The sequence below is a fragment of the Hibiscus syriacus genome, unplaced genomic scaffold (genome assembly GCF_006381635.1).
Source record: "Hibiscus syriacus cultivar Baekdansim isolate YM2019G1 unplaced genomic scaffold, ASM638163v2 tig00005858_pilon, whole genome shotgun sequence".
NCBI classification, from domain to species: Eukaryota; Viridiplantae; Streptophyta; class Magnoliopsida; order Malvales; family Malvaceae; genus Hibiscus; species Hibiscus syriacus.
This window is the reverse complement of record NW_024062068.1, coordinates 13,542-85,630: the sequence shown is the minus strand read 5'-3', so window position 1 is coordinate 85,630 and position 72,089 is coordinate 13,542. Positions and strand designations below refer to the sequence as shown.

General features: G+C 33.9%; 2 protein-coding genes, 1 non-coding gene and 1 pseudogene across 5 annotated transcripts; all 4 read right to left on the bottom strand.

Moving 5' to 3' along the window:
• Positions 1 to 2,814: 2,814 nt before the first annotated feature.
• Positions 2,815 to 6,155, bottom strand: LOC120199999 (CASP-like protein 5A2). Of its 2 annotated transcripts, none has more exons than XM_039200952.1 (4): positions 5,828 to 6,155; positions 5,258 to 5,696; positions 4,128 to 4,260; positions 2,815 to 3,223 (listed from the first exon to the last, which is right to left on the bottom strand). In XM_039200952.1, the coding sequence occupies exons 2-4, from the start codon at positions 5,488 to 5,490 to the stop codon at positions 3,032 to 3,034; spliced, it is 558 nt and encodes a 185-aa protein (XP_039056883.1). In that variant the 5' UTR covers positions 5,491 to 5,696; positions 5,828 to 6,155; the 3' UTR covers positions 2,815 to 3,031. The 2 variants fall into 2 exon arrangements, with proteins under 2 accessions (XP_039056883.1, XP_039056882.1); XM_039200951.1 differs by having other exon boundaries at positions 5,258 to 5,581.
• Positions 6,156 to 36,898: 30,743 nt separating this feature from the next.
• Positions 36,899 to 40,919, bottom strand: LOC120199998 (protein-tyrosine sulfotransferase-like). Of its 2 annotated transcripts, XM_039200949.1 has the most exons (14): positions 40,810 to 40,913; positions 40,673 to 40,712; positions 40,526 to 40,597; positions 40,249 to 40,414; positions 40,075 to 40,146; positions 39,680 to 39,968; positions 39,033 to 39,179; positions 38,849 to 38,953; positions 38,592 to 38,739; positions 38,364 to 38,401; positions 38,204 to 38,275; positions 37,979 to 38,098; positions 37,371 to 37,505; positions 36,899 to 37,074 (listed from the first exon to the last, which is right to left on the bottom strand). In XM_039200949.1, the coding sequence occupies exons 3-14, from the start codon at positions 40,572 to 40,574 to the stop codon at positions 36,937 to 36,939; spliced, it is 1,479 nt and encodes a 492-aa protein (XP_039056880.1). In that variant the 5' UTR covers positions 40,575 to 40,597; positions 40,673 to 40,712; positions 40,810 to 40,913; the 3' UTR covers positions 36,899 to 36,936. The 2 variants fall into 2 exon arrangements, with proteins under 2 accessions (XP_039056880.1, XP_039056881.1); XM_039200950.1 differs by lacking the exon at positions 40,673 to 40,712 and having other exon boundaries at positions 40,810 to 40,919.
• A 1,901-nt stretch (positions 40,920 to 42,820) lies between these two features.
• On the bottom strand, positions 42,821 to 54,953 carry LOC120199997 (annotated as a pseudogene).
• TRNAK-CUU lies at positions 48,858 to 48,930 on the bottom strand. Its single transcript has one exon. It is a non-coding gene; the product is annotated as a tRNA-Lys (tRNA).
• Positions 54,954 to 72,089: the final 17,136 nt, after the last annotated feature.

Genomic DNA, 72,089 nt, shown 5'->3' with positions numbered 1-72,089 from the left:
AGTTTCTTGTGAGTAGTGAGTGTTTTGTAAACACCTGTAAATTTTCTCTCTTAGTAAAAGGCCTACAGCAGTCCGGAGACGTAAGCACAATTGGTTGAACTCCGTTATCAATTTTCGAGTATTATTTTTCCGCTTTTATTTCACATTCTTACTAATCTGGTTATAAGGAAATTACTTGTTTACTCGTTTATTTTCCAACAACAAGGGGTTTCACTTATTTCCAAGAGTTCATTCAAAAGTCCCGTGAATACGATGGAACCAATTTCAATAAGCTTGAACTTGATAAGTGATAAAGGGATCAAATCCTTGTCGTCTAGTGTTTGTGGTTTTTGTCCGACTGTAGGAAAAGAATGGATCACTCGTCATTTGACTAGAACTGGATCTAACAGCTCGAACTCCAAGGTTGGTTCTTTCAGTGATGAGCTGACAAACTGGAGATCATGAAGTGAAGAACATAATCACTTCACATATTCTAACAGAATGAATAAACTAAGCATGCATGCTTTCAAGTCATACTGAAAACAAAAGTTGAATAAATAAAAGTAGTTAGAGCTGAAATTTTTTTGAAAATACCAGTCGTGATGAAAGGTTAAACGATTTTAGCTTGATGCAAACCGAACATACAAATAAAATACATGACATAAACGAAATCGGTACTGCTATTGCCTAGAAACAACTAACTAGTTTAATGTTTTAAGATGGTCTCAACTTCCATTTTTAGACAACTGAAATGAAGTAATACAAACAATTAGAAAATAAGACATTCTTTCTTTGAGTAGTACTAGCCACATAATAATATAAGAGCATTTTTGCACATATGCCAACAAAGCTGAAGTTTCATGTCCCTAACATATATGAGAAGAGAGGAGTTTAATTCTAATATTTGCAGAGGATCTAGAACTCTTTACTATTGTGGATAAGACGAACAACAACCTCAGATCTTACACATATGTCAAATGGTGCTTTAATTGGCTTTAATGCCATTTTGACGACCCACATTTTTCATTCTCTTTGTGGATATCTCCGGCCATAGAAATGTGATTCGATGGGCCAGTTTTGAGATCAAAAGGGAAGGCATTGGAAGGTCAGCGATTGATATTCCAGCAATGAAGCTTGAGTCTTGTATCGAAGGTGCAATGAAATAGGTTGTTCTTAATTTGTGGCTCTTATATATCGTAAAACTACAAACTGTGCTCTTTCTTCAACAAAGGGGTTTGAGGAATCCTTTTTTTAAGTATTTTTGTCAAAGGGGGTTTTCTCGCTCGAAACTTGAGGGCTTCACAAAAAGAGAAAGAGAGAGGGTTTCATCGGTTCTCCAGCGTGGCGCTCTACTGTCCAGATAAGCTTTTAATAATCCAGTTTAGTTTTCTGTAACAGACATTAACGATTGTAGATGTCAAGTGATCATTTTGTTATAAATTGGTAACATTAATGATCAATTTGTAACTTTTGAAAGTTTAGTAGGTAAAACGAAAAATTACTCAAAGTTTAGTGACCATTGGTGTAGTTTAGCCGATTATATTTTATATAGAGCTATTTTTAATATTTCAGTGTATCTTTAACAAAGCCTTTAATCATGCCATTTTCTTTTCCTTTATTTGATGTCTCTAAAGACCTATTTCTTATATGTTGGAAAACAAATCGAAGCAATGGCTTTGTCTGAATTCGGACAAATTTGGGAAGTTATACCGTGCGACAGTCGTAATATACGGTTAAGAAATGTATTATTGATTTTATTATTTTTTTTAAAAAAATAATAAATTACCTAAAACATTATTATTTTACCTAAAACATTAATGTTTTTAATATTTACGGTAAAGTACCAAATAATAACAAAATCGGTAGAATAAATAACAAAACCAGTAACACTTTACCAGATATGTTAACAAAACCGGTAAAACTCCCAATAATAACAAAACCTGTAGAAATAATAATGTTTTCGGTAATTTTTTACCGGTGTTGTTAAAAAAATAATAACAAAACCGGCAGCGTCTTTCGTTAGCCGTATATTAAGGCTGTCGCACGTGAGACTTTTCCGACAAATTTAGATACTCGATTGTTTCTATTTTTTTGTGCGGTAAAATACATTTCGTGAGTTATTCAAGTTCGATTCGGTCAAAGTTTAATTAATAATAAAATCAAACAGACTCAATTTGAGCTCAAACTTGACTTAAATTCTTAACGAGTTGAAGTAACTACGTAATACTCGACTAGAAAAGCTTACAAATTATTCGAAAAATAATATATTTAAATTTTAGATTTTTTAAATTAAATTATTATTAGTATTAACATTTATATGTTATTTTTAACAAATATAATAGAAGACTTTTATATAGTTACGGTTCAGGTTCAAATCGACCTTTAAGTTTTTGATTTCATGTTTAGCTTAAAAGTTTTAAGCTTGTGAGCTTTCGAGTTGAGCTTTAACTTTTATTTCATATTCAAGTCGAGTTTAAAAATATTAAAATCATAAATTTTTGAGTTAAGTCGAACTCAACAATACTCAAACGTGACTCGTTTACCATCCTAATTCTGTTAAACTCTTAGCAAAATTTTATTGGAATTTTACAGTTTTGGAGATCAAAAAAGATAACCGCATCTGGCTCTATGGGTCAAATTTTATACCTTTTTTAACGTAATTTATTTAAAAACAGCTGGACTAAAATTTTCAATTTAAAACATCATTTAACCTCTTTTTTTTCTTCTCATTTTGTTAGTCATTAGTCTATAGCTTGAAATTTAGAATCAAATAAAATTTAGCCGACAATTTAGAATGTATAGTGCAAGTGAAAAAATACACACAACAACGAGAAGTTCAATTGTACACTGCCCACAAACACAGTACTTAAAAAGATACACATGTTTACATAAAAGCTTAAATTGATGCAACTGGTATTCATAACGCCTATACAAACTTTTGAAAAAATAACACATCGATAGGTTCCACGATGCCACAAGCTTGACACAACAAAATGCTTTCTACAGCAGCCATGGTTACTCCTTTCAACTTCGGTTTTTTCGCATTCCCTTTTTACCGGGATGCAAGTGACCAAAAGTTCAACAGAAATGAAGGTACTGCAGCAAACCAGCAAATGAAGGCCATTGCAGTCGAAGTTTCAAACTCTGCACAATGGTTCTGTGCACAGCTATCAAGATCGTTGTCGATAAGAACGGTGATCCCGGCAGAAGCACAAGCTGCAGCAAATGTGAGAGTGGATGTGATCTGCAAGGTAAAAAGTACATACGATCAATACACTAAAAATTTCCAAAAACCGAGGAGCTATGTAGTGAACACATAATACGTGCAAAGACAATGGAGAGGTAAAACAAGGCAGTGGAAAAAAAAACTAAAACTGTTTGAGCTCTTAACTAATGCAAGTCTGGAAACCATGGTGAATGGTAACACTGATTGTCTTTCCAATCAAATGCAGTCCACAGAATTAGCTTGCACTGCGTATGCAGAAGCTTTGCAAAGTTTAGTCTTCCAACGCAATTAGTTCTACGTGTTTCCTTGGAATTGCTATACAAGTAGTTCAAGAAATCATGGAAAACCAGAGGTATCTTCAAACAAAGACTGGTAAAAGATAAGAACATTATTTCTGGTTCGAATAAAATCATATAGCAAAGTGCTATCAGAAGCTCAAATCCATTATCCTCTTAACTCCGAGTTATTTGTGACTACTCATTGTAGGCCAATACAAACACCAATGTCGATGGTACTCTACAACAAAACCAATGGCAAGCCAATGATTTTGATTGGAAAATCATATTGAAGACTATTCATGCAATTCCAGCTCTTTAAATACCAAATTTGTCAACGAAAAAAGAAAATTGAATAATATTCGAATGAGTCATTATTAACTGCAATTTTCAAACAGGAGAACGAAGCTTTTGTGCAAAAAGTGTCACAAGGTAGACTGAGCAGTTCTGAATGTGTCAAAGCCAATGGTTGAAGGCTTGAAGCCATAGCAGACGTCACAAAGTTAACAGTAATACATGTTAGGATAAGTTTCTGAGAAATTCAGACATAAACTTAACGATTTTCATGATGTTCAACAGAAACAAATAGCATATCACGTGTTCCAATCATTTAGCTTCATTTGTAGCAGTGAAAGTAAACATCTTACCGCATCACCAATAGTAAACAAAGTAACAACACGGGAATTCTGCAAGGAACGTCTCACTGAAAGGGCATAAATGTCAATGATAGCAAGCGATAAGCTCCACAAAATCTGCAAGCCAGTGGCAGCAACAAGGTAGCTGATGTAGCAAATACAAAATTCCATGTTATGAAAAAATCATGATAACATCATATGCTGAATATAGACACAAAACTAGTTGCTTCACTTTGTTAATCATGAGTGAATTCCAAAGTCAGCAGAAAGATTGCATATAAAAGACGTTGAATTTGAGTAAAGAATCTATTTAGAAAAATCAAAATCTGAGAGTCGAATGTTACAACTCCTTCCAAAAAAAAAATAGAGGTCTAAACAAAACTACATGCTCCTCAAAGAGCCACGAGGATGAAAACGTCTCTCTTGCATGCCCCATTCTATGATCGTCAAAATGCACAGATAATGGAGCACGTTGAGAGTTTGATGTAACATCATGCTACTGACCATTTCCATTTTCTAAGAAACAAAACTAGAGAGTTTGATGTAACATCATGCTATTGGCATTTTCCATTTTCTAAGCAACCAAACTCTATTTTCTTTACGTCTCTTTCAGAATTTGATATAAGACCTCACTTAGCATGTAAAACAAGTCAAGTCTAAAAGATGCATAATATCGGTTTCTTTCGCTTTCTTATCCAAAAATTAATAATTAAAAACTAGAGAGCTCTCAAGTGTTCAACTTTGATGTGTTGTTCAAAATGGGTTTTTAACATTTAATACCCTAAGACTAACCTTCATTTCATTAAATATACTAGGTCATTACACTTTTCATCAGATGTACATCGACAAACTAATATAGATGCAACCAAAGATAAACCAAAATGATTAGATAGAATAATGGCAATGCATGTAGCAACCAATCAAGCAGCCTTCTTACATTCTAAAATCATATTCACATGTAAACAAACAAGGCTCTATCATTCGATTTATAGCATCATTCCCATATTTAGAGTTTGCAAATAAAAAAGATCATACGAAAAGAATCAAATATTGAACCTCAATTCCTCATCATGCTCAAATATTGATCAAAATCCAAACCAACTTTTAAGCAGAACAGAAAAAACCATAACCGAAGGAATTACCAAAAGGCAGTAACAGATGGAAAATCACTAGTGGTAGCCATAATACAAAGTCCCACAACTGCAAAGGCAAACTGACATATCCTCAACACAAGCCCTCCTAGTGTACCAGGCATTCCCTGAAGATCCTTCATCCTCACTGTCGGTACCTCGTTGTTGCCTCCTTCGCCTCCAGCTCCTTCAGTGGGAGGTGGATCTTCTTCCACTGGGTGAACCGAGCCACGGCTCACATTCATCTCTTCCACTAAAACTCCTTCAATTCATACTCACAACTCCAGAAACTTAACAGATAACCAAAATTCACCTTTTCTATTCCTCCAACTTTCACTACAACCAAACAGAATTCAACCGGATTAATCCCCCCCCCCCGCAAAGTATATAAGCTAAACCATCGCTATTAAATAGTATCACAAAGTTCTCATCAATTGAAACATCAGCTCATCTAACATAACGACAAAAGAGTTGATCAAAAAGAAATAATCAAATCAAATCTTATTAGCTAGCAATGGATCGAGGAAAAAGAAATAACAACAAGAGTTCACAGTTTCCCAAAACAAAGGAAAACGCGGTTACCTGAAAGTAGGAAATCTGAAGAATTAAGGGAGAAGAATCTGGGATTAAGAAAATGATTATTTCGGTGGGTGAAGTCTTCAGGTTTAAGAAAATAACAGAGGAAAGGAAACTGGAAATAAAAGGGGAGTAAAAAGAAGCTCTTCAAATTTTTAGTAGTCTTTTCAGATTTTGATTGTGTTTGTTGCTTGTAGTTGGAGAACGGTAACTCTGAGCTTATGCTGGGAAGATACCGGCGACGGAATTTGGTGGCGGAGGGAGACCAGTTCGGAGACAAGGCTGTGTTTGCGAAACAGTTCAAGGGTAATTCATTCTTTCTAAACCTACCTTTCAAAATGATTGCTTAGCTTTTATTTTCGCCCAACATTTTTTCTTGAGTTAATTGAAGGGTAAACTATGAATTTAGATTTAGTCACCTAATTATTTTAATCTATTATATTTTTTAAAATCATACTTATAATTTTATTTTTATTTTATTTTATTTTAATCATCTACTGTTAAAACTTAAACAAGATTATTGATGTGATAATTCTTTTAACTTTTTTCAATGATGAGACATTATCTTGTGATAGCTAGTCGACATCATCGTTATTTTTTTAACGGGAGTAATTAAAATAAAATAAAAACATACTAGTATTAAGTATGATTTAAAAAAATTTTGAGTGACCAAAATAGAATGTTAGAATAGTTGGGTGACTAAAATATATAATTTACCCTTAGTTAAATCACACATCTAAATTATTATTCTTATTTGAAATTGGTCCTAAAATTCTTAAATATTTCAATTTAATACTAAAATTATAATTATCATTTTAATTTATCCCTTAAACTTGTAAATATTAGACTTCATTATGTAATAATATAATATGACATAAATAATAATTAATATTAAGTTTAAATAAAATAATGATTTTAAATTTTGAAATATAATATAAAAAGAATATAAAAGAAATAAGAGGAAGAAATAAAAATAAAATTAACTTTTCAAAATTTTTTTTGAATCAGACCTTTTAGTTTTATTATGAATAATGAATTTGGAGGGATATAATGATAAGATACAATATTAATTAAAAAAACTCGGCACATGTAAAAATAATTAATGTTCATATGACGAGTTTGTCCAAATAATATTTTGTTCTTCTTTACTATTTTTTTTTCTTCCATCCAATTTTTTTTCAAAATTTTTATTCATTTGCTTTATTGTTCTTCCTTAAGTTATTTGGTCGAAAGCAATGCGATCAAGATAAAAATTTCTAAATATAATTTAAAACCTTTTCGAGTTAACACCTCAAATCCTATTTAAATTTTTTAAAGACTATCACATTTGTCGTCAAAGTGACTTATATTTTTTAAATCAATATAGGTGATGATTTCTCAATTTAAAATAATTTACATAAAAAATTAGACCTCTTTATTTTAAAAATTAAATACACGAATAAAAAAATTATAAATTTGACTAAAATAAATTTCAATCTTTGCATGTCAACTTAAGTAATCATTTATTATACTCGGGTGATCCATTCAGACTCATCCGATGATGTTTTTACCTTATTATGAATCATGAAATCTATAACATGCACACAAAAACAATCTAAATGCTAAACGTATAAAGCTCGACGGTATACATCTAGTCTATTATGTTTCATAAGTTCTATAAACATAAACATGCAAGTCAGATGTAAGCATAAAGGTAAAAACACATCATACCTTTAATTCACATGGCACAAGACATAACAATCAAACAAATCCACACAACTTTGTAAATAACGGAAGCATTTTGGACCATACAACATCAAGATTATCACTTAATAAGTATCCTGTGACCCCCTCAGACCGATGTAGGTAACCTGATCTGATCTAGGGTGTCACATTAGGGCCACCGGAGCGACCCACCGTAAAAATAGCGGAAAATTTAAAACTTTTATTAAACATGTAAACTCATAAAATAATTTATCATTATTCAGAAATAAATCAGATTTTCAGACTCGTATATAAAACAAAATACAATTACATGCTCCTAATCACATGCACCATACTCTGCAAGCAACGCCAGAAAAACTCCCTTGCTGATGTCGGTAGATGCACTGATACGATTCTTTTAACCTACAATGGTGAGTAATAGAGTAAGCTTTAGGAAGCTCAGTAATACAATGCTACCAGTTGATGCTACATGACATGCAGATAAATGAGAAGCCATATAATTTTCTTATTGAATCAGACGTATACCAGTTTGCGGGATAATTTGGGGTTCTATTAGTAGTTCATCGAGTAGAAGCCATGAATATCACAGTTCATAGGAAGCATTCATAGTATCACGTTTTCATGAGGTCGAATAGGATGTCTAGTGTGTTCAAATCAAAACCAGTGAAAAGATATAAATCTTTTAAAACTATAGTTGAACCCCCAACCAAACTCCATTATGCAGTTCCCTAGGACTGCGTCCGTAGGGCTTACCCTAAACACATAGCAAATAGAGCCAACCAAAGGATATTCCTTGGGGCCTATGGACCTACCCAAGGGTATCCTTAGATTCGTAGGGTTAGCCTAAGCATACAACAAAGGAAACCAACCTAAGGATATGCCTTGGGGCCTATGGGCCTACCCAAGGGTATCCTTAGATCCGTAAGGTCTTACCAGCTGGATCAGAGTAGTGCCTTCATACTTCAGAATCCTATCCATATAAAAATCTAGTAGAAATCAGTTTAGCCGTAAATCGTAATACCTGGATCGTGATCCAGTAATATGTCATAGCCGTTATAATGAAATAAATCATATAACCAATTTCCACCTGTACACCATAAGTAGTCAAATGATTAACCCAAGGGAGTACCTTGGGGCCTGAGAGCCTACCCAAGGGTCCCTTAGGTCCGTAAGAAATTTCCATCTTGATCAGAGCTGTACCTCCAGTCTACCCATATAATATCCCAGTAAAACAATTCGAGTATAACCAGTGAACCATAAAACCATGGTTCATAAACCAGTAGTTTTCATGGTTCCATAAATCAAAACTAATTCATATTTTCGATAAAAACCATAATCGTAAACCACTTACCATGTTGTCATGGTTCATAAACCAGTAAATCAATACTTGCGTTAAAACTCATTTCAAAACATATAAAACCGTCATGGTCATGTAGTATATATGGAACACACTAGAGGATCCAAGTATTTTTTCAGAGGCAATTTGTAGTCATCAGTATGGATAACAAGAAACTTATGCAATTTGATCGGATTCCAGGAACGAGGTCCTATTGAAGATAATCGATTACTAACTGATCTAATCAGACATTTAAGGTTGATACTTTAGAATTCCACTATGATTCATGTGCATCAGGAAAGTGTTCAGTAACCTTTATACAGAATAATTCTAGATTCAGGTTTACTGAGAGTGATTCCATTACCCAAACAATCAGGGGTATTCAGGAATATACTTTGAATTCATAGGATTTCATCCCAATTGAACCAAATGGGGTATTCAGAATCTTTTCATTCTGCGTTACTTATGTGTTCAGACATGACCGAAGTGATTTAAGATGAAAATGTAGAAATTAAGATTCAAGACATTTACAATTTATTTCGATCGATCGGATTATCAAACAACTCGAGTTACACAACTCCCAGACTAATGTATGTCAACAAGTCCATTCAATGCCCTTCCAAGGTATACACCCTTTAATACTAACAATTCTTGCCCATTGATCACCTTCAGAATCATCACTGAATAAATCTTAAAGAGACGAACATATATTCTAATGGACTTTATTTCATTTCCATGTTTCAACTAGATCAGGAAATGCTGACGTACTGAATTTATGATTCATAACCCATAGGAATGATATATCATGTAAGTTCATCCGAGTTTCCAGACTTATCCCAATCACTTACTTAATTATCATTCATTGAGGTTGCTTAGTTCATTTAGTAATCAAGTTTATCCCTGTTACTTCGGGGTTTTCCAGATTAATTCAGACGTTTCTGAATTTTGAATACATATTGTACTTTCGTTCAGTTTAATTTAGTCATATAATATAGTCATTCTGATATTAATGGTTGTTTTGACTCACGAATATCCACTTCTTAGTATCGAATGAGCTCTAGAGTTGAGCTGAGCTAAGTACTTCCAGAATTATCATCAATCCAAACTTGAGAAGACGAACACACATTCAAGTGATATCTATGCCATTCAGGTATTGACATAGCATTAGAGTTGATCTACTCACTTAAGTTGTGTTCCATAACTTTTAAGGGTAATACAACACCTATGTTTATTTGAATTCCTTAATTAACCCAAGACATTTACTTAGTCTAGGCCATAAGGGTATTTTGGTCATTTTGGTGCTCAATGTATTTCCATTCATTTCAAAGCTTGAGGATATCCATTCATTAATGGGCTTGGTGATATTCTTGAGTCATTTCCATTACAAAGGTATTTTGGTCATTTTACAGATCTAGGGTATTTCAATCATTTCCTTCCGTCCTGTCTTATTATTTAATTCAAACTTATCATCTACTTCAGTCATTTCAAACAATTCTGACAAAAGAACACAATCGATAAATTATTCTTCAGGTATTTACTCATAACTCAGAGATTTACGGATTATCAGGAAAATTCAGTATAAACGTGTGAACTTAATGATGAAACTAGTAATTCATCGATTTAGGCATAACTGCTTGAGTACTTTTTCATTCAGGGTCAATCCAGGCTACTTTTTCCTCTCAAGGGTAATTTTATAATTTCTTAACCATATAATTTCTGTATTAAAACTCTTAACAAAGATAATTATAACTTAGAGATTCTAGGGTTAATCACTTTTCCGGATAATCTCTAAACTTTAAATTATTCCTTATCAACTTCCAGAGTCAATTCTTGTCTTTTTACAATATAATGGTATTTTCGTAATTTTAATTAATCGAAGTATTCTCATAAATCATCACTTAAACCGTATTCGGTTCGAATCCATCCATAATCAAACAGGCATAATAGACCAATCATATTTATATATCCAAGCATTTATCCATTATCAACATGTTCCATAAACCATAAAAAGGTAGTAATGTATTACCTCATTTTCGTGCCATACTGATCGATCATATAAATTCCATTTGAACGTCCTCGATCTTTAATTCAACTTCCAATAATTCCTCAAATACATAATAATAGAAATTTCATCAAAAGCAGGGCTTAATTCTGAAAAATAGATTGAATCAAGCGATAAATCAGTGAAAAGCAGGTTACTGGGTTCGAATTTGGTAACACGGACCCCAAAAACAGACTCAGGACAAAAGTGTCAGGATAGGTATACCCTGAAAAAGTCAACGGTCGATCAATGGTCAATGGGGTCAACGGTCAACAGCTCAGTCAATAGGTTGGGTCGGGTCAGACCAGTCAAGCCGGTTCAAATCTGCCTACTGTTTTGCGAAGGGGGAGCGTGAACAGTGCTAAGGTGTCCGAAAAATTTCCAAAAAATTTCTAAAAATATTTTATGTCATTTTGAGACACTTACCAAGCTCGATTCACAATTTTGAATGGCGGAGAACTCGATTTCGAAACGTCGAAAACTTTGACTTCCTCACCCTTCCATGCGTTAACGACGACGGCGATGCGACGGACACCGGTGGACTCGGAACTACACAAGGAACATGATGGTGTGGGAGGTTTACGATACTTCCGATTGAGATTTACGACGAACGACGCTGATTCACGATGAGAGGTTTGAAGGGTTTTGTTCTTCGGTCGACAATGAACACGATGGTGGTTTCAGATCGTCGAACGGTGGCCAGACGGTGAATAGATCGAAGCTCAAACTAGTTGACCGAAAAATGAGGAAAATTTGCAGAAAGCATACAGGGAGGGGGTTTATAATTCAACATATAAGAAAAATGGGTAAATTCAGGACTGGGTCCTTGAATTTCCTACACTTCCTAAAATAGTCTGCTAACTTTATGATTTTACAATTTAATCGCCCAATTTCTTCCAAAATATCACTTAAATTCCTTACTTTATAATTTCTAAAAATTTATCCCCTAAATTGGGGTGTGACATATCCAAATCATGTAATATCTTGTATATGTCAGATAAGGCATGATACACATAATATCATAAATGACAATATCATCTCTGATCACGTGACATCAGGATTACTACTTGATATTTAATACATTAAAACTAAATTAAAATAAATCTATAAAAAAATTTCCTACATTTAATATACATTTTTTACCATTTAGTCAATGTCAAAAGACTATATATACATATGCTAGTGTATATATTATTATTCTTTCTATAATTGAACCAAACCAAAACTAACACATTTTTATAAGGAAAATATATATATATATATATATATATTTCTAAAAAGATAGACAAAAAATGACAAGATCTCCAACCATAATAATTTTGACCTAACATAATACCTAACCCCTATTGCAAATTCCAATAGACAATTTCGGTATTAGTATTTGGGCAGTATTGATACCTCACAAAGAAGAAACATTGATACTCTAAGTAAAAATATCAATATTAGATTAAATTCTAATAGACAAAGACTGTTGAAATATATTTTGATATAACAATTAAGGCAAAATGATTTTAGACTTGAATTGAATTTATTCAAAATTTCAATGTTTTAAAAAATAATTCAAAGTCCTTAAAAGTGGATTTGAGCATAAAATGATTTTCATGTACAAGAAGTATCGATATTGTTCTTACAGTATCGATACCTCATGAATAGTACTGATATTGTTCATATGGTACCGATACCAAAGGTAAGGGAAGTATTGATACTTACTAGGTAGTATTGATACTACCAACATTGCTCAAATTCCATAATGCAAAAATGGTACTGATACCCAAAGGGGTATCGATACTACTCCACATAGTAGTATCGATACCATAGGCATAGTATCAATACCATCAGGCTCCAACGACTAGTAACGGCTAGTTGATTTAAAAATAACAAAAGTAGTACCGATACTCCCTTTAGGAGTACCAATACCCTCTGTAGTGGGTATTTTTATTTTGCAGAGATTTTATCCCCAAACGGCTCCAAATCATCCCCAAACGGCTCCAAATCATCCACAACTTCATTCCAACATATAAATACAAGTTGAGGACACTTGAAGAAGGGTTAGAACACCTATTCAAGCAATCAAACACAAGAAAATAAATTTTCATTCTTATTTTTCTATTCTCTTGTAAATATTGTGTTTTAGTGAGCCTAAATTTGTAAACACATACCTTATAAGAGTTTTCTTGTTTACACTATCTTTCCTTTTGAAAAAGGGCTTTGGTTATAGTTTAGCCAAGTGAAAAACTAGGGAGTGTAAAGCTTATCTCTTGATCCTTTAAAAAGAAAGAACAAATTAGTAAATTTGTTAGAAAATCCTAAGTGAGGAGCTTAGGTAGTGGAAGTAGACTTAGTTGAGAAGTTGAACCACTATAAATCGCTGTGCAATAGTTTCTATCTTTTACTCTCCTTACTCCCTAAACAAATTCTTGCCAACTCACCCCCTTTTAACTTTTTCGGTTGTTAATTCGAGCTTCCGCAAATACTAACAAAGACTAGGACACCCAACTACTTAAAGGAATGAAGATCATCTAAAGTATATGAATGTTAAATATCCAGATATATTCCCTCATATGATAAGGCACTTTAGTATCAGTGCTAATGCACTTTCGTATCAATGCCAAGACACTTTAGTACCAGTGTTAAGGTACTTTAGTTATATGATGGTATCACCATTATGTTCCATAACTCCGAACTGCACTCGGTGTTTTGTTGTGAATTTATGTTCGATGCATTTCATTACCGTATGATTATACTTGTTAGCATACTCATTTAGTGGATACATGTAGTATGGTAGATTATTTGTTTTGTATTGATCTCGTAGCTCAACATCGCAGGTTCTTAAGTGCTAATTGAGGAGTTTATCGTCAGATTGTGGATTCCAGATTCAGTATAGCTTCAAAGTACGTTTCAGTTATTTTAGAGGACATGTATTTCATAGACCTTGTGTATAATTGAGTCGTAACTCCTTCATTAAGCTTTGATGTTTTTGAGATGTTATTTTAGGAGCTTCCCATTTTTAAAACTTAAATGTTTATGTTTTAACTGTAGATGGTTTTATTATGAGTAATGACTTAAAAAATGATTACTTCAACAATTCTGTGTAATATTCAAATCTTTCAAATTTTGGGTTGAATCAAATTTGGGTGTTACATCCTACACATTTTGACCAGTCCAGTGACATGTTATATTCATATCATATAATGTTCATGTCTATCATATCGTGTCTAATATTACTAGATATATTCAATCAAAAAGATAATATTACTAGATTCATAAACACGTCCATTAGTCATGACTAGAGTGAGGGAAACAAGGACAACTCACTGATACGGCATGGCTTTTGGCTAAACAATCACTGAAGAAATTGCCACAAAAGCCGTTAGATATGCCGACCAGATCATTAGCAGGCGGCGGCTCTAAGTTTTGAAAGTTATAATGCCGCTCTTCACCGGCGCCATCGCTGCAATTGTTCGGTTCCACGTCGTCGATCGGCAAATGGAAATCCTTTACAACACCTTCTCCAACTTCAACATCTTCCAATGGGAAATCCAAGTACTTGATTACGTCATCAAAGAAATCATCGTTGACCCCATAAAAGCCTTGGCCAAACCAAGAATTATTCATACTTCTATTTTCTGATTCAGTTTTCTTAATTTTTCTGTTCACAAAAAATAGAAGAGAAAATTAATTACTATCATAAAAAGCGGCTATAAAATGGGCAAGCAAAGAAATCCCATTCTGGAAATTACCTTATGCGGCTAAATTTTTTTAATCACTACTTTAACAATTGCTAATAAACCACAAAGAAAAAGACTTGGTAGTGGGTTCATTTTCTGAGAAACCATACAGAAAGCAAAACCCAAAATGCAACGGGATTTTTATCTAAAAATCACATTACAGGAATTAATTACCTTTTAAACACTGTTTCAGAAAATTTTATTGATTTAACACCCTTTTCAGAAATACACAAATCTTTCTAAGGTTCTGACATGCGCCTGTAAGGCGCGGATGGTGATATTCACCTTTTATTATTGGTTCCGAATTTCTCGACCTTTAAACTCTTCTCTCACCTATAAATAACACCCCCTTCAACTGTAAACATCACCACATCAATTCCTCCTATATTTGTTTCACCACTTCCTTCGACATTTTGTTGTAAGGTAATCTTTTTAATATATTATATTTATTTTATATATGATTATTTGAAAAAAAATTATTGTACTAATTATTTTCTATTATTTTTTGTTGTTGTAAAATTGGAAAGTGGGATCATACTTCGAGATATTTTTACCGATACGGTAACAATATAAAATTATATTATTTAAACTATTGTTAATATTTTTAAATTTTTTATTAGGTTATATTTTAATTAATATAATATTTATTTAATTAGGCATAGTTCATCTATTGTTTTTGCAGATATAAGACTCTCAATCTTTCAAACTCTCAGAATGACGCATATTTCAGCTATTGTTTACTATGATGGAGAAATTCGGGAAGATGAAATCGGCGTCGTGTTCGTATCAAATCATTCTGTCAAAATATCCTTCAAGAGAAACATAACTTTTGAGGAGCTGATAACGAAGATTTCAAGGAAGGTTCATGTTGGAAGTACTAGAAGACTGTCCTCACTTCAATACAGATTTCCAACATCCGTATTTCCGTTAACTTATACAACATTCGAACTATCGAACGATCACCATGTTGCAATAATGATTGATTCTGAAAATCATTATTCAAACGCCGATACGGAGATGTATGCGAAATTTGTTGAAGTGTGTGCTATTCGTGGTATGTCATTCTGCTCCCACTACGGGTTGGCTCAACAAACTGATCAAGTGGACAGCCCAACTACAATAATGTGTAATGATTTTAACGCTATATTGGGAAATCCACATCATGATGCCATCCTATCAAGTTTAATGGGGAGACATTCATCAGTAACTTCTTACGATCTGTACTAAGGTGGGTCCATAAAAAATCCATAAAGCAATATTGCGTCCAGTTCAAGGAGAAGACATTCATCTGCCAATTTCTTTGACCTGAATATGGAGATGCCCTCGACGCAATAATCTGTGCAGTACCCATTTGACATGATGCCTTCAAGCTCTAGGGGGAGGCATTCAACTGCGAGCTTCTTCGACCTCAATATCGAGATACCTTCAAGTTCAATGGGAAGGCATGCAACTACCAACTTGTTCGACCTAAATGTCGGCAACATAGAGGAACCCTTATCTCCACCAAAAGAACCTCTTCGTGAGCCAGGTTTGGATGGTGCTGAGACTGGACTATTTGTTCACCCAGAATCAATGCAGTTCAACATAGACTCTGATGATGGTGATGTAGAGGAAGTTCCCGCAAATACAGTACACATTGTACCTCCAACACACATGTATGAAGCTGACTATGGTGCAATGTACGGGACAGAATTTGCGGTTATGCCTAATGTCGATGAATATGAATTTAACTCATAAGTCAATGATGGTGAGTTATATAAAGGAATGAAGTTTTCATGCAAAGAAGAAGCGATGATGGCAATTAAGAATTACAATATTCATAATTATGTTCAATCCAGAGTCAACCACTCTACCACCGAAAAGTATGTCTATCACTGTGTCTAACGTGATAACGAATGCAATTGGATGGTTTGTGTATCGAATAGGAATAGGAAAAAAAATATATGGGAACTAACGATATACAACGGTCTTCACACATGTTGTGCTGGAACGATCAACCAGGATCATCCCAACTTGGACTTCGACATGATTTGCCAAGTCATCATGCCCATGGTAAAAGCAAGCTCACATATGGCTATTGATGTGTTGATTTCAGCTATATAATCGCAGTATGGTATACCGTCTCATACAAGAAAGCATGGAAGGCAAAGCAGAATGCCATTAAAAGACTTTACGGCGAATGGGATGCATCTTACAACGAACTACCAAGTTGGTTTAGGGTGGTGCACAGATTAAATTCTGGAACAATTATGGACTTCAAAACTTTCCATGCATACCATAATGATCGAGTGTTTCACGATCGATGCCAATTATACAAGCTTTTTTGGACTTACCCACAGTGCATTAATGCTGTGAAATACAACAAGCCTATGGTCTAAATAGACGGGACATTCTTGTATGGAAAATACAAGGAAGTTTTACTATTGGTAGTTGTCTAAGATGATAATCATAACATACTTCCAATTGCTTTTGTCTTTGTTGAAGGAGAAAATACATATTCTTGGGCTTTTTTCCTTCGAAACTTATGCTTACATATTATCACGAGGGGAAAATCTATGTCATTTCAGATCGCGGAGCTGGGATCAAAGCAACAATAGATTCTTTGGGTCCAATGTGGCAACCACCTTATGTCCAACATAGGTACTGTATCCGAAACATTACTGTAAACCATCAAAGAATGTTTAAGAAGAATGATGAGCGTTAATTACTTGTGTGCATGAGTATGTCAAAATGCTATTTTTTTTTCAATCATTTTCATTTTTTATGGAAACAAAGTTATTAAGTTATACATTTGATGCTTATGTTACAAACTACTTCCTCAAACATTTGAGTCCATGCTTCAAGATTTACGGGGAAGGAACGAGGAAGGATATGATTACATCAGCCTTATCAATAAAGAAATATGGACAAATTCATATGACGGTGGATATCAATATGGACACATGATGACCAACTTGGCTGAGGCTATCAATTAGACCTTAAAGTGGGAACGTCATTTACCAGTAACGACTTTGGTAAAAATGACATATTTTTGTTTGGGAGTGCTTTTTGCCAAGCTTGGGGGACAAACTCAAACTTGGATGCAAAATGGTCATGTATATCACCCTAGATTAGTTACAAATTTACAAAAAATAATTTTTTCCTCAAATGGAATGTTTGTAACAAACTTCTCTAGAACCCATGAATTATTTCGTGTCACAGAGATTTCGCGACCTCTTCAAGGGATTCAAGCTAACTCGTTCAGAGTTAATCTACGAGACATATAGTGCGAATGTGGATTTTTTCAAGCTCTGAAGTATCCATGCTCTCATGTGATAGCATCTTGCTCACATACCAGTCAAGACTATAACCGTTTTGTAGATCCCGTATACCTACTATCAGAAGTGTTTAAGGTATATAAATTTGAGTTCCCCCTAGGTAATGAGAAAAACCCTAATGAGGTTCAAAATTGGTTTCTGATTATACCATATCCGTCCTTATTGAGAAAGCTCGGTCGTTCAAAATCCACTCAAATTAATTGTGATATGGATATTCGAGAAACAGCTAGAAAAAACAAAAATGTGGGCATTGTAGAAACCCATGACACAATAGGAAAAATGTCAATCTCTTTTGTCATCAACTAACCGTTGATGTTATGGTTGATGTAGTTGTTGTTTAAGAAAGATAAGTTTCTATAATTTAATTTTCATTTACTTTAAGTTAATGTCATTTGATCATCACCAATTAATTAAACAAGAAAACGATACAAGAAAATGGATTAAAAAACACTAAATAATAAAACCATTCGCTTGAATTAAGTAATAAACAAAATAAACAAAATAAATTAAGTAATTAAAGTTAAATAATTTAAAAAATACAATTGTTTGTAAATAAAAAAATTAAATACAAATATAATGAAATGTATGAATCTATCGATGCTTGCGTCTTGAATGTGTTTCGTAGGGCGGTGGTTGTCTATTTCGAGGAGGATTTCTTCGTATAACTTGTTCTGACTCCTCACTCTCACTCTCATCATCATCATCATCATCATTATCACCATCATCATCATCAGGAGCAGATATATTTTGTTAATGATGGACGAATGAAGATGTAACACCTCCATATAATAAGGTCCCTGGAGGTGTATGACTGACTATCCCATCGTTCATAGAAAACTGGGAAAACTGAGAAAATACCAACATTTATGAGTGAGAAAAATGTACATGAGGTGACTGTGTGGCGGCCATCAGTGGTGAAGCTGGACTCGCCAAATAACCAATATCTGAAAACGACGATAACCAAGTTGGATCTACAAACATAGAACCATAATATCCTCCATGAGGGGTCATATAACTCTGCGACGGTGGCGACATCTGGTATGAAAACGACGATGGCGACATCTGATATGGCTGCAGAGACATCTAAAATGGTTGTGGAGTGTACAACGATGTAGATAGTGGCTACTATGAAGGTTCTAGTGCTACAGTTGAGGACAAACTAAAAATACCTGCTCTCTGTCCACGAGTCGGGGGACGATGGGGTTGTGACGATGACATCTTTGTTGACGTCGATGAATGCTTCTGCCTCGTGCTTCCTCGTAAAGTAAGAAAAGTTTCTCGTTCCTGTTGAACCACTCATAATAACCATCTGCAACCATCAAATGGTATACATAAATGGGTTATATACGGGGAATACGCTCACGTCGATCTTCCTATATCATGACCCACTCTTAATGCTTTAGCAGCCAGTCTACTTCTGTTTTGTCGCGTCAATCGGTGCTATGCAAATCATCGAGATTTTTATGTGCTTCCGGAATTGATTGTACAAAACCAAATTGGCAGAGCACATGATCAGTGGGATGCCACTCAACAATCGCATAACAGATCAGAGGGACCACCACCATCCAAACATCTAATGGGCCCTTTAAGTCATGTGGGATGCAAATCCTCATCTCTTCAGTACAATAAGAAGCATATTCAAACTAAAACAAATATATATAATTCTTATCAAAATAATAATCTAATTATATAACGATAATTAAAAATAGATTTTGTTATTTAAATATATACATCTATGTCAGCCTTCTGATAAATTAGTAGCCTAATTGATTCTAATTCATCAAGTAAATCTCGATGATCTTTCCTTTCAATAGACCACTTATTTACTGAAATAATTTTTATTATATACTAAATAAAATTATTAATATACGAAATCAGTATTGTAATTACCTCAATAAAAGCGAGAAGACCAACAGATTATTCATAACCAGACATAAAAAGGGCATGTGATACCACGCCCAAGACTGCAGTAGAAGGAGACATCCATCGATAGTATTTTTCTATAGTCAGTAGCTTGACACATTTCCTTATAGAGAAATGCTAAAACTGTCGAGCCCGAACTCAGTGTGCCAGCCAGATGAAAATCGGCGAGGTGACGCAACCACATATAGTGAACTTGGTTGCACAATTTGTTCAACATCAGAAGCCCTCCTATCAGCTGTAGTATGCAATCCTGTGCATACATTTTAACCTTCTCATCTGAGGTCTCTACTCAAACGCTTGAAAGTTGCATCCAACCACCGTTAAAATTAGGGTGGACACCTCTAAGATACTCCTGGCACAATGAATGCCAGTCATCGTGCGCCACCCCAGAAAGCACATCTTCATCTACCGGAAGCCCCAAGTGCATGGAAACATCCTCCAGCGTAATTGTGCACTCTCCTTATGGAAAATGGAATGTGTGTGTCTCCGGTCTCCACCATTCGACCAATGCAGAAATCAGGTTGGATTCTACGTTACAGTGCCCTTCGTATCTGGCTACGTAACTGAATCCAACCTTGACTAAATAAGGCCAGACACGGGTTGGTAACTCTAACTTAAGATTACGGATAAAAAGATCTAATATATGGTCTCTCATAATTTCATAAATATTATAGAAACTGATATATAAACTAATACTAAAAAATTAAATATATAAAATAATAATAATAATTAAAATAGAATTTAAAAATGTTACCGTATCAGCAAAATGCCTCGAGATATGATGTTCATCTAAACGAAGTAGATCACCTTTTATTTTATAACTGCAAAAAATAATAAAAAGTAAATATAATATAATTTAATAAAATACTAAACTATTAATTTATTATAATATAGTATAATATTTTACATTCTAAATAGAATTTGACCAGGTTTGGGCTTTGAGATGGTTTGAGAGGATTTGAGAATTTGGTGTGTTTTAATGAAGAAAGATGAGGTATTTATAGGGAAGGGGGATGGGTTTGGTCGGATGGGGTAATTAATGTGGGAGGTGTGAACGGTTGAAAATTAATTGAAAGGCGCGGATGGTGATCAGCGCCCTTATGACGCGTGCCAGAATCTCAAAAAGGCGCGGATTATGATCCGCGCCTTACCATGACGTGGCCCCAGCTCGGATAAGGCGCTGATTACCATCCGTACCTTTCATTACGTGGTGCCACGTCAGGGTAAGGTGAGATCATCATTCGCGCCTTTCTGGAAAGGGTGCTAGATCGGTAAAATTTTTTAAAACGGTATCTTAAAGGTAATTAATTTCTATTAGGGTGATTTTTCGGTAAAAACACCTAGATTAACGACCAAATTGGATTTGGGAAAAAATATCATTGTGTTGTCCAATTTGGGTCCATTTTTGTCTTTTATTTCCTTTGATTTTATTTATCTTCATAGTTTGTTTTGATTTTTAACCCTATCCCTCTTTCAGATTATGTCTTCTTTACTTTTACCACCATTGAAATGAAATGAGCATTGTTTTTAGACTGCTAGGATTCAATTATAGTGTGGGATTAGGGCATTAAAACATTCAAAAAGGAAAGGAAATTTTTTTAACAATTGCCTATTTGTTTTGTTTGTATATATACAAAAGAAAGAAAAATCAACGAGGTTGATTCAAGTGGTAAGCAACTTGATATCGCTTAAGTAAGGTCTCAGGTTCGAGTCTTTGTGTATGCAAATCTCCACTAGGAGGCTCACCCACCAAAGCCAGGTGTGCGACCTGGGTCGGTCCAAATTAGTTAGGGTGAAGCCTTGAAATTTTAAGGACAAGAAAAGAAGAAGAAAGAAAAGCATGTGCTTCTTTTGCAAATAAAATTAAAATACGATTTGATGTCTAATATTTTTTATTAAAAATAGGTAATTAAAAATAATATTTTCATTATTAATGTTTTATTAAAAACAGGTGCCTTAAATAAGTTTTTTTAAATTATATTTTTATTATTAAAAAAATTAAAAGTTAAAAAAATATAATGGTAAGCCCCTAATAGTGTAACGGAGAAAACATTAAACACCTTTTCATAACCATTTTTTATAAAACAATTTAATATTATTTTAGAAACAATTATGACTTTAATTTTGAAAATTGATGATTTGAAATTAATTTGGAAAACGGTTACCAGAAATTCATTTTTAAGAGTTCGGGAGTCGATTACGTATGAGTAAGGTTGAACACCCCCACAATACCCAAATAATTATATATTGAAATACTGGGAATTACAAACTCGAAAATATATTTAAATTATGATCCTTTTATTCATTCGAATTTATTTAAAAAGTGTGAACAATCTTCAAGAACACACTTCCTTTGTAGTTAGGAGACTTTCCCATATATTCCCCACACAAAATATGTTATTTCACAAATTTCCCCAAAATAAAATAAAGTACTATAAAACAAACAAAATAAAATGAAAAACGATGAAAAATACTTGAAATAAATAAACGTGGAACACATAAAATTATCGAATATAAAACAACATTTATGCGAAAAATCCTCGTAAAGACAACTTCCCTTATAGTTGGGAGATGACCTTGTAGATTTCCCTCACAATGAAATTTTCCCATTTACACATTTTATAAAACAATGATAATTCATAACAAATAGAGTTAAGCATATTTTGTGGCCTTGCATATGATACAAATGAATACATAACATAAAAATTTGTACATACATAAGGGATTGACATAAATGCAAATGAATATTACAACCCAAAATATAATGATACAAAAATAAATATTTATAATTATAAGGACCAAAATGGGAAAAAAATAACTTAAAGGACCAAAATTGTACAAATAGAAATTTTAAAAACTAAAATAGCAAAAATATAATCTTAAAGGGCTAAACAACAAAAACATAAACTTAAGGGACTAAACATTAATTACAAATAAACCAGAACCCATATCATAAATATTAAATAACATAGGTACTAAAAATGAAAATAACCCATAGACAATTTAAAAGACTAAAATGAAATAAATAGAAAGATAAAGGGCTAAACAATAATTAAACCAAAATGTCAAACAATGACTAAAATAAAACATTTATAACATAGAGACCAGAATCGAACATCAACAAGATTGCATAACATGAGAAACCAGTGGCTTAAATATAAACATTTAAAAATGAATGCTCAAAATAAAATATTACAAAGCTTCATTAATGATTAAAATAAAATGATTCAAACAACCAGGGGCCTGAAGTGATATTAGCCCATAGAAAAATGAAAACACATGTAAATATTACAAAGATACGATGACTAAACATGCTATTTACCCTTTAATAAGTGGCCAATACTGATGATATTACAAAAGCAGAGACTTATATTGATATTAACCCAAAAAAATAAAAGGACACATTTGATATTATAAAAGGTAAAAGACCTACATTGCTATTAACCCCAAATACGAAAACACACAAACCCCCAGCCCTTTTAACGTCGTCATTTTGAGTTTTGTTTTTAAAGCTAAAATAAGGTTGAAATTTGGTCACTGTTTCATTATCATACTTTCCCTTTTTTGCACAGAGAGAAAGCAACAAAATGTTCTCTATTTTCCTCTCTTTCACGGGGGAAAACCAAACGCCTCCATACTGAGAAAGAAACGCTCCGACCACTGTAGGTCGGTGGCCAAGGAGAACGAATAACCCAAAATATCCCTCCTATTTACCTATCTTCCCCGCCTCTCTAAAGACCCCAAAGATCGAACCCTAAAACCAAATCCAAAAGGGGATGAAACATTTACCATCCTCAGGTGGGTTCTTTGGTCTGATGAAAGGAGGTTGATAAATTGGGTAAGTATTTTTTCAATCTCTCTCTTTTTTGTTTTCTCTTGTTTCATTGTTTTTTCTCTCTCCTCTCTGTGTATTTTTCTCAAAGCCCGAATATTTCTTCTATGTTTTTTTTTCTCTGGAAAACCCCTTCACCGAATCATCCCCTCCCAAAAATGGTTCTCTTTTTTATGGTGATATCTCACTTCTCTTTGCTTTGGTGTGATGGATGATAGATTGCTTGGATTTGCTAGGGTTAGACTGTATCGGGATATCATTTAGATTTATCCTCATATTTTATTGGGGGTTTTTAATGTGATTTTGAGTTGATTTTTTTCTCTCAATGATGGATTTGTCACTGTTGGCTGAGCATGATGAGATGACATCGGTGATGGGGACTAATCGGCTCGAGCGATGGCTATGGTGATGAGTGGTGAAGCCTCACATCGATGGGGAAGTCGAATAATTATTGGCGATGGTTGGTTGTTAGCTAGGGTTAGGGTTGTGAAACCCTATTTACCCTGATTCAGGTCATCTAAACTGGGTAAGATCTTGGGATAATTCGGGTCAATTCGGGTTCCCCTCCAGGTCGGGTTGAATGTTAGGCTATTGGGGTTGGATATGGGTCATTCGGGTTTGGATTAACAGCTGGGTCATCTGAGCCTGGTGCTAGGCTTGGCTTCTGGGCAGAGTCTGCTTGTAATGGGTTTGGGCCTGTGCATTTGGGCTCTGGGCTTAAAGGCTTGTAAACAAAAAATATAAATTATAAATAATAATAGATTAATAATAATAAAAACAATACATATAATATAATAATATTTTTGGTAGACCCGGACAAAAACGGGTGTCTACAGCTGCCCCTCTTTTCATATTCTTGTGTTAACAAGAATAGGGCAAAGACGAGAAAGACAACAAGTTTTTGTCTTGTTCTTATTTTTGGTTTAAAATTTAATGTGTTTGTTGTTGAGGACGACACTGCTCATACGCGATGAAAAGGTCTGGTCGTCTAAGGGTGACACAACTCCTACATGATGAGGAGATATGGTCAGTGGATGACACGGCTCATACATGATGAAGAGTTCTGGCCATATTTAGGAAGGGCGATAACACGGTTCCTACACGATGAGGACGACTGGTTGTCTAGGGGTGACATGGCTCCTACGTGATGAGGATGACAAGCCATCTTTAGGGATGATAACACAGTTCCTACGTTATGAGGATGACTAGTTATCTAGGGGTGACACCGCTTCTACGTGATGAGGAGGTCTGGTCGGGAGATGACACGGTTCTTAAGTGATGAGGATGGCATGCCATCTTTAAGGATGATAACACGGTTCCTAGGTGATGAGGACGGCTGTTATCTAAGGGTGACACGGCTCCTACGTGATGAGGAGGTCTGGTCAGTGGATGACACAGTTCCTATGTGATAAGGACGGCATGTGTAATACCCATAACCCGTACAATTATACCTATACAGATTATAGATGTCACCCGAATTTCAAAAACATTTTATCATTTCAAAATCGATTTAAAATTTATTTTCTTTAAAATGATAATTGATATTATAAAAATATCATACCATATAATTTATATTATGTTATAAACAATTTTAATTCAAACATTTTTTTATGAATAGTACCGTGAATAGTGAACAGTGGGAGAATTGATTCCCTTATCAGGGAATCGGTACCCCAAAAGAATTCTGGAAATTTTCTTAAAACGTGGTTACTGTGAACAGTACTTCCGAAAATACATATAAATTCATAAAAATTCCATTTTGTTTCTAATTTTGTTCAACAGAGCAAATAAAACATTAATAATTACATACCACTAATTAAGTCTACATTACATCTTAGGATATCTTACTGATATAGAAATATACTTCTTGATGCTTGATGACGCCTTGAACTCTTTATTCCTCTACTAGCTTTTTACCTACGCGTGAAAATCATCACACACTAAGTATATACTTAGTGAGGCAATTAAACAACAACCAGTGCAATACCATTCATGCATGAATTACAATGTCAAAATCAAATGACATAAATCATGTTAATAGCTTATCCAATATTTTACCATGATCAAAATAATATAACTGAATATAAAATTTCTTATCAATACACTTGCCATTTATTCCATAAGCTTGTTTTCATGCTTACCATTTATTATCCAAAAATCTATAAACCATAGACAATAGCCCAATATATAACCCTGAGGACCCTAGGTATTCGAGTAATATTTGCACTATAGTGCTACGCATAAGGTCATGCCCACCATATACACCGAAGTGTATTACACATAAGGTCGTGCCCACCATATACATCGAAATGTATTACACATAAGGTCGTGCCCACCATATACACTTAGTGTCCTTACACACTATAGTGAAATATAAACATGCAGCTGCTATACTCTATGGCATGCCAACTATACCCTGTCCCTCAAAGACTTACTTGGGCATATAGTCTATTTTATTCAATCCAACCATGGCAAAGTATATTATCAAATTTAACGTTAGGCAGTTCATACCCGAAAACATTCATGGTAAAATATCAAATTTTTCATCATCAATGCATTTTAATTTCATACCGTGACATTTCAATGTCATTTCGAAGTTATAAAAATAACATATATCATGCTGATATAAATAAGGTCGACTTATCACAAGTCTTCCTGATGATGTATAAAACATCCATGTATAATTTCATGCATGTATTGCACTCATCTTGACACTTTATAAATTCAAAATATGTGTGCCTCACTATTGTCCACAATAAACCCTTTTCTATTTGACTTGCTTTGGTCACAATTCAATCACGATCTGTATAAATCACAAATTCATAATAATACATATGTTAGTATTATACTAACATAAACATATCCCATCACAACTTTATAATATATTTGAAACTCATTATCTATCAAAATACTTATCTCTTAATAATTCCTTTTTAACATTAGAACCAACTTTCCAATTTACACAAAATGGTCCTTCACCATTTTATCACATACATTCTTAATACCAATCATTCCAGCATTGAATTTATTTCCATTCAAATGCTTTTAAAAAATCATAATTACATTTAAGTACCCCAACTATACAAATATTGTACTTAAATCACAAATCTTTTCAAACTTCCAAAATAGTCATTTTCACATATAACACTCATTTAAATTCCCAATCAATAATTTCCAGCATAGTACATCAATTATATAACACTTATACAACAACCCTTCAATTTTCCAAAATTTACGAATTGATCTCTAACTTTTCAAAATTTATAAAATGGTCCTCAAATATTTCTAAGACTTGTAGAATACTTCTTTCATCATTTCCAACCCATATATATATTTCCCTAATTTTTCTCACTCAAACAATCCATGGACAAAACTTAAAGAACAAGTTCTAGAAATATTAAACATGTTCTAATCATTATACATGCTTGAATATGAATCAACTACCTCACAAACATTAAGATTCATCATTAATTTCATGATCCCTTTTATGAACACAAACTATAGAATTTGGGATCTTTGCACACCAACAATATTATCATGCAATATTGGTACCAAATGATAGCGTTTTTCGCATATAACAATTTTTTATTTACAACTTGCTCAAAATCCTAAGTAAATTGCTTGAAAATTGAGTTGAAGCTTTCTCTTGCCTTAGGAGAAAACCCACGGCAGCTTGGATGAGGAAGAAGCTGAAAATGCTCCACCATTATTGATAGTCTAATATTAAATAATCCATCACATGGCATAATATCACATAATGGAAATTTTTTATTCAAATCAATAGTAAATTCCATTTTTGCCATTAATGAATCTCCATATTCACCATAAAACCTATACACCTCATCCTTATCATCTTTAAAAGTCAAAGATGAATTATTTTGACTTTGACATATGAAAATTCCCATAAATTTTCAAAAATTGCGTTTTAGTCACTAAATTTCACTATTTTGGTTAAATCTGAACAATTGCACATTTCCAAACCAAATTTCTCTGATCCAAAATATTAAAATAATAATTCCAACCATTTTATAACATCCTTCAAATTTTTGTAAAATTCCAATTCAATATGAAATTACCGATTCCTTACCAGCTTTAACCCTTTCTCATTTTTCTTTACTAAAATTCCAAATCCAAAAATATAATTTTCATAAAACCCCACTCTCAAGAGTAAACTATCTATTTATGGAATAAAATTATTTTTAGAAACTTTATCACTTAATTCCCTAAAATTTCTTCCAAATTTTATACTTTGACCATCAAACTTTCAAAAGTTATATTTTGGTCACTAACCAAAATTTGGGGTATTACAACATGCCATCTTTAGGGATAATGTTTTCAAGGGAAACCGACTCAAAGATGATGCTTCAAGAGAAGCTATCTCAAGAGAGACAAAATTCGTTTCAAGGAAACGACTCAAAGATGGTTTTGTTTCAAGAGAAACAGACTCAAAGATTTTGTGTTTCCAAAGAAACTACCTCAAGGGAGACAAAATTTGTTTCAATTGAAACAATCTCAAAGATTTTTGTTTTGTTTCAAGGGAAACAGACTCAAAGATGGTAAATTTTGTTTCCAAAGAAACAGACTTAAGCATTTTTCTCAAAAGAAACTGTCTCGAGAGACAAAATTTGTTTTCAAGAAAAACAACTCAAAGGATACTGATAGTCGGCTTGTTCCTGCTAGTGGAGGAAAAGCCTTCAGAAGATCTGATTATTCAAATCAGGATATTGAATCCCCAAAGATACCCTAATATTCGATATTGAATCTCCAAAGATGCCCCATCATTCATCGTTTCTTTCTTCAACACTGATTCTAAGTGTGAAATTGGTGTATGAGAACCATATGTCAACTATCAAGATTCACTCCAGAGAGATTGTGTTGTTTAAAAATGTTTTTCTTCTTCTTGTATTTTCAAAAATATGGAAATATCAATTTAAAAGGTTTTGAAAAATGTTTAATCAAAGATTTGAAAATATTACCCCTTTCGAGGTTACACAATTAACAAATCATAAAACAAGAGTTTTTTGGATATCAAAGAATTATTTACACTGTTAATTCTTCAATAAATTATAGATATTTGACAAGTGTCAAGATCAATATTATCATTAAGGTATGGCTAAGTAAGGAAAGGATAAAAAGTCTCAAGTTGTTATTTGGTCAATGATTTGGTATTCTCATTTATTTGTTGTTCAGTGCTTTGATGGAGTAGCTTTTGTACTCATTTATTGGAAGTGTTATCCGACTCCCAGATCTCATGATCTCTCGGGTTGTGCGATGCCTTATCAAGGGATTTGTACGATCGCCTCTTATACAATAGTTGTATAGTCTTCATTTTCCACCAGAGTGTACTCTTGCAAACCTCGACTTATGACAAGTTATTTCCTTACCCCATCAAATTTTATCCCAAAAGTTGGCTTCCCTTACCCCAACTTCGATCTTGAGCTTCGGAGAGATATTCGTTGAATTCCAAGATACTTCCAGAGAACTTATCTTATTTGAAAATGTTTTTCATCCTTTGAATTTTCAAAATTTTGAAAAATATCAAAAGGATTTTGAAAAAAAATACCTCATTCTAAGTTTCACAATTGAAACAAATCATAAATAGGAATTCATTGGATATCAAAAGAATCAACTGCTATTTTAATCTTTGATAGCTGTAAATCTTTGACAAATATCAAGATCAAAAGGTTGATTTAGAGGTTGGCTACCTAAATTCTAAGGTTTGTTTCATTGATTCGGTCATCTTGAAGATCATGGCATGTCCCTCTTTCTTTATTTGGCATTTTGATCGGACACATACAAAATATCGCAACTAGCATAGTCAATTGCTAGACTCTTTAGAACACTTTTGTTCCAATTCTCTGAAATCTTCCATTTGTTCCAGCTTCGTAGACTCACCAAGTCAAGGTAGTACATAAATATCGGTCTAAAAATGATATTTCTGAGTGCTCGTGTGAAGTTTGACTATAACAGGTGTTCCTCAACTCCCTAAGTCCATATTCACCGAAACTCCTTTATTTAGTAAATTTGATTTAATTTGCCATTGTTTGTCTAGCTGAATTCAGCTTTATTGTACATATATATTATAATTGCCTTTATTCGGCTAGCTAAAGGATTCATGTCGTCACAAAGTCTTTGACTTGGCAACCACATTAGGCAAACACTGAATTGCCAAGTACCTGATCAATGTCATGGTTTGAATGTACTCTATTCATAAAGCCAAGATTTTCTAGTTTCCTCTATAACCAATAGCTTTAGTGGAATAACTCAGATTTATTGTATATATATATATATATATATATATATATTATACGGATTCTATTTTTTAATTTTGCTGAGGAAAATATGTTATAGTCCCAGTGTTTGTTGAAGGTCAGAAAATCTTATTGTTAGAGTTCAATTCTCAAGCAACTGACCTAAACTAGATTCATATACTTGACCATTCCATCTAAGAAGATTATGATCATCATTGAATGTGATCAACAGAAATAAGAACCAATTAGTTTTGTAATCTCATGTGCTTGTTGCCTCATTTTGTCCGCTCCTAACACATATCTCAATGCCAAGCCTTTTATTGGTTGTACATGCGAGAACATGGTTAGCTCGGTCCCTGCAAGAGAAGGGTATATAGTCTGGTGTACACTTAGATTATGATCAAGGGGTCCTTGTTTTGCTGGGGCTCAATCTTGTCATTAGTCAAATATTTACAACCTCAATTATTAAAAAGCTTTTAATTAAAATGATATTCAAAGAATTTCAAGATTAAAATTTGCTCATTGTGTATTTCCTAAGAAGGAAGCATTTTATTGAAAATGTTCAAAAGTCAAGTGATTTACAAACATTTAAACATAGATAGTAAAACAAGTTCTAACACGATGACATGCGTGAGAATGCAACAAAGCTCCTGATGGATGCCCCAATCGACTCCTGATCAGAATGCCCCCATCACACATTGAACGTCAATGCCCCTGAATCGATTAAATCTTAGACCTTGCGTTTCAATGTCCTATAGTTCTCAGTGGTGTGCCCTGAGCTCCCAATGTGATAGTTGCATATGGCGTTAATATCATGGCCTTCAGGATATGGGGCTTCTCTTGGTTTGGATTGAACTGGAGTCACAAGTTCTTCTCAACTAGCGTTGGGAGAAATTCCCAGAATTAGATTGATGTGAGATGCCCCACATTGTTTATTCTGGTAGGAAGGTTCATGTTCAAGTGAACATTTTGTACTCAATGTCTTAGGTTTTATTGGTAGAAAAAATGTTGGTTTTGCCTCTATGAAGACGATGTTGTAGTTTTATTGGCTCAAAGAAATGTATATGTATGACTTTTGTGTCTCAAAAGATAAAAGCAATGTTTCAAAGTCTCAAGGAAAGGTAATGTCAAAATTTGGTCTTTTGGTAGTGACCATGAATTATTTTTGGTAAAGAATCGAGAGATTTTATTTTTGGCTTTAGATGGTATAAGAAAGGTATAATCTTAGCATATGTCAAAAATCTATAATTCTTGAAGAATTAAGAGAATATTTAATTCATTTGATATTCGAAGAACTAAAGATTAAAATTCATTCAAGTGTTCAACCTTAGAAGGTAGAATAATTTCAATCATCAAAGATTAAAATATTTAAGCAAATATTAAAGACAGAACAAAAACGAGTTCAAATAAAACAATATCTTTGGATGCAAATGGATGCAATGCCCCCATCATTCTTCGATTGTCTATGCCCCTTAATCCATCAGGTTTTGAATCTTGCGCTTCAGTGCCTTACAGTTCTTGGCAGAATGTCTGGAGCTTCCTATGTGGTAATTGCACACGGCTTCAACATAATAACCCCCAGGATGTGGAGACTCTTTTCTCATATCATTTTGGAAGGCTCAGTCCTACCACAAACAAAATAGTTCCCATCGTACTGATTTCAGATTCTTCATTTACTTTGCTTACATCTTGCTTTTATTCTCAATGTAGTGTCACATGAATAGGACCACTATCATTAAATTTTCCAAAAAATAATTCCATATTTTCATGTATGATGTATGTGAAAACATTTAAATAAATGTAATGCATAATGTAAATGTAAAAGGTATCGATTTCCAAAAGTAACCATTCTTAGAAAGATTTCCATTTGTCCAAAAGAGTTTTCATCTTTACAAAAGAGATCAATCTACGAATGCAATTTGAGATACGTAATCCCCAGGCAAACTACCAAGCTCGGACCGCTGGATTGCGTTTTTCCTTGTTATGAAAACTCTTTTCCATTTTAATGTCGCTCTTTTACTATGATGATTACTTGGTTAATCAACACCTTTCTTTTATTCATGATGATCATGCAAAATGCGATGATGCAAATACAGATGCAAAAGTGATGATCCTCTGAAATGCAATGCAAAGAAGGATGAAAAATGACACAAAAAGAAACAAAATCAATTAGTGTGGGCAAAATAATCAATAAAATTAAAAGATGCGATTTAAAGATAAATATAACACCTACTCAATCATGATATCTACCCGAACATGCTTTTATTAGATAGCGATCCTACCCAAACATGCTTTCTACCCAAAATAATTATTTTCAATGAAATGATCTTAACCGCATGGTATCTAGTTCGCATGCTTTTGTTCAACAAAATTTAAAGCAAAAAGGAAAGGTTCAGAAACGCTCCTCCTTTGTGTACACTTAATTTGACTACATACTGACGGACAGAGGTTCGACACAAATTTTATCGTGGTAGGTTACTAGAGCTCACTATATGATGTGTTGGGTTCTAAGAAAAAGGGTACTCAAATTGTCCATGTTGGTGCCTCCTTAGGCTACCAAACCCTCAATCCTGGCACATTACATGTTCGTGCGGATCAAGTTCAATTCGAGAGGATGCATTCCCTTATGTCCATGCGAAGAAACAATTTATCTCACATAGACATAAGGTGTATGAACTCCAAAGGTTACTAGCTAAAACCCATGCGGAGAAACAAATTATCTCACGTAAGTTAAGCTTTCACCTCAACTTAAAAGGGATAAAACTTGTAAGTAAGCTTATGGTATATACATGCACATGTTGTGTGTGATGAGAGATTCACAAACCTTTGACAAAAAAATAACACTCTCACAACTTCCAAAAATCTGTTCGAATCTGAAAACCACTTAAATAAAAAATGATTAGTTAAAAATAAAATAATGCGTAATATGCTAAAACTCAAAATAAATGAAAGGATTGTAAATTAAATACACTTTAAGTTTGTAATTCCCAAATACAAAAAAAAGTATAATCGTTCATGGCCTGACTCTCGAAATTCCCAACAGAGTCGCCAAGCTGTCATAACCATTTTTATAAAACAATTTAATATTATTTTAAAAACAATTATGACTTTTATTTTGAAAATTCATGATTTGAAATTAATTTGGAAAATAGTTTGATTTTAGAGTCACCACCAACCATTAAGTTAGGTAGGTTGGAAACCTTAAACATTAAAAATTGATCTTCATTTTACCAAAGATTCGTTTTTAAGAGTTCGGGAGTTTGTTACGTGTGGGTAAGGGTGAACACCCCCACAACGCCCAAATTTTGGTACCCAAACGATTATATATTGTTAAAATATTGAGAATTACAAACTCAAAAATATATTTAAATTACGATCCTTTTATTCATTCAAATTTATTTAAAAAGTGTGAACAATCTTCGAGAACACACTTTCTTTGTAGTTAGGAGACTTTCCCATAGATTCCCCTCACAAAAAACGTTATTTCGCAAATTTTGCCAAGATAAAATAAAGTGCAATAAAATAAAATAAAATGAAATGAAAAACGATGAAAAATACTTGAAATAAATAAATGTGGAACACATAAAATTATCGAATATAAAACAACATTTATGCGAAAAATCCTCGTAAAGACACATTGCCTTATAGTTAGGAGATGACCTCGTAGATTTCCCTCACAATAAAATTTTCCCATTTACACATTTTATAAAACAATGATAATTTATAACAAATAGAGTTAAGCATATTTTTGGGCCTTACATATGATACAAATGAATACATAACATAAAAATATGTGCAAACATAAGGGATTGACATAAATGCAAATAAATATTACAACCCAAAATATAATGATAAAAATAAATATTTATAATTATAAGGACCAAAATGGGAAAAATAGCAACTTAAAAGACCAAAATAGTACAAACAGGAATTTAAATGACTAAAATAGAAAAAATATAATCTTAAAGGGCTAAACAACAAAAACAAAAACTTAAGGGACTAAACAGTAATTACAAATAAACCAAAACCCAGATCGCAAATATTAAATAACATATGTACTAAAAATGAAAATAACCCATAGACAATCTAAAGGACTGAAATAAAATAAATAGAAAGATAAAGGGCTAAACAATAATTAAACCAAAATGTCAAACAGTGACTAAAATAAAGCATTTATAAATATAGAGACCAGAATCAAACATCAACAAGATTGCATAACATGAGAAATCAGTGGCTTAAATATAAACATTTAAAAATGAATGCTCAAAATAAAATATTACAAAGCTTCATTAATGATTAAAATAAAGTGATACAAACAACCAGGGGCCTGAAGTGATATTAGCCCATAGAAAAATGAAAACACGGGTAAAGATTAGAAAGATATGAGGACTAAACATGTTATTTACCCTTTAATAAGTGGCCAATACTAATGATATTACAAAAGAAGGAACTTGTACTGATATTAACCCAAAACAAATAAAAGGACACAGTTGATATTACAAAAGGTAAAGGATCTACACTGCTATTAATCCTAAATGCGAAAACACGCAAACCCCCAACCCCTTTAATGACGTCGTTTTGAGCTTTGTTTTTAAGGCTGAAATTCAGTCACCATCTCATTATCATCATTTTCTCTTTCTTTGCAGAGAGAGAGAGAGAGCAACAAAATGCTCTCTATTTTCCTCTCTTCCACGGGGGAAAACCAAACGCCTCCCTCACGAGAAAGAAACGCTTCGGCCAGCGCAGGTCGGTGGCCAAGGAGAGTGAATAACCCGAAATATCCCTCCTATTTACCTATCTTCCCCGCCTCTCTAAAGACCCCAAAGATCAAACCTTAAAACTAGATCTAAAAGGGGACGAAACATTTACCTTCCTCAGGTGGGTTCCTTGGTCTGATGAACGGAGGTTAACAAGTTGGGTAAGTATTTTTTTAATCTCTCTCTTTTTCGTTTTCTTTCGTTTCCTTGTTTTTTCCTCTCTCCCCTATGTGTATTTTTCTCAAACCCCGAATATTTCTTATGTTTTTTCCTCTGGAAAACCCCTTCACCGAATCCTCCCCTTCCAAAAATGGTTCTCCTTTTTTTCCCGCCCCGTGTTTCTCTTTTTTTATGGTGATATCTCTCTTCTCTTTGCTTTGGTGTGATGGATGATAGATTGCTTGGATTTGATAGGGTTAGATTACATCGGGATATCATTTAGATTTATCCTCATTTTATTGGGTTTTTTGGATGTGATTTTGAGTTGATTTTTTTCCTGACTGATGGATTTGTCATTGTTGGCTGAGCATGACGAGATGACATCGGCGACGGGGAACAATCGACTATGGTGATGAGCGGTGAAGCCTCACACCGATGGGGAAACCGAACAGTTGCTGGAGGCAACTGGTTGTTAGCTAGGGTTAGGGTTGTGAAACCTTAATTGCCTCGGGTCGGGTCAGCTGAACTGGGTCAGATCTTGGGCAAATTCGGGTCAGTTCGGGTTCCCCTCTGGGTCAGGTTGAATGTTAGGCTGTTGGGGTTGGATCTAGGTCATTCGGGTTTGGGTTAGCAGCTGGGTCATCTGAGTCTGGTGCTAGGCTTGGCTTTTGGGTAGAGTCTGCTTGTAATGGGTTTGGGCCTGTGCATTTGGGCTCTGGGGCTTAAAGGCATGTAAAATAATGTAAATTATAATAATAGTATATATAATAATATTTTTGGTAGACCCGGACAAAAACGGGAGTCTACACACCTAATTTTAACGAAAAAATTTTTAGGCACCAAATTGTATTTCAAGATATAGTATAGACACTTATTTTTGTATTAAGCATTTATATAATAAAAACATTCACATTAACCCAAGGTACGAAGAGCATTAACCCTATGATATTTGGGAAAATATACTATTCCAAGCCTCGAATATTGGATTCCTCAATTTTCTAGACGAATGGATTAATGGTGAATGTTATATTCTTTTTTCTTTACCATATCCCTACATTGGTTGAAAACGTTTGCATGCTGATCTGATCAACCATACATCAACGCAAAATGGGAAGCCAAGTGATCCAAACGCAACTCCAGTACCCTTCATAGCCTCAGATTAGCACTAAACATGGCTCTAACCCTTTCTAGTTTCTATTGTTAAATTGATGACATGGACACTTTTCTTGTAGTTACTCAATCGCACAGTAAAAATCACGTGACAATCCAACAGAATGCTTTAAACTTGTACTTTCAAAAATTTCACAGCATCACTTTAAAGACATTTACCACATTTAGTGAACTCAGAGCTACTAAATAAAATTATGCTAAATTAGAGGGATTGAATCTTGGGTTTCAACATAGTACAGGGGTTAAACCAGAATCAGACCTTAAAAATACCCATGTTATAGAGTTTTGATCTAAACACACACGAATGGATCAAGAGGGGTTGGTAAATTTTCAAATTCTCTAATAATTTAGATATTTTAATGAAAGATTTATTTTTGTTCTCTAAAAATTTATAAATCCATCTCCAAAACTTTTATAAGTTCATCATTAATATAAAATCTTGTGTTCCCAATGGTGTTGGTGTGGGTCTCTCAAATCACAAAGTTAAAATCAAAGAGTAAAATAAAAGGCAGCCTTTCCCAATATATTGAAAGGAAAAAACCCACACCCTTTCCGAAGCTGAAAAATCAAAAGCACGTCTCAAAATTCTTAACAAACGGAAAGAAGGCAAAAGTGGAGCCTTGGAGATGAGCCAATTTGCTGCAAAGTTTGTGCTTTTAAGAAACATATCAATCAAAAGCACTTGAAAGGAACTACACAACCGCATGAGATTGTCATTACGTAATGCGAAAACAAATCATAGAGCTTCCTCTTCTTTTATATAATATCTCTACCAAAAACCTAGTAGCCAACGTTTAAGCACTCCAAAATGATGAATAATAACCTTCTATTCTTTAATCCATTTTATACAACTATTTTCCTTTGGCTGTGATCCTTATAACCAATAGTCGATAACATTCATATCTTTACTTTCAATGTTCTTCTCTTTGCATTTACAAACAAGAAGATAAACAGCAACACAAATGGCGTCGTCCACAAACAGGCATCCCAAAGCTTGATGCTGCCTGAATAAACAAAGATGTTTCCCAGTGTTTCCTGCAAAATTATGCAGAACGTGATAAGGATGCCACTTTGATTGAAACAATTGAACCTATTTCTGTTTGTTTACCAAAAACAAGCACATAAATACCAAGCAAGCAGATCAATTATATACATAATTAAAAAGGTTAAGATCATGCTTCATCTAACTGACATCGATTAACAGGAAATTACAAGTTACAATAAATCAATCATATGGTTTTACTATTACGTATCCATTGGAAAAGTAGTAATACCCGCAAAGCATCTTGCAAAAATCATATTTGAAAGCCTTGGATGTGTACTAAGCTTACCGTATCAAACAAACTCTCTGCTGCTTGCTTGTGCTGCTTTGCATAGATGCCTCGAGCATACTCATAGAGCTCTAAATCAAGCTTGTTAAGTGATTGTATCTGCTGAAGGACAACCTGAGGAACTTGAAGACGTGCCTGTAAATGAAGATGTCAACAATAAACAGAAGATCCAAACATCAACAAAGCTACACCTGAACTTTCAATTCAAGATTGATGTGATCACTAGATCTTGTTCTTTTATAATTTTATTTTATTTCTCCCTCACTTTTCCACGAAACTCTACTGGATATTGATGTTAAATCCCCCAAAAAGACCACAGTTACTAATTACAAATGTTTTTTCCAGTTCATTTTGAAAACCTAAATTTTCCCTACTTGTACACATAATAGAACTACAAATGACAACCCCAAACATGTAAGACAATCAAGGCACTGGAAATCTAATTCCCTTGACAAACAGATGGACCAGCATAAGGTCAAGAAGATACAACAGGTCTATTAAGGCATGGTTTGCTCTGGCCAAAGTGCTAGACTAATAGTTGTATAGTTGAACCAACCATGCTCTAGAAATAGATTAAATGTATCTAAATATTCGGTATTTTAGAGTACCTCCTTTGTGAAATTTGCTGGTGAGATTCTCTTCAACGAAGCTATACGCCGACGCGCTTGGGTCTTTCGCAAACTGGAAATGCAAACCTCATATGTGTCCATAAGTTTTCCCACAGTCATCTATTATGGTGGAAAAGAAGTAAAGGTATACTTGTTTAATAAGGAAAGGTATCACATCAAGCCCATAAAAAAATGTTGGATATTACAGTACACAAAAGGGCCTACACTCTCTTGCTTTACATCATTGTCATCTGATGATGGTGTGGTTTCATTCCCCTTCTCGTCTGAATTGGTATTCTGTCATGCCAGAAAAAAAGAAATTCGTTAAGTGTAATACTCTGGATGCTATCCGGCTATTAAGCATTCATTAGCTATAATACAGCACCTGATCCAGCTCTGAATCTGATAATGAACTGCTCGGTTCTGCAGCACAAGTGATTTAAGTAAGCTAAAAGTATCTTGATTTCAACTGGTTTAGAGAAACATATGAAATAACAATGTGCCAAAATCAGCACTTCAATGTAATACAATCAAATACATTTAACAAGGTTTTACAAGGCTTTCTGCACTAGACAAATTTCAGGAGGAAATTTCAATAAAATTCCATACTAACCTGATCTGTTAACAGTGGCTCCCTGACCAATAGGATTGGAGTTTGCCATCTGAGAAATCACTTGTTGTCCAACCACATTGGCAAACATTGTTGCAGATTCCCTATGGTCCTCAGTTAGACCAACATATAACATATTGTCCAACCTCTTCTGAAAGATTTACAAGTATTTACCATAAATGCAACAATATACCAGAAAACGGGGAAATCAGAAAAACTATAAGAACAGTTCTTAAGATATTAAAACTTATTGTAATTACCTTTGCAACTTGAAGCACGTAGTCACCAAGATTATTGTACTTGTCTACACAATGGCGCACCTCATGAGATTCAGGTAAATAAGAGTTGTTTGTCAATCCTGCAATCTGTAAATTAAATAAAGAAACCGGTTTTGGAGTTTGGACAACAACATGGATAGAAATGCTGCAAACTGTGGATTAGTACCTGAAAGGTTGCTCCATTATGGACAATTTCATGAGCTATAGGATCATTGATGTAATTGAGTAATGGCATTGCAACATCTTTCATGTTGTATGGATCGTTGCTCGAAACTTCATTAGTGCCTGTGCTCCTAGCTTTCCTAGCATCTCTCTGCAAGCAAGGGACAAGAGTAGAAGTAAATATCTCAAAATAATTATATCATTGACACAAAAAGGTTCATTTAGAACCATAAAAAAGTCACAGAAGAATTCAAAAGACAACTTCTCCCTCCTGATCACTTCAGATCACATAAAATAAAAGCAGATCTGGTAGGTTTTAATAACTGAGGAAAAAAAGTGGAGATGTTCTCACATTGGTCAAATAATCCTATCTTGAACAGGTAAATGAAAACAAAAGAAACTAACAATTACCAGCAGCACTAAAATGCATACGAGAAAGGCTTTCTATAAACACTTCTACACTAAATGGGAAAAAGTATCATTGACATGAGATTTAGAGAAAACTTGAATCCAGGGATATATGGTGACCTTGACTTAAGTGTAGACAAAACTCTAATCCCTAAAAAGGTGCAAAATGTGTTTAAAAAATAGAAGGCAAAGGTTTAAGATAACAATAATATAATGACTCGCACAGGATTAGATACAGCATACCCGAGCAAACAGGTCTTCTCGCATCCATGGAACCAGATACTTCCAAGGCCATATATCCAGAGTACTTACTCCTTTACTTTTGGATCGTAAACGACCAGTCATTAGTTTGGCAGATGTTAAGTTGGGATGCACTAGAAACCTAGCTGCCACCTCCACTGAAAATTCATAAGTGCTAAAGACACGATCAATTGGATTCCTAAGTATTGTCACCACCGACGTCCTGTCCCTGGGAAGTTTGGAGGTTATGCTATAGTCATCATGAGTAACCAATAACCTGCATTTTTCCTTGCTGCATTCAAGTGGAAAATTTCAATTAAACAACCTTGAAAAAAAAGGACACATAACAAGGTGAACTAGTCCTTCAACTTTGAATACAAACGAAGTTCCCAAGGTACCTAGGATCAAACCGTAGCTTGTCATAAGAACGAGGGCATTCTAGAGAACTCAAATATAACTTCTTTAAGAAACTGCCAGCATAAACAAATAAGCAAAAAAATGCAATTAGCAAAATGGATGAATTCTTACAATTCATTCATATACAATATATGCATCTTACTACTAAAAATTACCAGTAGAAATAGGTTCGCCCACCGGTTCTAGGAACATGAAGGAAGAAGAGTAAATCCTTCAACGTGTGCTTATCCACATTGCGTCCATGTTTAAGCGAAGTACTTGCCCATTTTTTAACCACATTTTCGCAATGCTCATAATCATTTATGGAAAAGGCATTCCCCACTAAAACATAATCAGAAAAGAAAAAAGGGGCGGGGGGGGGGGACTCAGAATAATGAACACTTCAAAACATCAAAATCAATGAAAAAGGGAAAGAATTTGTTCAGTGAATACCTAATCCAAGAATAATTAACAAAATTGCGCATTTTAAAATTGGATCCATTCATTCAATTCCTATCACAATCACTGCCAAGAAAGAAGTAATAATTATTATAAGAAATCAAAGAAATAGCAAGATAAAAGGCGAAAACGAAAACGAACCAGAAAGAGACGGAGCTGGATCACAAATCACAATAAAACCCTAATTAAAAACCAGAGATGAAAGAAAACAGAAGGCGTGAAGAAGAGAGATTAACCCCCGAAAATTTAAAAATAATAACTCGGAAATTGTGGGTTACCTGTATCGAATAACGGGATCTCGTGCTCAAAAATTAAATCCCCTCGAAGCTTTGTCGGGACTTTGGTACACAATTAACTCTTTAATCGATTTGGCCCCACAATACTCATGCACAGAAAACAACAATTTATGTCGTGAATTTCTATTCTTTTTCTTTGAGAAAAGAAAAAAATAGTTTTCTCGGTAGTCAAACAGGGTTCGGGAAAAAATTACATGGAAAATAAAAGAGAGAAAAAAACAAAAAGGAGATTAAGGTCTATATCTGTGTCCGAAGAAGAACACAGAACCAGCCTGAGAAGAAAGAAACTAGGAATGATGATATGATCTACACGATGTAGAAAAATGAGACAGTGGGCGCATTTTATGTTCAACATTTTACAAACGTCTTTCAGAGGGCAAAACTGTAAAAATGAAATCTAAGATACAACTTCATTTTTTAAATTATCACTAATTTATTTCTACTTTAAATTATAATTAATATTATGATAAAAAGTGTTTTCACATAAATTTTATAAATAAACAAATTAAACCCGTGTTAAATATTTTTTTATATAAATTATTTATCGCTCTATTAATTTTTTTAAATAACAAAAATTTAGAAGTAAAAATGCATATTTTTTTTCATCAAGATAGGAATGGATTACTTTTACCTTTAGAAAATGGTTAACTAGTCTTTGATTTATAATTCAAATTCTCTATGAATCTCTTAAATTTTAGAAATATATTAAAAGAGCTGGTGTCACTAATTATTCTTTTAATGAAGACTGTAACGTGTTTTTTAGAATAATCGATAGGAGTTGCACGAAATTGAATACTGTAACTCATGCTCAACACAAGTTAAACTCACAAAGATTATGTTACTAAACTAATAGCTTGTAAGCAAAAAATGATAAATAGGAAATTATAATTCAAAATGACCAAATGAATTTAGGATTTGGATTAGTCCTATTCAATAAAATTTCTATTTATTAATTAAAAATTAAATTTAAGAATAAAATATAAAATTATTAATAAAGAAATATGTTTTAATTTAAGATGCAATAATTTTAAAATTCAAAACAAATGGAATGAATAAAAATTAAAATAATTTTCTAGTTCAGATCATGAATATATATTAACTAAAAGTTTGAATTTGAGTATAGGAGTATTATTTAGTGATAAGGTGAATAAACAAGTGGAATAAATCATGTCAGCTATTATAATCGACAATGGAATAGACATTTGTGAAATGAATCAAAACTGAAACCTTTACAATTTGATGTGTGGGACGAGTTGCGCATCAAGGAAGTGCGAACTAGGCACCCTTCGCCAAAACATGCACCAAATTGTGCTTTATCCTATTCCTGGCCCTGGCCTTCATGTTCTTTCTTGTTTATATTCGATGTTTTTTATGTTGTATTAAAAAATAATTTATTTTAAGTTTTATTGACAACGTAATAGAAAATAAATTCATTTCTTTAGTTGTTTGATACGGGTTGGATTGGAGGAATTGGAAAACAGTGAAATAGAGGGGCATGGTGGGTTTGGAGTTGGACTGTTTGATTATTCTAATCCATAGTTGCATATGTCGCCTTGGGTGGGACACGTGGTGAAACAATAGAAAGGACTTTTATTTTCGGCTTTTCTTTTAGGCACCAAAGTGCCAAGATGGTGCCCAAACCACCCACTTCGGTGGTTCTCAAGGACCCCACCCATTTGGCCTCCTATTTTAAAACTCAAATTAACCCACTTCGACTCTAAATCAACAGAATCCGTTCAATTTATAAGCCATATCAATATCTAGGAAATATTTTAGACATGTACAAAAATTTTGATGTGACCCGGGTAAAATTTTAAAGGGATGTAAATGGAATGGGGAATTTGCCCGAGTTACCTGTACAAAAGCTTGTGTTTCATTTCAATGACATGCTTTCTACCGCACAAAATGCTCTGTTTGTGCAGGAAAATATGCTCATTATACTGAATAAAAGAATGAAACTTCTTTTTGCAGTAATTCATATTGTTATTCTTCATCAAATCCAAGCTTCTTAAACGAGGCTAGTGATTAGTGAGTAAACGTCTACCGGAATAGATTTCGCAGCATCCAGGTGATTCAATCGGCATGTCCCAAGAAGGTATTCCGGGAGCTCATCTACGGTATTGGCCTGAATATAACAAGATTAAATGAAACCTTCTCAGATAATACATAAAGATGAGAGGTTGAGCTATCTTATTAAACGAGAATCCCAAGAACCTTCTAGCCAATTAAATTTACTTGCATTTCTTGTTTTTGTCTATTAATGTTCTGCATAGTGTTGGTTTTACCTGTACCAAAAATGCCATTTCGATAACCAGATTGTTGAGGTAGCCAAGCACAAGATTGACCACGCCTCTTGCCACTGTTGATGACCCAATGTCAATCCCAAGCTGAAATGATGATTGTAAAATTTTAGTTTGCCATGCCACATGCTTTGCACATATTAGTAACTTATGTGCGTCTTCCGCTTGCTACAGAAAGGGAAATATCATCATGAAATTTGGATTATCCAACTTAATTGTTATTATCATGAAATTATCAGGTTTCTGTTCTTTTCCTTCATTGACAATGCAAACAACTGCAGACATATAACTGCACCGCACTATACTTTTTTCTTTTCTATTCAAACACACCAAATTCTTCCGAAATGAGAAAATGCTTAAATGAACATATATACATAAATAGATAGGGACAGAAGGTGTAGAGTAGTACAAAAAAACTTACCTCCAAGTAGTTCTTCCCATGGAAGTAATTAATTTCCAGAGCTTGGCCAATTAGACAAGCTTTCTTTCCAACACTCTGCTTGACTATCCATGATCCCTAACCAGGAAAAAAAAAGTCAACTGTCAGAACATTACCTTATGCGATGTGAAATAGAGTTGTATACACCACAGAACCAGCTAGTTATCGGTGCAAAAAATGCCAACTATTATAAATGTAAGTGATAATCTAAGTGATGCAACTGATAAAAAGGGTAAGTGATTTCGTTTTAAGATCTTAGAACTTTAAAAACACCGAGGAGGAATATAAACGTTCCTCCTCTTCTGCTTAACTGGAAAAACCAGAGGTTCTCAATCGCAACTGCATGCACCAACCTTTGATATGTATGGAATGAGCTTAAACCTTGAATTTCTATATGCATCATCCCCATTGACGAAGTTATGTAGCAAGGGTGATTCTTCCACAGGAGTACTCATCATATAATATAGCGCTAGACTATATGTAGTTGAACCTGGCACCTGTGTCATGTTAATGATTCGATTATTTTAAGTGCTCAAGAACCAACAAGAATGAAGATAGAAATGCATACCACTTTGACAGAATTAAAGACCAAAGTACCTGTATATTGACAATGAAGAAAAACTCTGGCCCTCCACGAGCAGCATATCACTGCTAATAAACATTTACAAACTTATTTTCATTTTTCAATTCACAAGCAACATATTGCAAAATGCAATAAGTACAGCTTGAGGTTACAGGTGACTCATGTGCAATGACCACAAAATCTCAATTAAGAAAAAAGACAACATATATTAAAGGAAAACCTGAACAATGCCCCCAGGTCGCCCTCCTAGATCATCTTCTCGCTTGTCCGATCTTAACCAATCTGCTGCAACCATTTGCATCAGTGTGCCCTTTGCCTTAATCTGGCAGAAAACAAGAGTAAAGGACGGGAAGTTGAAATTTAATACGGGAAAACTAAAAATGAAGCTATGCAAAGGAAAGCCAAAGTGAATTTAATAGAGATATTCAGCATCATACTACTTGCACCTGATCAACATATAATACCTACAACTATCACACCTTACAACTGGTATTTAAGCCAAGCCAAGAGCTAAACACATAGAAGGAAATGAGTAATTTAGAGATCATCAAAGACAACATGCCATTTCACTGGAAGATAATGTAGTAAGGCATAAAATGGACCATCATAGAACACACCAGCAAAACTTTTGTTATATACTTCAACTTTGACCTCAAACCACACTGAAACATCATTCTCCATACCTTTGTTCGATCTTCTAGGTAATTTTCCCCACGAATTAAAAATGTGAAGGGTTCTGTTTCTGTCCAACTGCAAGGCAATGTACAAGTTGGATCCTTAGAAAGAGTATTTCCATAGGAGCAACATATATCATCTTCCCTTGTGATGTCTTGCAAGTCCATGTAGCCCCTCTTCTGGACTGCAAAATAGAAAAACTGTATGCAATCAGAAATTTATCTTTCCATAACTACCTATGGGAAAGAAAAATCTTTAGAAGTGAATAATTTAAAATATGAACCACCTGCAAGATCATGTATCTTTTTGACAAAAACAGAAGCCGTTGATAACTTTGGTTGGCGCATATCCTGAAAGTTTTTCAGTCACATAGAAGTGAGAAAATCAGAGTTAGACAATACACTAAACTTTTAATGGCCTCATCTAATGCAAGAGTACAGTAACATCGCCACTAGATATGAAATAGAAAAGGTTTAAAAATTGTAGTGGTTCACATCCTCTTTGAGATATGAAGAAACGTTAAACAAAAATCTATTTGCATTCAAAAGTCAAGGATAAAAACTTTGACTTGTAAGTTGTACCTGAGAGTATACCTCAGGACCAAAGTCAGAAGCCCATTCATCTTCTGTTTGAGCATAGTCTGTCGGTTCTGGAACATCAAAGAATTCATCAGCAGCATCATTAAGACCTACCAGACTTGAGTGTTCTGAAGGTGCCCTTTCCATTGCTACAATCATATTTTCCTTGCCTTTTCCAGACTCTATCCGTTTACACATATCAACCATGCTTTCCTCTTCAATCTGATGCAATCTAACATTCCATAACTCTCCAGATGAAAGATCAGCAGAAGGATAGTTTCCTTGTCTTGCTTTAAATAATTCTCTTAAGGCTGCAAGTACACGAAATAGATTCCTAGAAATTTAATAACTCAAATGATAAAACAAATTTGTAACACATACACACAAGCACACAATACATGAACTGATAAATAAGATTTCATTAGCAGTTCAATTTTAGGGTGATAGATCACGCAATTTATAACAGGATATATGATTACCAGCAACTCTCTCAAGCATACGAATGGTAATAGATCTGGCTGCAGATGTTTGAAGATAAGATTTCCAGAATTTCCAGTCAATTGCAAGCATGTGCTTCACAACTGAGTGTTTTCCCTCGGTGACTGGAGCTATGACATATCCTCCACCTGCAAGTAAGTGCCAAATATTAACCTGGTAGATTAACTTCTAATTTTTTTTTAAAAATTACTAATATCCTTCCGTATTCTAAAAAATGAAATTAAGTGTACATCGTAAGCCACATCCTGCAAGTTTTGCAGTGCAGTATATGAGGACAATGACTAAGTTGATCAAATCAAAATAAATTAATGGAATAAGCATTTATCAACGGTATTCAAATTGAGAAGTAAAAGGATATTTCCAAATTCAAACACACACAGACACCAGTAAATGTGCATGTGTTCATGCACACAAGGGATACTAAGAGTAAGAAGAAAATTCTTGTACGATATGTGAAACTGAAAACAGTTCGAGCATCTTAAATTTGCTTATGAAGGATACAACTCAGAAAGATCTCTTTTGTTTATATATTTTAGGCATACATTACTTTTAAGGTTGGCACGGACATAGCTTTTCTGTGGGGGGCACTTCTTGTGAAACACTGAGTGGTAGAGAATAACTGTTACAAAACCAACCAAAAGAAGTGAGTTTATAATTAAACTGGGTTCTGACTTCCGAATAAATTTTTTGAGAATTTCCTAAAAGTAATTACTACCGTATGTCCCATCTTCTTCTCTTTTCCAATAGCGCCGCAACAAGAGATCCCTTCTTTTCATTCCCCTGCAAGTATAATTACATAGTGAAAATATATAACAGAAACCCGTGCAAAACATAATGTCTAAATCAGAAATTTGGATCCGACCAAGGCAACCAATCACTATATAGCTGCTTGTGAACAATATCAGTATGACCATCAAGATGTTCGACCACACTACCCTTGTAGAAACAGAAGTCCCATCTGCAAGACAATTTGCAAAGTTACTCTTGGTTCTGGAAAGACTGGGAAAAAACATTTCAGAAAAAACAAAATAATCTGCTAGGTGAACAAAATTGTGATTTTGATCAACTTCAGGATGCACAAGAGAGCATCAAAGCAGCAATAATAATTCAAATAGAAGAACTGCAAAGGAGAACCAAATACAGATGCCAAACCTATGCATGGTATTGTCTTCACAATGTAGATTTTTTCTTATGGTTTTGGTGTAGCTATTAAACTTAGTGTATTAAGAGTTTCTAGATGGAGTGGAAGTTCACATCAAAAAGGCAAAGATACATGGTTTCAGTTTCTATCTTGCATCAAACTTAAGTTCACATTTCCACTCCATTACAGTTTAATGAGTCATAAGCTCTAATGGCACATAAAAAGTTGTCCCCTGAGAAAAAAAAATAGCAATGCAATATGTTCCAATGAATCACAATACTAGATTTACTACAATTGCAAATATGCATAGAATTGAAGTACTACTTTTGGTTGCAATCTAACCATGACTCTTGAAAAAGGGTATAAGAGCCAAGAAAAATACAAAATACTTGGAAGCTTACTCTGATCTTGAGGGTCCAAGAGACATGAGTGTCTGGAAAATGGCTTCTGAAGTTCCGTCTACGACTCCCACAGCCATGATTGCAGGATGGTCGTCCCACTGCAAATGGAGAGAGGAGTAAACACAAAGTCAAAATGCTATTCCATGAAAAAATTGACCTGTGAACCAAAAGCTACTTACCTTTCCATGAGAATCCCTATCTTTAGCTTCTTTAAACAGTCTAAGACCTGCATTCCATTCACAGGCTTCGACAAACAACTAGTTCTATCTAAAAAAATCCCAATTATCTTCTAGTACTCACCATTTTGACAGCCAAAGATTGTCCAAGGAGATGGTGCTACAACATCAGATGTCACTCTGTCCGTCTTTGTAGATGAATAAAGAGTCCAGTCAACAGAGTTGTTGTGATTTGCATTACTGGGACTAAATCTGCTTGAATGGAATCTTTCTAAGAAATTGATATAAAGTAATGGGATATAAATTTGAAACTAATCAATATAGGACTAGCATCATATCCTTTGACACTAATCACTTCCAAACAAATCTAACTCAATTTTTTCAAGAAACCAAATCACATACAAGCATGAATGAAAAGACAAAAAAGGCAGAAATGTATTATTTGTTCAATATCAATGCTGGAAAGTTCACTAGTTATTATACCTGAAGGACTGCCATCTACTCTTTGAACAGGCTGCATCATTTCCAAGGTATGGACCACCCTGCATACATACAATCCATTCTCAGTCTAATCCCATCTTATATCCAAAACTTACGATGTCCAGCAATAAGAGGAAGCAATTCAGCACCTTTAAGGCTGCTTCCGTGAAGGAATGAATCCATCTTGCTGCTTCTTCAGGACTACTGGCTCCTAGCTATAAATTTAGATTCCAGATCTCATACATGAAGGTGAAAGTATGATAGAAAATGACCAACAATCTTTTTGTGAAATATTTGTCTCACCTTAAGTTGATCATTATGATTAGAACTATTATAAAGCGTGAATATAAAGAATACCTACAACGTCAAACAAAGAACAATCATTACAAAGAGTCCAATGGCCTAACCTGACATATAAACCAAAAAATTTACCACCACCGAAGGAAATGACAAATTATTCACATACTTTTCTGTGAATGCTCTCCCTCCCATTATCTGTAACTCGAATGCTGGAATCAATTATTGCACTTCTACCCGGTTCCTGAAAGAAAAATCAAGGTTTCACTCATTCACCCAATAAAATTGTCAAACCAGTAAAAAAAACAGCCTGCAACTGCAAAACTATAAAATACAGACAAAAGATAAAAAATTAGCTGACCCTTATTCTCATATGTAATAAGGTAAGGGGAGGTATGATAGTAGGCTACCCCCAACACCAGGTTGAGAGCAGCTTCTGTGGGAGACCTCCAAATTATGAATTGCCCACCGTGGGACTTGATCCCACGACCCCAAGGTTAAGAGCCTTGTGCTCTACCAACTGAGCTAGACAAGCAATTCAAAAAATATAGACAAAAGATCATTAACTCAAAATGAATGTGAGCCTAAATACTACCTTAGCATCGGTAAGTATTCATTCATTAAATCCAACATACAATATTTTCCCAAAGGTAAACAAGAATTGCAACAACAAGAAAAGGAGTACTAAATAGCTTTGATCATTGGTTATTTTTTGAAGGAAGTTAAGCCACTTTCCCCTAAAGCAAAAACATCATCACATCACAAATTATGCTCAAGTTAAAGCTTTGGCCCAAGAGCTTGCTAACTCGGTTCATTCAGCCACCCTTAAATGGGTGCACGTTAGCGGGCCTAACGGATCAAAGGATTCTCGGCGTCTCCAAGTTCCTTTTCAGTTCATTTGTTTTTTTTTATCCCTAGTGGGTCTTGATTTCTCGTCTCCTCCGAGCCTTAGCCATGAATTGGAGGAGCCTCTTCGGTTCCACAGAGGGCCATAACTTGGATTTCTACCCTCCTAGGGTTCGCGAAGGCTCCACTTTTGTCCAGCCTCCCCCTGATGTGCTAGAATCAGGGATTTCAGAGTGGAATTCTTCCCTCGTGGGCCAATTCCTTGGAGCTGCTCCAAATTTTGCTTCAATGAAACGAATCGTGGAAAATCTGTGGAGGAAACCATTATCTGGCAGGAGCGTTCAGGTAAGTTTCGCTGGCCAAAATCTCTATGTATTTTCTTTCACTTCTGTTTCTGATAGAGACTGGATTTTAGAGAATGGCCCGTGGCATATAATGAACAAACCATTGATTCTTAGGAGGTGGGAACCGAACCTAAAACGCTTAAACTTTGATTTGTCTAAAATCCCAGTATGGGTTCACCTCTTTAACGTCCCCCTGGAACTCTTCTCACGTAAGGGTCTGAGCTATATTGCGAGTGCCATAGGCCCTCCCCTTTCTATGGACTCGATTACTGCTGCAAAATCCCACCTCGAATTTGCTAAGGTATGTATCGAACTAGGGGTCTCTGATATTATTCCTAACTACATTGAAGTAATCCTTAACGATGGTCATTCTGTCTCGGTTAAAGTTGAGGTCCCTTGGCTCCCTCCCCGTTGTCGTTCCTGTAAAACCTTTGGTCACTCTGACAAGGGATGCAAGGAACCAAAAATTCATCCCTCTGCTAAACCTCACATTTGGAGAAAAAAGGAAGGTCCCCCTAATACTTCCGAGGTCGAACCAGCTGTTGGGGGTATCGAAATGCTACAAGAAAAAGAAATTCCCCTCAACTTGTCTGTTGCTAAGGAAATTGTTGGTCATAGTGATTCTTCTAGTAAAATAGTCGAACAGGAAACTTTAAAGCCTCCTTATGGTGATCTAAATAGTGCAGAATTGGTTACTGAGAATTCTGAAAATTTGCTGCCAAATACTGATCCTTTACCCTCTTCTACTAATAAAGGTGAAAATTCTATTGAGGTAAAAAAAAAAGGCAGAGGCAGACCCACAAAAGATAAAGCCAAAACTTCCTTGTCTGCTTCTTCTAACCGCTTCGAAATCCTTACTGGAGCTGATGAATCCATTCCAACCACTGAAGTACTTTCTCGAAAGCCTCGTACTTCTTCTTTAGGTGTCTCTGCCATTATTAATGAACTAAAATCTAAAAAGAAAGAAAAAGCAGGGTCAGTTAAAATCAGTCCAGTAGGTACCATAGGGATAACCCCTGATGCTCCTTCTCAATGATAATTGGTATTTGGAATGTTAGAGGATTGAACTGTCCTAAAAAACAAGGTAATGTTCTTAAAAGAGCTCTCCATAATAAAATTGATGTCCTTTGTTTGCTTGAGACTAGAGTTAAACGTGAGAAAGCTGTTAATATTTTAAGTAGGAAATTCAGTGATTGGAAAGCTTGTTCCAATTACGACTATGCAGATAACGGTAGAATTTGGATTTTATGGAAAAATGGTTTGAACTTCTCTGTTATTCATTCCTCTGATCAGTGTATTTCCATCAAGGGCTTTCACGCTGGCACCCCCTGGTCATTACTGCTGTGTATGGCAGTAACGATGGTATTGTGAGAAGGTCTCTTTGGCATAACCTTAAAGATCTTGATGCCATTATAGGTCAAACCCCCTGGATCCTAGGGGGAGACTTCAATGTTACCCTTCACCCTCATGAGAGCTCTGACTCTGAGATTCTTGGTCCTATTGTTTTTTCCGATATGAGGGACTTCCAAGAAGTTTTCTCTGACCTTGATTTTATTGATCATCCGTTCTTTGGTCCTAATTTCACATGGAGCAACAAACAAAGGTTCTCTTTCCTTGCTAGAAAGCTCGACAGAGTCCTTATTAATCTGCATTGGGTTAATAACTTCAACTATTCTCATGTTGAATTCCTCGCTCCTGGTGTCTCTGATCACTGCTTGGCGTTAATCTGGCTTTCCAAAGAACTCCAAATTAATAGACCTAAGCCCTTTAAATTCTTTAATTTCTGGACTCAACATCCTTCTTTCTTATCTGTGGTCAATCAGTCTTGGAACAGCCCAGCTTATGGTAACCCGATGTAGATTCTGTTCTCTAAATTAAAGCGTCTCAAAAATAACCTTAGACACCTTAACCATTCTTTCTATAGTGACCTTACCGCCAGGGTGAATCTGAAGAAATCTGAACTTGAATTCCAGCAGATTAATTCTTTAAGAGTTAAGGACACTATCGATAAGGTAATCCAACTCCAGTCTGAGCTTAAGAGCCTGGAAGAAGCGGAATTTTTGTTCCTTAGACAAAAAGCTAAGGTTTTATGGCTTAAGGAGGGGGATAAGTGTTCCAAGTTTTTTCACTCTGCTGTTGCCCGCAAACATAAACGTGATACTATTCGAATTCTGATTGACAATCAAGGCAATAGGCTAGAATCTTTTGACTCAATGTCTAATAAGGTCCTTAATTACTTTTCTAAGCTGCTGGGTTCTAAAGATCTTGAGGTGAACGCTCCTGACCCTAGCACATTACATAACTTCCTTCATGTCCCTTCGACTTCGGATAGATTTGATAACCTCGTTAAGGAAATTTCTAACGAGGAAATCAAAGATGCTTTCTTTTGCCAAGGTAATGACAAAGCTCCTGGCCCTGATGGCTACTCTCCTTTTTTCTTTAAAAAAGTCTGGGCTATCATCAGTGAGGATGTGTATTCAGCTATGGAACAATTCTTCCATGATTCCTCTCTCCTTCCTGCTTTCAATGCAACTATTATTGCTCTTGTGCCTAAAACTCCAAACCCTAGTACTCTTAAAGACTTTAGACCTATCTCTTGTTGCTCGGTTTTCTACAAAGTCATCTCTAAGATTCTGGTAAATAGGCTCACTTCCTTCATTCCTGAAATGATCACTCTGAACCAAACAGTTTTTGTTAAAGGCAGAAGTATTATCGATAACACTCTTCTTGCCCAAGAACTGGTTAGAGGTTACAACAGGAAATCAATTTCCCCTCGTTGTTCTCGGAAAATCGATCTTCATAAAGCCTTTGACTCTCTTAATTGGGATTTCATTTCTGCTATGTTGAAAGCCATGGGCCTTCCTACCACTTTTCTTAACTGGATTGAAACTTGCTTTTCTACAGCTTGCTATTCTGTTTCTTTAAATGGTAGTTTAATTGGCTATTTTAAGGGTGCTAAGGGTATTAGACAGGGAGACCCTTTATCCCCTCTTTTATTTACTCTCTCTATGAATGTTCTCTCTAATCTCTTAAACCTTGCTGCTGCTAAGAACATCTTTGGTTATCACCCTAAATGTAAAAGAATTGGGCTCACGCATCTATTCTTTGCTGATGATCTCCTATTCTTCTGCAAAGGGTCTGTCGATTCGATTCTTGGGGTAACTAGTGTTTTTGACTTGTTTTATAAAATGTCTGGCCTTAGACTTAACGCCTCTAAATGCGAGTTATTTACGGCTGGCATAAACTTACCTACTCTTGAAAACATCACTCTTCTCACTGGGTTTAAAATTGGTTCTCTTTCTGTTAGGTATCTTGGCATCCCTTTAGTCACTAGAAAAGTCTCCCAAAAGGATTGTGTGGCCCTCATTGACAACATTAAGGCGCGGCTGTGTTTCTGGTCTACTAAAAATCTTAGTTATGCGGGTAGGTTGGAATTAATCAGAGCTGTCTTATTTAGCATCAGTAGCTACTGGTGTAGACAAATGTTTCTGCCTAACTCTGTTCTTAAAAGAATTGAACAAATATGCTCTCGGTTCTTCTGGAAAGGAGATGACAGACCCGCTTCTGGTGCCCGTGTTGGATGGAATAACATTTTCTTATTGAAATCTGAGGGAGGGCTCGGTATTAAAGACCTCCAGACCTGGAACAAAGCTTGTATGCTTCTTCTTATCAAAAAAATCCTTGCTGGAGAAGGCTCTCTATGGGTCGCTTGGATTAACTGTTATGTGCTTAAGGGAAGTAATTTCTGGAATGCAGAAATTAGCTCAACGTCCAGCTGGAGCTTAAGGAAACTTTTTAATATGAGGGATGAGGCTAGTACTACATTGTCTGCTTCTACATTCTCGGTGAGAACTATTTGGGATGCTATCCGGGTTAAGAGACCCCTTGTTATTTGGCAGAAAATCATTTGGTTTCCCTTCCATATTCCTAAACTTAACTTGATTTCTTGGATGGCTTTATTTGATCGTCTCCCTACTAAAGATAGACTCATTCGTATGAGGCTTATCAATGATTGCCAATGCATGTTTTGCGATGATCCGCTTGAAACTAGGGATCATTTGTTCCTTTACGATCCTATGGCTAACTTCTTGTGGAGTTCTATATTTTCTATTTCAGGTCTTCGATTTTGCACTCGTCCTTGGGAATCTTTTATTGCTTGGGCTTGCTCTTATTGGAAAGGAAAATCTTTACTTACTACTATAATGAAGCTTGCTCTCAATGCTATGATTTACTTTATTTGGGAAGAAAGAAACAAGAGACTTTTTCAAGGGCGATCCAGAAACGAGCAAGATATGTTCCGCCTCATCAAGGATATTGTTCGTTGTCAACTTAGCGATAGAAATTTAAATAGCTTTGACACTGTAAATTCCAACCTGTGCAAGCATTGGGACATTGTCTGATTTGACTCTTTTTATTTGTTGATTGTCCTGATGCTTTCTTTTCCTAAGTTTTGTATTTGGTTTGTTCTTGGGTAATAAAATATTTAAATTATCCAAAAAAAAATACTTGCTTCCCTCTTTGGTATCTCTTGACTAAGGCCTCTTTGCAATAATAATAATAATAATAATAAGCTAATATTTGCTTTGCTTATGATTATTATTAAATCAGCTCAATTCTCTATAATAACAAAAGATTAATTGGCACAAACTACAAAGACTGTGACATCTGAATGCCTAAAGTAAAATATTCCTGACACAAAGCTGATTGTAGTCTGTACATTTTCTCCAGATTCAGTTTATCTATGAACAGTTATATTTCTAACCCAAAAAATAAAAGTACCAGCACAAACTGCTCGATTGAAAAAAAAAAATCTACTAAAAATAGTATAATGAGCAAAGAAAGCTAGCAACAAAAATAAAGAAAGAAATAACACATATTCTGAAGAAGGTCTCTAGTTTCCTATACTTATCAAAGTAACCATACTCTACCAGAGAACGTCTTTGCAATAAATTTTTAAAAATAAATTCAACTAATCCAAAATTAGTAACTAAAATAGTTATTAAGTAAACAAATACAAAATATAATCAAATTCAATGCCATTATTTCTTTCTAATATTCGTAAATATCAAGATAAACTTCTCAGCAAACGGGAAAAAAGAACCGAAAAGAAACAAAAATGAAAGAAGTGACCTGGAGATTTGAAAGGGGCATGGATTTGAAGCAATTAAGAAGATGATCTTCAAGAACAAAGTAGCGTTTCCTCGAGTACTGTAATCCAATACGATTGGAACGTATTATATACAACCATCCTTCCATTTTCAATTCTCCGCTCTGCGAACCAGCCATTTTTCCTCTTATTTCTTCCTCTTTTGTTTTCTCAACAATTCTTTGCAAAATAGAGAATCAAACAACTACAATGGATATCAATCAGATGAGATCCGATCCTTTGATTCCCATTAACGGAATGCAAGAGAATTGATTTCTTTTTAATATATATATATTTATTTTTGGAGTGATGAGAAGACTATCTCTTCTTCTTTAAAAGAAAAGTAGAACCTCTCGATTTCATTCGCTCACTTTCATCACTTTATTTTTCCCTGTTTGTTTACGAAAACTGAAATGGAGGGGAGAGTATATACTATATAAGACAAAGATTGACAGGGAATCTTTAACACTTAAAATTACTCTGTTACCCTCGTTTGGAGTATAAAAGTCGGGTAAACTTATCCGCCCAATCATGTACTTTCATCTTTTTACTCTATTTCCCCCCTTTTCTATAATTATTAAACAATTTTATATTTTCATGGAAATAAAGTTTCGAAATTTTGAATCTCGTGATAAAGAGAATTACGTCTATGTTTTATTTTAACATTTTAATTATTAATTTGATTATATATTATAATAATTAATTTTAATTAAAATTATTAATATTATATTAATATTAATAAAAATATAAAAATAAATAAACAAAATTCTACACCCTTCCAATAGAATCAATATCTAATACACTATAAAAATAATTATGACTTTAACATAGAACGTTATTACCTCTAAAAATGTTAGGTTCAAACATTTATTTTTGAAGATGTATATACGTGATAAAAAAATTTAAATAAATATTATCTTATATTTATCATGGATTATTAATTCGATTTTTATTAAAAAAATTATTTAATATATCATCAATAAAGTTTCAATATAATAAAAAATATCAGATATGTTTTAAGAGGATATTATAAATCAATAAAGAAAAAATTGGAAAAATATGGCTTGATTCCAAATGTGACAAACTAATGAGGAATGAAGACAACTGTGGTTAACATCATCCATAAAGAAAATAAAAATATATATAATTACATCTTGTTATTATTTGCTCCACACTACTAAGACTCTATAATTATCATATTTTACGAAAAATGAAATAAACGGGAAAAGGACCATTCTTTGAAGCTTTTATGTGGTCATTAAGCATGAATTATAGGATTTCAGTGACTTCGGATTTGAGCATCAAGAATATTAGAGAAATAAACATTTAATGTTAAATAGTTAAAATTATTTTTAAATAAATATTATTTTATATTTATTTCAGATTAATCAAAATAAAAAATGTGGTCATTAATTAATAATATTATATCGAAAAAAATGACAAAGTATTCTATCTTGGTTTTTGTAGATTTAATATCTATTTGTTCTCTAAATTTTCATATTGTCAGATCCTTTTCGAAGTAATATATAAAAGTTTTTTTTTAATTTTAAAATTAATATGCTTACTAGTCATCATTGAAAATAAATAACAACAGTGACACCGGAAAAAATAAGGCAAATATGTGATATTTATCTTTAAATTGAAGATCACTCGAAAGTCGAAAAGATGATTAACACCAAATGCTTTGCTAAGTAAATATCAATGGAAAATAAAACAAGTCGAATGAACTTTAGGTGCCCTATCGCAAATAGAAATGAAAAATTAAAAGTGATAATATGATATATATTATGTTATTCAAATTGATTATGTATATATATCATGTTATTTGAAGTGATTATATGACATGTATCACATCAATAATTAAGTATATGTACAAATATTGTGTCAGTAACATGTGTTGACCGTTAATTTAATTAACGATTTTTATCCAACTTGGGTTATTTTGACAAAAATTGAAACATTATGAATTAAAATGCTTTTAAAAATATAGGCCGTTACGACCAAACATTAGAGGCTAATTTTATCATTACACCTTTTCTCAAGTAGATTGTGTATGTGTAACGTGGATCCAATTCCAAATTAATATTTTAAAAGAATTCAAATCAAAATAATAAAAGTATAATTTTATATTAATATTTATATATTTATATTGTAGACACTTATTTCCATCCAACTTAGTGTAACCCCCTACCTAGTCTATGTGTTTTAACCAAATCTAACGGATTATAATAAAAATTTCCAAAATAATTTTCACACTTTAAAAATCATAACTTCTTTAAAAACAACATACTTATAATATTAAAATCGAAATTGAATAGTATAAAACATGAAATACTGCTAGTGAAACAAAACATCAATAACTAGTGACAAAATAATCCATAAATCAATATATCAAAATAATAGGCTCATGTCACTAGAATAAATGCAGTTCAGAAGATTGAAATATTACAACAAAAATTACTGTGCGAAATGTGTAGATCCTCTAAGTGTCTAGTCTGGAAGTCTATCCAAAATATCTAAAAAGGGAAACGAAGGAGGAGTGAGCTAGGGAGCTCAGTGTGTTCCAATAAGTGCAGAAATAAATATGTTGATACATTTCAAAACTGATTTTAGAAATCACATAGTAAAAATAACCATATAGTTTTAATTTAAAATCCTAGCTACACTTCACCCATACACAATATGAAATAGTCCAAAACAAGCATCCATAAGGACTTACCCTAGACCACTAAGATCTAGGAGTCCATTATGGAAGATACAAACATCCATAAGGACTTACCCTAGACCACTAAGATCTAGAAGTCCAATATGAAAAATACAGACATCCATAAGGACTTACCGTATACCACTAAGATCTAGGAGTCCAATATGGAAGATACATACATCCATAAGGACTTACCCTATACCACTAAGATCTAAGAGTCCAATATGGAAGATCAGAACAAGCAGGAATTACCAGCTAGCTGAGCCTCAGAGTCTCCAAACACTTACCCATACAGTACCCCCAGTAAAACAATTTCAAATAGCACCGATAAAATCAGGAGATCATAAATCAGACATTTTACAGTAACAATAATTCAGAGAATATGTACCAGAAAATCAGAAATTCTAGATCAGTAAAATTAGAACTCAGGAAAAATCAGTATACAAAATCATGCTTTCAATATCAATTAAAACGAATAAATATATCACACAAGGAACACACCTCATGAAACAGGTCGATCAAGGTGGTCTACTAAACACCGGTCTCGTTATGATCAAAAGTTGAACATTGTAACATCCTCAATATCGGGTTAGTGACTAAATTGTTAAACTTTAGAATTTGGTGACTAAAGTAGAATAATTGAATAATTCAAGGACTTATATGGGAAATATTGTGTAGGATTGAATTACAAAAAAGAGGGAATTAAAGGAAAAAATGGTCATTTGCAAGGAATAATTTAATTTTGGGTTATGGTTATATTAACTCACGTGGAAGGCAAGGAAGCTAAAATCTAAGCTTCCAGAGATATCTTCTTCTCATCTCTTCTAAATACGTGAAGGCCCAAAGTAAAGGTAAGTTTTATTGTTAGTTGATAATTAGTTGAAATTAAAGTTTGGTTTTGATCATTAGGTGATAATTAAGCTTAAGGAAAGCTTAAATTGTCATAAAACCATAAGATGAAGAGAATAGAAGGGATTAAAGAAAAGAGGGAATAAGTGAAATCTTGGAAGAGGGTTCTTTAAGGAAGTTTGAGACTGAATTTGACTTGTTAATATTTGAATTAAGAAGTATAAAGTATTAGAATTAGATTTAGAACATGTTAAAAATTGAGTTTGATTCTTGAATTCCATGTGAATGATGGGATTTTGAGATTTAAGATGTGATAAATGAGTATTAATGAGTTTAAACATGTGTATGTGAGTTAAGAATATGATAGGGGATGAAACATGAAGTGTTTTAGTTTATTTGGAGTGATTTTCGGGCTTAAAAAGGAAATCTGGGCAAGGTGGTATCGATACTTCTTCAACAGGTACCGATACCTCAAGAGTAAAATTTATAAAAGCGTTCAAAGGGTATCGATACCTGGGGGATGGTATCGATACCATAGGTACCAATACCCATATGGGAGGTATCGATACCTTGAAATTTCGAATGAAAATTTGGTACCGATACCCGTCTAGGTATCGATACCCTTAGTTAGGGTAGTACCGATACCCTATAGTGGGTATCGATACCTCTTCAAAGGGAAATTGAAAATATACTTTTCCTTTAGTTTAAGAAATGAGAAATCAGAGTATGTTATTAGGAATATTGATATGTATTAATGTATGATTATGTAGACATTGAGAGTAAACAAGTTTTGGAGCAACTACCGAGTTAAGATTCGATCGAAAGAAAGGACATCATAGAAGTGGATTTGGAATTTAGTGAGGCCAAGGTGAGTGCATAATATAAGTATAATTTAATGGAAATAAGACTTGTGATAAGTTTATTTCCTAGGTTAATTTCATAATTTAATAGTTATGAACAATACATACATTATGTTTTTTATAAAACATGCATAAGATATATGTACTTACATACGATTTGATATATGTTATATGACTCATGTGAATGTACTCCAATATTTATGTTACATGATATGATATTGATAGTTATATGCACATGTGGAAATGTGATATAAGAAAAGATATATGTGATTACAAGGGAAATTACATAAGTACATGCTTATAAGAAATATAAGACTAATGTCCATGTTATGTGGTATGAGAGCTTTATGTATAGTTGGCATGCCAACAGTCGAGGGTTTCATAGGTCCTTTGGGACATATTCATAGGTCCTTAGGGATAACTTTCGTATGCCACTCAGTGGGACTGATACGAGCTGTGGTGACAGCAGAAGTACACAACCTCCATGTACTCGAATACCTTATGTAACATCCTCAGTATCGCGTTAGTGATTAAATTATAAATTTTAAAAACTATGTGCTCAATTTCAGAACAAGTTAAAAGTTCAAGGACTTAAATAGAAATATTTTAATATTATATTAAATGGTAATTATGGAAAGTTTGATGGATATAATTGTAATTTCATAACAAAGATTTTTATTTCTCATTTATATAGAAGATAACACGTGGGAAAGGGATGAAAGGAAAGAAAAATCTGGAAAGATTGTTCAGCTTGCTTCTTCTTCTTCCCATGAGCTTAGTTGCAAGGCGAGTTTCATATGAGTTGATTATTCCTTAATTTTATTATGGGTTTTGATTCTTTGGATAGTAAGAAAGGTTAAGGAAGTCTAAAGACAAGTAAAAACTCAAAGATGGATATGTTAGGAGAGATTAAGTAAATAGAGTTTTAAGTGAAATTTTGAATAAGAAGTGTTGAAAACATTTTTGATATTTCGATATAACAAATTAAGTTAAATGAATTTTAAGATTTCACAAATGATTTTACAAATTCGATTCAATTAACCGAATATCAAATTATTACTCCAAGTTTTTCAAGATCAATTTTAATCCTTACTAAATGTGTAAAATTGTGATTTGTACTTAAACTATTTTTTGAAACAATTTTCACAAAGTATTTTGAACCAAAAACAAGCCTTAAATCAATTATTCAAAGGCATGCACCGATGCATCAGTACATGCATCGATGCATCGATGAATTAATTGAACATCGAATGCATTCCATGCACCGATGCACTCTCCATGCATCGATGCACTCTGAATATTTTCAAAACATCGAATGCATTTGATGCATCGATGCACAAGCCATGCATCGATGCATCAGGCTATTTTTCAAACATCGAATGCATTTCATGCATCGATGCACACTTGGTGCACCGATGCATCAAGTGTTCCAATGGTCAAAATATTTGAATTTTACACGAATGCACCGATGCATACTTGATCATGCATCGATGCATGAGACGCTCCACCTAGAAAAATTAATTGTTTTCACACTTAAACGGCTCTATTATCCCCACTAATTATCACCAACGTTCAGAATTGATTCAAGGGGTATTTAAACAAGTTCTGGAGCCATTGATCAATAACAAGAAACATCAATCAACTAGAATCAAGAGAGAATCAAAGAGAAAGCATCAAACCTCAAGTTTGAGTATTTCAAGCCTATTTTTCATCCAATATTCATTGCTTTCAAGAACACTTTTGTACTCAATTGTATTTATCCTTGAGTGTTCTTTTCTTTGTTCTAGAATTGTGCAAACATCTTACCTTGTGAGGTTTTCTTGTAAGTTTGCAAATTTGTAATCTTCTCTTTGGGAAAAGAGTGTTCTCAAGAGTTGGGGTATACTCTTGAGGGATTTTGTAAGGTTATCTCTTTGGCCTCAAAAGAAAGAACAAATTAGTGAATTTGTTGGAAAATCCTTAGTGTGGATAGCTAAGGTAGTGGACGTAGACTTTGTTTGAGAAAGTCGAACCACTGTAAATCGCTGTGCAATTACTTTAAATTTTCTGCAAAAGCTTCCACGAAATTTTTAATTGCCAATTCACCCCCCTCTTGGCCGATTCCGTAGATCGATTAACTCAACAATTGGTATCAGAGCCTCACTCATTTGAAGGTTTAATCGCCTCTTGAGTCGATTCGGGAAGAGTTACATCGATTACCAAGTCATCAATGGCCTCCACTTCAAATTACGACTCCGGTCTTGATTCGATGCCCGTCAACAAGTCTCCTTTCTTCAATGGAGCTAATTACGCCTATTGGAAGAATAAAATGATGTACTTCATTCAAGCAAGTGACATGGGAGCATGGAATGCCGTAGAAGAAGGATACATCAAGCCTATCACTCATCCAAGGTTGTGGAGTGAAGGAGAGACAAGAATGTTCCAGCTCAACTCCAAAGCCATCCATATTATTTTTTGTGCTCTTGGACCAGATGAATACGGAAGAGTTTCATCGTGTACAACCGCCAAAGAAATATGGGACAAGCTTCAAGTCACACATGAAGGTACATATGAGGTAAAGAAATCAAAAATTAGTATTCTAACGCATAGCTATGAAAATTTCAAGATGAAACCAAATGAAGACATCAAAGCTATGACGGATAGATTTTCAACGATTGTCAATGGTCTCAAATCATATGGAGAGATCAACTCAAATGAAAAGCTTGTGAGGAAGTTAGTATACTCCCTCCCAAAATCATGACAATCAAAGAAGACGGCAATCATCGAGTCTAAGGACCTATCGTCCTTAACTCTTGAAGAACTTATCGGTTCACTCCTCACTCATGAGATGATGCTCGAAGATGAGGTGGACCTTGATAAAGTTGAAGAGACACCAAAGGAAAAGGAGAAGAAGAAAAATATTGGAGTTGCTCTCAAATCCACAAAAGATGAGAGTGATTCTAATAATGATGATGATGACGAGGAAATGACATTGTTTGCCAAACGGTTCAGAAAAATGATGAGACCTTACCAAGGAAGAAAATTCAAACGAAACGAAGGCCTCAAAAATGAACCAAAAGAGAAGGACCCGATCATTTGCTATGAATGCAAAAAACCAGGGCATGTCAAATATGATTGCCCACAATTGAAAAGAAAGGGTCAATCAAAGAATAAACACAAGGCTCATGTGGCTACATGGAGCGATGAAGAAGGTTCCGATGAAGAGGAACAAGAAGTAGCAAACTTGTGCTTGATGGCATTCGGGGAAGATTCTAAGGTAACCTCTAACTCATCCGATTTTGATGATTTATCTTATGATGAGTTATTTGAGGAGTACAATGGGTTGGCTTCGGATTATGAGAAATTGTTTTTAAAATATAAAAATGATGTTTCAAAATTGAAAAATGAAAACAAACTCATATCCAAAACCAACAACGATCTTGAAAGTAAAATCAAAGATTTGCAAATCAAACTAGAAGAGTTTGAAAAGAAAATTTAGATTTGCAAAATTTACTTTCAAAGATCAATGATGATCATCAAAAGAAAATTGATGATCTTAAAACTTCTTTTGATAAAGTTGGAACAAAACATTTTGAAAAAGGTGGAAATTCAAAATCCAACTTTGTTAGAAAAAGTTTTAGAAACTACAATCATAGAGGTCCCCAAAGAACCTCTAATGGAAAAATCATTAGAAGTATGTGGGTTCCTAAAGAACTCATTACTACTAAAGATAAAGATATCCTACACAAATGGATACCTAAGGGGACTAGGATTTTGGAAACTAATGAATATTGACCCAAAAGAATTTGGGTACCAAAAATCAAAAATTAATCTATGTTTGTAGGGAAAGGAGCATTGCTACAAGGCACGGGAAACAAATTCAAATTCATGGTACCTTGATAGTGGATGCTCAAGACATATGACCGGAGACAAAAGCCGGTTCATTGAGCTTAACACCAAAAATGGAGGAGAAGTGACTTTTGGAGACAATTCAAAAGGTCACATTGAAGGTATTGGTACAATAGGTAATACCTCTTCCATACAAATTAAGAATGTTTTATATGTGAATGGATTAAAGCATAATCTATTGAGTATTAGTTAATTATGCGATAAAGGATTCAATGTCTTATTTGAAATTAATGGTTGTAAAGTCATTGACATTGCATCTAATCAGATTATGCTTGTTGGTCATAGAATAGGAAACATTTACATGGTGCATTTAGATTCTATTGATATGACTAATTTATGCCTAGTTACTAAGGATGAGCATGATAGTTGGTTATGGCATAGGAGACTAGGTCATGCTAGTATGAGTGTTTTGCAACGGTTAATTCAAGGAGACTTAGTAAGAGGGTTGTCTAAGCTTAAATTTGATAATGATAAAATCTGTGATGCTTGTGCTAAAGGAAAACAAAAACGAGTTTCTTTTAAATCTATTAATGATGTATCAACTAGTAGAGTATTACAATTGATCCATTTAGATCTTTTTGGGCCAACTAGAACTACTAGCTTGGGAGGAAAACAATATGTATTTGTCTTGGTAGATGACTATTCTAGATACACTTGGGTTCTATTCTTAAGTACTAAAGATGAAGCATTAGAAAATTTCATCACATTTTCAAAAATAATCCAAAATGAAAAAGGTTACTCTATCACTAGTGTTAGAAGTGATCATGGAACTGAATTTGAAAATCTTGGATTTATTGAGTTTTGTAATTCTAATGGTGTTAGCCATAATTTTTCAGTACCTAGAACCCCTCAACAAAATGGAGTTGTTGAGAGGAAAAATCGAACTTTAGAAGAAATGGCTAGAACCATGCTTTGTGAAAATAATTTGCCAAAATATTTTTGGGCGGAAGCCACAAATACCGCTTGTTATGTTGTAAATCGAGTACTGATTAGGCCAATTTTAAAGAAAACTCCATATGAAATTCTCAAAAATAAAATGCCTAACATTAGCTATTTTCATCCTTTTGGATGTAAATATTTTGTTTTAAATAACGGTAAAGAAAATCTTGGCAAATTTGATGCTAAAAGTGATGAAGGAATTTTTCTGGGTTATTCCTTAAATTCTAAAGCTTATCGTGTATTTAATAAAAGAACTTTAGTTGTATAAGAGTCTATACATGTTGTTTTCGATGATAATCCCCTTCCAAGGAAGGATTCTTCTATTAATGATGATGTAGGTATTGCACAAGCAAATGACGTTATACATGACGTTGGAGAATCATCATCAAAGGAAGAAACAAAAGATGAGGAAACTCATGATCCCCTCGAGAATCCAACCATTGAAGAAAGGGAAGTATCTTTTCCAAGAGAGTACAACTATGTCAAGGATGGTGAAATTATAGGTGATCCATCAAAAGGGGTAACTACTCGACCTTCTCTTAGAAATATCTGTAATTATGTTGCGTTTATTTCATGCATAGAGCCTAAGAACATCAAAGAAGCATTAAAAGATGAACATTGGATTATGGCTATGCAAGAAGAATTAAATCAATTTGAGAGAAGTAAAGTATGGACATTAGTTGAAAGGCCTAGTAATAAATCTACTGTAGGTACTAGATGGGTTTTTAGAAATAAACTTGATGAAAGTGGTAATATAGTGAGGAACAAGGCTAGACTTGTTGCTCAAGGCTATACTCAAGAAGAGGGCATAGACTATGATGAAACATACGCTCCCGTAGCTAGGATGGAAGCAATTAGAATGTTATTAGCATTTGCATGTTTTCATGAATTTAAATTATATCAAATGGATGTTAAAAGTGCATTTTTAAATGGTTTTATAAAAGAAGAAGTGTATGTGGAACAACCTCCAGGTTTTGAAGATTCAAAATTTCCAGATCACGTTCTTAAATTGACAAAAGCTCTTTATGGTTTAAAACAAGCTCCTAGAGCTTGGTATGAAAGATTGTCAAATTTTTTAATTGAAAAAGGTTTTTCAAAAGGAAAGGTTGACACTACATTGTTTTTAAAACATAAAGGTAAAGATTTATTAGTAGTTCAAATTTATGTTGATGATATAATATTTGGCTCTACTAATGATGTTCTTTGCCAAGAATTTTCTAAGCTAATGCAAAGTGAGTTTGAGATGAGCATGATGGGGGAGCTCTCATTTTTCTTGGGACTCCAAATCAAGCAAAGAAAAGATGGCATCTTCATTAATCAAGCTAAGTACGTCAAAGATATTTTCAAGAATTTTGGACTGGAAAATGAGAAACCTCATAACACTCCAATGAGCTCTTCAACAAAGCTTGACTTAGATGAATGAGGTAAATGTGTAGATGTTAAATTATATAGGTCAATGATTGGCTCTTTGCTTTATCTAACTGCAAGTAGACGGGACATTATGTTTAGTGTTTGTTTATGTGCTAGATTTCAATCATGTCCTAAGGAATCACATTTACTAGCTGTTAAGAGAATCTTTAGATACCTTAAGGACACTCCTAGTTTAGGACTTTGGTATCCTAGAGACTCTAGCTTTAGCTTGCATGCCTTTTTTGATGCGGATTATGGAGGATGCAAATTAGATAGGAAAAGCACCTCCGGTACTTGTCAATTCCTTGGAAATATGTTGATTTCTTGGTTTTCAAAGAAACAAAATTGTGTTGCATTATCTACCACTGAAGCGGAATACATTTTAGCCGGTAGTTGTTGTGCACAAGTTTTATGGATGAAACAACAACTTTTTGATTATGGAATTGAAGTAGGTACCATTCCTATCAAGTGTGACAATACTAGTGCTATTTGTCTCACTAAAAATCCCATCCAACACTCTAGAACTAAGCATATTGAAATAAGACATCACTTCATTAGGGACCATGTCACTAAGGAAGATGTAGTTCTAGAATTTGTTGATACTTTGCACCAATTAGCGGATATTTTTACAAAACCCTTAGATAAAGAAAGATTTTGGACACTTAGAAGAGAATTAGGTTTAACTGACCTATCTTCACTTAGTGTTTAAAATAATTTAGCACTTTTAATAAATACTGAAAAATGCTTATAATAATACTTTTTGATTGTATTCTTGCTATTAGTTAGGGGGAGTTTATGATTCTTAATAAAAATTAATTTTATGTTCAAATAAAGTTTGAAGATTAATTTGATTGATTGAACATAATTAATTTTTGATATATGAGTTGCCATTACCATTAGAGCCAAATTATTTAGCATTTTAAGTGTTTAAAACGGATTTTTTGACATTTTTGTGCTTCATGCACCGATGCATTTAACAATGCATCGATGCATCCTTGAATATGCATCGATGCATAAGACCATGCACCGATGCATCCGTCGGGTTTTAGGTTTAAAATCTTCATCTTCTTCATTTTTCTCAAAACCTAAAACATAAACTCACGGCCGTTCGTCCCACTCTCACCTCAAATCTCTATTTTTGCTCAAAATCTTCGGGAAAACATCGGATTCTTCAAGTTTTTCATCCTACAAACCTGCTACACTCATTAAATCGCGCAAAACATCTCCTCATTCCTCTCAATCCGAATTTTTCAAGGTATTTTCACAAAAACTCCATTTCATTAAATTTTTGAACTTAGGACTAGTTTAGATTAGTTCTAGTTTGAAATAATTATCGGGCATTGGCTATATGATGATTCTAAACTAGTTTCTACAACGAATTTCATCAAAAACGCATAATTTTTCAAAATTATTTGGAAATTTCGAATTAAAAAAAAATTATTTCGAAAATTATTGATTCAATTGTGTTGTTTTCATGAAAATTATGCGTATTATGATATTAATTTTAAATAGTTTTCAAAACTTTGCCCATTAGGATTATGTTAGAGAACCTTGAATTATTGAGGACTCATTTGAGTTTTGGGATTGAATTTTGTGCATACATGTGTTTTTAAATTGCAGGTGATATTTCTTTTCCGATTTCCCTAACCATGTCTAATCCCAAACGCCCTAGATCATCCTCGAGTCGGTCTCACCAAAACCGTCCTCCCGCTCCTAGACCTCAAAATCCATCCAATATTCCTTCATCCCTCATTAGTACTTGTTTTAACATGCCTGAAAACCGTAGGGATGAATTATACTCTAGGTACATGAACTCCTTCCAATCCTATCGTATTAGGGAAGAGCGTATTCCTTCTCTACAAGCTATGATAAAACTTTAATTTGAATACCTCTCAATTCTTCGCCGATGGAAGTTTGATAAACTATTTTCTCTTCAACCCATCGTCTTTCACCAACTTGTCCGCATCTTTTATTCCAATGTGGTTTGTATTCAGAACACAACTCAGTGCGGTACTATAGCGATTAGATCCTATCTTTTAGGACAATATCACTGTTACTTCTGAATCCATCGCATCTCATTTTGGTTTAGATGACGAGGGTTTATTTAATGAGAAGGAAGATGTGGAATATCCATATCTTCCTAATGCTAGTGTCAGTACCTTTAGGTCTCACCACGATCGATTTCTTCACTTAATGATCTCTTGGTGGTTTAGACCATCCGCAGGTCGGTACTCCACACTACGTACTACAGACTTATGGTGGATGCACTGTATAAAGAACAAAAAGAAAATCAATTTTCCACATATTGTCTTTAGCGCGCTTGTCGATATCATAAACATCATTCCCTCAAAGCATGTAGAAACCCTACCTTATGGTTGTCTACTAAGCAATTTGTTTATCAAACTCGGCCTAGATGTCTCCCTTGACAATCCTATTCCGCTCCAAAACCCAATCAATATCACATCCTTAAAGAAATCGGATTGGAAATTGGATGAGAACACCGGACTATGGTCTTTTCGACCCGGTAAGCAAACCCCGGGAGCTAGTTCTTCACGAGCTGCTCCTAGTTCTTCTCGTGCTCCTCCTCCTCCTCCAGCTCCTGACGCTGATAATGATCCAGAGATTCAAAGGCTTATGAGAGATATTGACGAGGAAGTACCAGCTCGGCAAGATGATCAAACGCCACCTTATTTCCAATCTTTTCTAGAGTCGTTTGATTTGCGTTTTGCTTCCATGGAGTCTACGATTACTGAGTTTCAGAGGGAGATGCGTGATCGTATGGATGCTCTTACTCTTGAAGTTAAAGCTCATTATCCTCCTCCTCCTCCCGATTCCGCTATGGATGATTAAACGTTATTTGATGATATTTGGTTTTAAACTTTAAGAACTTGGATTGTTAAACTTTTTGATTTGAATGTTTATGTTTGTTTGGATGCTTGAATGTTTGAACTTAATTTTAATATATTTGGTTTGAATTTTATTCATTTTGCATCATTAGATATATGACCAATTATGCCATTTCACATTTTATTATGAATATTGTTTATGAAACTAATGGCTAATCTCTCTTTGATTGTGATCTTAGCACTTATTATTAATAAATCAATTGGCTAATGTTTTTTTTTTAAATTCTTGTTTAAAACGTTTATATAGAGTCTTTTTGATTTAACAAAAAGGGGGAGAAAATTTAAGATGTGCTATAGTAAGGGGGAGTAAGTTTTTCAAAATCGATTTCAAAAATAATTTCTTAAACAAATCTTAAAATTATTCAAATGTTTTGTTATATCAAAAAGGGGGAGATTGTTGAAAACATTTTTGATATTTTGATATAACAAATTAAGTTAAATGAATTTTAAGATTTCACAAATGATTTTACAAATTCGATTCAATTAACCGAATATCAAATTATTACTCCAAGTTTTTCAAGATCAATTTTAATCCTTACTAAATGTGTAAAATTGTGATTTGTACTTAAACTATTTTTGAAACAATTTTCACAAAGTATTTTGAACCAAAAACAAGCCTTAAATCAATTATTCAAAGGCATGCACCGATGCATCAGTACATGCATCGATGCATCTATGAATTAATTGAACATCGAATGCATTCCATGCACCGATGCAATCTCCATGCATCGATGCACTCTGAATATTTTCAAAACATCGAATGCATTTGATGCATCGATGCACAAGCCATGCATCGATGCATCAGGCTATTTTTCAAACATCGAATGCATTTCATGCATCGATGCACACTTGGTGCACCGATGCATCAAGTGTTCCAACGGTCAAAATATTTGAATTTTACACGAATGCACCGATGCATACTTGATCATGCATCGATGCATGAGACGCTCCACCTAGAAAAATTAATTGTTTTCACACTTAAACGGCTCTATTATCCCCACTAATTATCACCAAGGTTCAGAATTGATTCAAGGGGTATTTAAACAAGTTCTGGAGCCATTGATCAATAACAAGAAACATCAATCAACTAGAATCAAGAGAGAATCAAAGAGAAAGCATCAAACCTCAAGTTTGAGTATTTCAAGCCTATTTTTCATCCAATATTCATTTGCTTTCAAGAACACTTTTGTACTCAATTGTATTTATCCTTGAGTGTTCTTTTCTTTGTTCTAGAATTGTGCAAACATCTTACCTTGTGAGGTTTTCTTGTAAGTTTGCAAATTTGTAATCTTCTCTTTGGGAAAAAGAGTGTTCTCAAGAGTTGGGGTATACTCTTGAGGGATTTTGTAAGGTTATCTCTTTGGCCTCAAAAGAAAGAACAAATTAGTGAATTTGTTGGAAAATCCTTAGTGTGGATAGCTAAGGTAGTGGACGTAGACTTTGTTTGAGAAAGTCGAACCACTGTAAATCGCTGTGCAATTACTTTAAATTTTCTGCAAAAGCTTCCACGAAATTTTTAATTGCCAATTCACCTCCCTCTTGGCCGATTCCGTAGATCGATTAACTCAACAAGAAGGTTTAAATGAATTTGGAAGTTGAATTTGACTTGACATAAGTGTGAATAAGAAGTTATAAGTGTTAAAACTAAGTTTGGATTATATGGAAAATTTAGTGAGATTCTTGGTTTTAAGAATTTGGGAGATATATGGAAGATAATAAGGTGTTAGAATGATAGAAATTGGTTAAAGTGATTATAGTTGAGTTTGGTAACATAACAATGGCTTAATACATGAAAATTGGGTGAAGTGTTGATAATTTTCGGGTGAAAATAGCCTATTCTGGGTAGATGCATCGGTAAACTATGAATAGGTACCGATGCACTCAGACCAAATTTTGAAGAACAACTTTAAGGTGCATCGATGCATTCAGAGGTGCATCGATACCTATGTATCGATGCACACATACATGAATCGATACATGGAAATTTTGAACCCATAGTGCATCGATACCCCTAGAGGAAAAAGTGAATATTAGTCTATTAAATTCGTTTAAGTTATTAGCATCGAATTATAAGGTTTAGGCTTCTGATAATTGTCTTGAAAATTATATTTATGTAGATACTAAGCTTAAACAAGTTCCGGAACATTTAGCAAGTAAGATTGATCAAGAGAAAGATAAGAGATTGGTATTGACTAGTGAGGCCAGGTGAGTGCACATTAATTAGTATATGTTGTTTCATGGGAAATAAGACTTGTGATAAGTCTATTTCCTATACAAGAATACATGAATTCATGATTATATGCATGTGTTTGATATAAGTATATGTCATGTATGTTATTGTGTATGTTATATGATTTTGGTGAATACATGTTATGTAAGGATGATACAAACCATGTAACATTGAATTATGTATGAATGGTATAAGTTATACGATTTAAGGCATGTGACACATATTTATGAGATAAATAAGATAACAATATGAAAATATGATAAAAGTGAATTCATGAGAATTAATATGAGCTAGGTAAGTAAATGTAAGGTTATATAAATAATAAGAATATGAGTTGGATAAGTACATAGTGATGTGATCATTTATGTAAATTAGTATAATAGAATTGTAAGATTAAATAATAAGTGAGATAAGCTGAATAAGATTTACCTAACTAAGGATATGAGAATAGTATATCAATTAGGAGACTTGAGCATAAATGATGATATTAACATTTAAGATAAGCTATAAGGAAAATATTCATATGCTTAAATAAATTTATGACATATGGGTTATATGAAATTGAACTAAGTAAATAGATTAGATTAATATATAAATGAAATAATAGAAGTGATATGTGTTTATAAGTATGACATAGATGAATATTAGAGAGTGAATCATAAGCTATAGGAGATGAAATAAGTTATTAGGTATGTATATAATATATGCTTTTAAATAAGATATGTGATTATGAGAAGAAGAATATAAACCATGGGAATACAAGTATAGGTAAAATGATATGCATATATATATATATATATATATGACTATGAATTATAGGAATGTTATATGATTTGTATTAGGATAAATTATAAGGATATATATATGAAATGAAATGACTTATACGAGTACAAATTAGGTGATTAAATGGTGGACTATCTGAACATTTGAAAATATGTCTATGAGAAGACATAAGAATAGAATATAAGAAATGTGACAAGAAATGTGAAATGACATGAAAGTTTATATAAATTATGTACAGTGATCTACGCGACTATTTGTATATATGATCCAAGTTATGTGACATAAGATACGTGAAATGTGAAAGTGAATTACATGTTTATGTGAATATGGGAAAGGATATAAAAGATAATGCCTATGATATGTTTCATGAGAGCTAAGGGTATAGTTGGCATGCCAAGAGTCGAGGGTCTACGCGGTCCTTCGGGACATATATGTATTCTTTGGAACACGTGTGAGGTCTTTTGAGACACATACTTGGTCCTCAGCATATGTATATGATTCTTAAGGAATTTCTATGTGGTCCTTATGGACATTTCTACGTGGCACTTCGGTGCATTTATACTCGGCACTTCGGTGCAATCCTTCGTGGCACTTCGGTGCATTTATACGAGCTGTGGTGACAACATTAGTGCACATCCTCTATAGACTCACATATCTATAGTTCTCACATGTGTACATGGGCTAATAATGAGGATAATATAAAAAAACCTTGTATGATATTATGTACTTTGATTGTAATCTTTATGGTGTGTGGTGATATATATGATATGATGATGTGTATATAGCTTG

Excerpts from the sequence above, each read along its gene's own strand:
- LOC120199998 (XM_039200950.1), bottom strand. The coding sequence starts at position 40,574 with ATGGATCCAATTTTAAAATGCGCAATTTTGTTAATTATTCTTGGATTA. Across the intron at positions 40,415-40,525 it reads GTTAATTATTCTTGGATTAG|TGGGGAATGCCTTTTCCATA; the intron begins GTATTCACTGAA and ends ATTATGTTTTAG. Across the intron at positions 38,954-39,032 it reads ATAATGGAGCAACCTTTCAG|ATTGCAGGATTGACAAACAA; the intron begins GTACTAATCCAC and ends TTTAATTTACAG.
- LOC120199999 (XM_039200952.1), bottom strand. The coding sequence starts at position 5,490 with ATGAATGTGAGCCGTGGCTCGGTTCACCCAGTGGAAGAAGATCCACCT. Across the intron at positions 4,261-5,257 it reads CCATCTGTTACTGCCTTTTG|CTACCTTGTTGCTGCCACTG; the intron begins GTAATTCCTTCG and ends TTGCTACATCAG. Across the intron at positions 3,224-4,127 it reads TGTTTACTATTGGTGATGCG|ATCACATCCACTCTCACATT; the intron begins GTAAGATGTTTA and ends TTTACCTTGCAG.